This window comes from Daucus carota, chromosome 1 (genome assembly GCF_001625215.2).
Source record: "Daucus carota subsp. sativus chromosome 1, DH1 v3.0, whole genome shotgun sequence".
Taxonomy (NCBI): domain Eukaryota; kingdom Viridiplantae; phylum Streptophyta; class Magnoliopsida; order Apiales; family Apiaceae; genus Daucus; species Daucus carota.
The window spans coordinates 50,248,297-50,305,922 of NC_030381.2; the positions used below are offsets into that span (position 1 = coordinate 50,248,297).

The 57,626-nt window shown below is 32.4% G+C and overlaps 5 protein-coding genes across 38 annotated transcripts; 2 read left to right on the forward strand and 3 right to left on the reverse strand.

Annotated features, from left to right (window-relative positions):
* The first annotated feature begins 12,616 nt into the window (after positions 1–12,616).
* On the forward strand, positions 12,617–14,113 carry LOC108195651 (transcription factor MYB41). Its single transcript, XM_017362635.2, has 3 exons — positions 12,617–12,839; positions 13,086–13,215; positions 13,310–14,113. The coding sequence occupies exons 1-3, from the start codon at positions 12,707–12,709 to the stop codon at positions 14,064–14,066; spliced, it is 1,020 nt and encodes a 339-aa protein (XP_017218124.1). The 5' UTR covers positions 12,617–12,706; the 3' UTR covers positions 14,067–14,113.
* An 8,828-nt stretch (positions 14,114–22,941) lies between these two features.
* LOC108204525 (lysine-specific demethylase JMJ28) lies at positions 22,942–32,009 on the reverse strand. 10 transcript variants are annotated; one of them, XR_001803814.2, is made up of 15 exons: positions 31,265–32,009; positions 31,031–31,176; positions 29,998–30,100; positions 29,786–29,903; positions 29,169–29,232; positions 28,343–29,081; positions 27,766–28,095; positions 26,551–27,141; positions 26,390–26,462; positions 26,200–26,285; positions 25,374–25,493; positions 25,224–25,292; positions 23,817–23,874; positions 23,629–23,698; positions 22,942–23,393 (listed from the first exon to the last, which is right to left on the reverse strand). XR_001803814.2 is itself a non-coding variant. In XM_017374014.2 (14 exons), the coding sequence occupies exons 1-13, from the start codon at positions 31,826–31,828 to the stop codon at positions 23,860–23,862; spliced, it is 3,018 nt and encodes a 1,005-aa protein (XP_017229503.1). In that variant the 5' UTR covers positions 31,829–31,976; the 3' UTR covers positions 23,161–23,393; positions 23,817–23,859. The 10 variants fall into 10 exon arrangements, 4 of the variants coding, with proteins under 4 accessions (XP_017229502.1, XP_017229503.1, XP_063942001.1 ...); XR_001803815.2 differs by having other exon boundaries at positions 23,633–23,698; positions 31,265–32,005; XR_010288162.1 differs by having other exon boundaries at positions 23,161–23,393; positions 23,633–23,698; positions 25,197–25,292; positions 31,265–31,976.
* Positions 32,010–34,083: 2,074 nt separating this feature from the next.
* Positions 34,084–41,012, forward strand: LOC108209912 (uncharacterized). Of its 21 annotated transcripts, XM_064085941.1 has the most exons (15): positions 34,085–34,228; positions 34,559–34,603; positions 34,683–34,811; positions 35,776–35,850; positions 35,983–36,063; positions 36,197–36,271; positions 36,503–36,582; positions 36,665–36,711; positions 37,016–37,598; positions 37,697–37,770; positions 38,417–38,484; positions 38,568–38,708; positions 39,007–39,120; positions 39,225–39,537; positions 40,440–41,009. In XM_064085941.1, exons 9-12 carry the CDS (start codon positions 37,391–37,393, stop codon positions 38,632–38,634), a joined length of 417 nt encoding a protein of 138 aa, XP_063942011.1. In that variant the 5' UTR covers positions 34,085–34,228; positions 34,559–34,603; positions 34,683–34,811; positions 35,776–35,850; positions 35,983–36,063; positions 36,197–36,271; positions 36,503–36,582; positions 36,665–36,711; positions 37,016–37,390; the 3' UTR covers positions 38,635–38,708; positions 39,007–39,120; positions 39,225–39,537; positions 40,440–41,009. The 21 variants fall into 21 exon arrangements, 19 of the variants coding, with proteins under 19 accessions (XP_063942011.1, XP_063942013.1, XP_063942012.1 ...); XM_064085943.1 differs by lacking the exon at positions 39,007–39,120 and having other exon boundaries at positions 39,218–39,537; positions 40,440–41,007; XM_064085942.1 differs by lacking the exon at positions 39,007–39,120 and having other exon boundaries at positions 40,440–41,007.
* Positions 41,013–44,542: 3,530 nt separating this feature from the next.
* On the reverse strand, positions 44,543–48,350 carry LOC108204807 (equilibrative nucleotide transporter 3). The gene is made up of 9 exons (XM_017374428.2): positions 48,121–48,350; positions 47,941–48,045; positions 47,646–47,801; positions 47,397–47,540; positions 47,171–47,276; positions 46,674–46,849; positions 46,422–46,582; positions 45,010–45,268; positions 44,543–44,931 (listed from the first exon to the last, which is right to left on the reverse strand). The coding sequence occupies exons 1-9, from the start codon at positions 48,154–48,156 to the stop codon at positions 44,818–44,820; spliced, it is 1,257 nt and encodes a 418-aa protein (XP_017229917.1). The 5' UTR covers positions 48,157–48,350; the 3' UTR covers positions 44,543–44,817.
* Positions 48,351–51,241: 2,891 nt separating this feature from the next.
* On the reverse strand, positions 51,242–54,727 carry LOC108204805 (equilibrative nucleotide transporter 3). 5 transcript variants are annotated; one of them, XM_017374427.2, is made up of 10 exons: positions 54,531–54,727; positions 54,127–54,172; positions 53,910–54,014; positions 53,518–53,673; positions 53,266–53,409; positions 53,046–53,151; positions 52,641–52,816; positions 52,390–52,550; positions 51,718–51,976; positions 51,242–51,638 (listed from the first exon to the last, which is right to left on the reverse strand). In XM_017374427.2, the coding sequence occupies exons 2-10, from the start codon at positions 54,160–54,162 to the stop codon at positions 51,525–51,527; spliced, it is 1,257 nt and encodes a 418-aa protein (XP_017229916.1). In that variant the 5' UTR covers positions 54,163–54,172; positions 54,531–54,727; the 3' UTR covers positions 51,242–51,524. The 5 variants fall into 5 exon arrangements, with proteins under 5 accessions (XP_017229916.1, XP_017229915.1, XP_063942025.1 ...); XM_017374426.2 differs by having other exon boundaries at positions 52,390–52,568; positions 54,531–54,691; XM_064085955.1 differs by lacking the exon at positions 54,531–54,727 and adding an exon at positions 54,363–54,508.
* Between the last annotated feature and the right edge of the window lie 2,899 nt (positions 54,728–57,626).

A 57,626-nucleotide genomic window follows, 5' to 3' on the forward strand; every position in this document is an offset into this window, starting at 1 on the left:
AAAACATGAATAGAAAACAAGTATAAAGAAGAGTATTGGAGTTTACAATCTTTTTAATATTTTAATTGAATGGGAGTCAAATATTATATTATTATATTATATTTTAAAAAGTGGTACAGGACCTCTCTTTCTAAGATACAGTGGACCCAAATCACATTTGTTACTGACATCAAATTTGCCGTGGAACAGTGTTGGGCCTGACCAGACCAAGCCCGCCGAAGAAGTACAAGAAGCCCAAGACAAAAGGAGCAGCCCAGCTCAGAAGGAAGAAAGTGCTATAAATACAAGGAGAGAAACCAGAGTCAGGGACTCAGGGTTCCTTTCAAAAAAAAAAAAAAACAGAGTCAGGGGTTGAGGAAACTGAGAGGGAGAAGAGGCTCCCAACAAAGAGTTATTCGTTACATTCTCCGACTTGAACGATACGCATGCATAGTCCTCCCTTGATTGTTTATCTCGGTGTGTTTTAAAATTTTATAAAATATAATTTCATAAATTATTTAAAAAAATTATCTTAGATAATTTACAGTATGTGCCAAATAATGAAAATACGGTAAAGAAATTACATGAATGGAAGGAGTAATTCATAACACTAACAAATTTCATGACAAATATGTTGACGAGTACACATAAGAATATACAATACACAACAAGAGCTAGCACAGGAAGTATATATAGAGATGAGAGTACTTGCACCCACAAAATAGACTAGAACTTGAGAAGATTAACATTATTTCTACAGTTTACATTGATACAAACTCACGAACTCAAGAATACTAATTAAGACCCCAACAACTCAAGTACATAACAATCCTCAAAGACTCCTCAGCAGGAGGATTAGCTTTAGCATTAGTTCCCTTTACATAAGACTGCTTCACTTCCGCACTACCACCAAATGAACTCAATGACTGCTTTGACGATGCGAAACCGTTAGAACCAGTCCTAGATGACTTCGAGGACGCAGACTCACCATTTAATCCTCCTCTTGTTTTCATTTTCTATACGGATAAATTTAACACGATACAAGCATACACTCCTAGCTAGAGGTGATAGAAGATAAGGAGAGACTTGTGGGGAATTTATACTGTAGCTGACATTTCAAAACTGGTGACTGAAACAGCTGGCTACAAGGGGACTATAAAGAAAACCAGGGGCGTATTTTGCATAGCTAATTTTGAACCAATTTGTTTACTCAAGCTCATACAAGGACAAGAATACATGCACAACCGGCTTTTCTTTTTTGCTTCTTTAACGTAGTCACCCATCTTTTTGCGGACTATTGGCGTCGTTGATTACTCTCACGTGCGTCAGAGTTTTGGATAACTTAAAAAATTGCTTTCAAAATTTAAATACTTGTTACTTATTGATAAATAAAAGATTAATTAGAGAAGCTAGATAAAAATTCAAAAATGTGTGTTTTACAAAACTAAACGTAAGTAAATATCTAAATGGTTTAACATTTTTAACGATATTAGTTAAAGTTAATTAGTTAAATTACATAAAATACCAATTGTTTAAATTGGTTGAACATATAATACATTACAAATATTATACATTGATGGTACTGATTATATTGAGTCGTTATATTCTATAATGTTATGTTAATATTATTTCAAGTTATTATAAATAAAATATATTATTTTAATATGATAATCCATATTATCAACATTTTATTACGTATCTCTAGAAATTGATCAAATATAGTTAATATAAAATGATTAATTATTTATTTTGTTAAGGGGAATGACTCATCAAAATATTTATTTCTTTTCATTATTTACGTTTTCTATTCATTTTATGTTACCAAGATTTTTTATAAGGATTTTGATGCGTTCGGAAGAGGTATTTTTAAATATTATGTTCCAAAATTTTTTATTTTGTTTAAAACTATGAATCTTATATTTTTATAAAAAAATTGAAATATATTATTCATAAGTACCTCTGCTAAACACGTTAAAATAGGTGAAAAAAATAAATCAAATGATATTTTTTTGGACTATAGGACAGACAAAGCCTGTTTGGGTTGGGCCGTGCTTTAGAAAGGTCAAGTTTCTCCCTACACGAGCTAGGCTAGACTTGTTACAATTAAATTATCGGGCTTTCAATATTGTTTTGGGCTATTAATTTGGTTATGCTTTGCCAACCAGCTTGCACAATATAAAAACAATCAATCTTAGGCTTAGGCACCAAGGATTCAGTTTTATAATATTGGTTTTGTTATAAATAATATATTTATGTGGATGTCCTTTGGCTTTTCACTAGCCAAACCTTTAGCTTTTCACTAACTAGACCTTTGGTTTACTTATAACTGATTTTGTAATCTTATATAAAGGACATGTGTGTAACACATATGATATATACAATCACATCTTCTCCTTTCTCTCTTGTCTATCTCTCTCAACAATCTCTTTACATATATTATTACATAACACGTTATCAGCACGATTCGCTATTCTGTTTTGTTTCTATGTTGTAAGATTCGCTATTCGTGTACTCATATTCAAAAGGATCATGATTTGAAAATTTGAGATGGGATAATCGACGAGCACTTATTTTGGTGCAAAGAGCGAGTTATACTTTCGGATGGTAAAGGTTTTTATCATTGATTTGGGTAAAGAATTTTCTTGAAGCAAGGGATCTTGAACTTACAAGAATGTAAGATTTTAAGGTACGCCTCCTTTCACTATTCTTTACATTTTATGATATTATACTAAATAAACGTCTATGTTTGAGTTATATGTTAATCTTGCATTTCTCAAAAAAAAAAAAAATCACACTAAATTTGTTGTTTGTCAGAATTAATAGATTTAAGATATTTGTCCATCAATTTTCTACAACTTTAATTGGTTAAGATTTACGATATTATATATGTAAGTTTGTGAATTCATCTACATTTACATATGCATGGTATGACTTCGGTTGTAGGTATTGTAAATTGTTTTCTATCTAGTTTGAGTAACATATATTTGCTTAATCTTAATATGTTTGTGTCTCTCTCTGTATATTTGTTATTATTGATTGGTTTGATATTGGCATAGTAAATTGTTTACTTGGCTATGATTAATATCTTCCATGTTATATTATATTTTTAGTGATCATGCTTATGTTTACTTTTGTTTAACTTTTGTGGATGATATTGGTATATGTTTTAGTCCATCAGAATTTATTGAGCTTATACTCGTTGTAAAGGTCTTTTGATCATCTACAATTTTTCTTTTTCGCGTATTTCTAAAATCTGCCTATAAGTATGCCAAAATCTGCATTTTGTGTAATCTGATTATATGATGCAAGTTGATTTGCTGTCACTTCTAAAATTCATAGTAAATTGAATATTGATCCAAATATTATGAACGATACCATTCTGGAAATCTCTTTTCGATATCTACGTTTTGTCTTTACATTCCATTATCATATTATGTGATTTTGATGTCTTAAATATCAAAATACTATCATAATCAGGAGCTGATTCTGCATTTGCAGTCCACAAATATTTGTTTTCTGAATTCATTACTTGTTCGTTTTTAACGAGCCTTACCATTCTGGAAAGGTCTCAGAATATCCTACGTTTTTCGTGTTTTATACATTTCCAGATAAAATGATCTTCATAGAGTAAATTGGTATTCTTTGAAACTGGTCAGTTTTGACTTTATCATAATTCTATGACTTTATCATAGAGCAAATTGATACTCTTTGATTTCTGATATTGGATTAATATGTTTTGAGATTATTTTTGATAATGTATCAAGTATGATAGTAGGTTGTCCTAATTATTAAAAGTCATATATGCATCTCTCTAATCCAAAAGTTGATTTCCTTAAAGTCATTATCTACTTCAAATTGAGATTTGAATTGATACTAAGCTTAATTATCATAATAAGCAGATTGTGCATACTAATTAGTGGCATAGCTAATATCTTTATGAAGAATGCAAAAATTCTCTATCATTCTTATTTATGTGAATCATTTGTGACTTTATATCTAGTCGTTGTCTATATATCCTCGATTAATATATATTAAAAAGGTCCTTGCATGTCTCTATATTTAATCATTGAATTTATGTGATCACTTAAAGTTTTGAGAAAGTGAAAAACAACATGTTTTGTGATTTAGATGAGATGGTTTGGTGACCACACACACTACGTCACTTATATCAAGTTGTCCTCCTCACATATTAACATATATTACATATTCATGCTTCAAATACATGTTATTTCGAAATCTTTATATGATATCTTGGTAAATGATAAAATCATTATGTGCCTTTGTGATTTTTAAACTTGGGATTTTTAAAGGTGATTTTTATCCCACTTGAGCTAAATGATGTTGGTATTATCTACAACACCTATTTGACGTTGTTTTTAATAGATTGAGTATATGATTGCAAGCAGAAGTTGCACGAAATAACAACCATAAGTTGTCTCTATATAATAAAATTAGTTTATTTTTTATCACACATTTTTTATATGTTTAATTTCTGAAGATGAAAGATGTCAACATAGTATATATAATATGTTTAAACACTTGATTACATTCCATAAGAATGATATAGTGGTATAATATTCAATTTATGAGTTTATCTTAAATGATATAATACCCCTGAAGGATGGTTCTATATAAAGAATAGTATAATATTTGGATATAATAGAATAAATATTATATTGTATCCCGTAGATACAATATTATGAAATTGATGAAATATTTGGGTTGTTAAGTTCATGAGTTGATATCGTGACTAAATGTGGTTTACTAAATTTGAATTATTGATGAAAGGATTATGAATTGCAACAAATGATACCGTACCATAATGTGACAGTATTAGAAAATCAGAGGATATCAACCATGATGGTAGCAATGGTCATGACATTACAAATACTTTAAATCATATATTCTTATTATGTGTATAAGAAATATTTCTCTCGATTGATATAAAGATGACTAGTATCAATACTTCGTATCTAAAATGAGTCATCCAAAAGGGAGGATTATATAGGATGTCTCATTATAATTTTTCTAAATATAAGACTCGGGAAGAGAAAGTATAAAGCTCCGGAAGAGCATATATAAGGCTCCTGAAGAGCATGCACAAGGCTCTCGAAGGGCATATATATTTATCTACTCTCTGAAGTAAATTTTACCCCAGAAGAGCATGTATAGAATTGATGCAATTATACTCTCCCAAGAAAATTGAAGAATGAAATTTGATATGATTATCGCATTGAGATATCAAGTGCCTTTAAATATTGAGTCTAATTCATTGCACTAAAAGTAATTTGGAGAAAGATTCTCCACTAATTTATAATAAGCATAACTGAAATTGATTTTGAAGTAAACCAGAAGTTTACTTATAAGGTTATAGTTTGGCCTGACTAGCTAAGCCATCTTAATGATAAAGATGTGAATAGTAATTAATATTTTATATGGACTTTTGTTGAAGAGCCTGTAGATTTTGAAGTAAACCAGAAGTTTTTTCTTCTCAGTGATACATGTATTATTTAAGGCAAAATTGATCACCAGCAAAGATATAGTTGTGATTTTTCATCTTTGAGAATGAATAGATGAAAATATGACATGAGTTATAAATATCCCATTATTGAATAGTGAGACATGTGAAAAATATACGAAGTTATTATCAACTTGCATCCTGAAGTATGCAAGCTTTGTTATTTGGAATATATGCTTATAATGCTGGTGAATCTCATAACGAGTGTTATCTCGTCCATAATAATTGTTGAGTATTTTGTATCACATATTTATCGATTCGCATCATATAAACAATTGTTATTAATCTCCCCCCATCATACATAAATTATTTGATCATCATAGATTTTCCACCACGTTAGTAAGATCGATTCATATATTACATATGAGTGCATTTGGAATCATCAATATGTATTTGTTATGACTTGATGAGTTGTTTTCTCAAAATCAGGGGGAGAAAATAAATAGCCGGTGAAAATAGAAGTATAAGAATGAATTATCATTGCCTCATCTTGATCCTCAAAATAAAGAATATGAACCAGAAGTTCATAAGATAATTCATTTTGATGACCAAAAATAGTGACTATGACACAAACACCGGCTACATATGCTCCTATGATATTAATGTCGCAGAAGGACAACCTCAAGATATTGTTATGTCTAAAGAACGCCTGAAGCGTGATAGGCAAGTTGGTTCCATATATATATCTTATACCAAAAAAGGTGAAAAGGAGCAATAATTGATGATGGCTGGATTGAGAAATCAATAATTTTTGAAGGATCTCCGGAAGAGATTATAGATATGACATCGAAGGATCTCCGGAAGAGATTATGGACATGACAAATTAGAGAAAATAAAAGTAATGAAAATTATTGAGATCTCGATATACTATGTCTTGTCCAGAATATAGTGGAACCATAAATCGAATCGACGTCGATGATATTTATAGAACTTGAGGTTATTGATAACAATGAGGATCATGAAGCAAAATCTGTTAGAAAATATTGATATAATTGGCCAAAGAATAAAGGATATAACTGAGGCAATTATAAAGAAAAATTATTTGGACCAGTAGTCCTCTCACACCCGAAATTGTGAAAATAGTGCGCCGTATGAATCATTATCTCTTAATAGAGAAATATTTGAAACTGCAGTTAACACACCTAAAGGTGTCAAGTCAGTGGGATATGAAAGGTTTTTGTGAAAACAAAATGAAGTTTCAAAAAATAAATAAATTATTATGTGAAACTCAGATATTTGTATGATGACCTTGTATTGGTCATGAAGAGTAATAGTATTTGTGGTGGAAATGATTATTTGATTGCGAAATAGTCCCGCAATATGTGAAGGTTCGATTTAAGTTTTATACGACCCACTTGACAATAATCATCCTAGAAGGATCTTAACTGCCAGAAGCAGTATAACAAACTCTCGAGAACTACACCCTCTCAAATGGAAGAGGGATTCGGACCAGCAGTCCAACACAAAATTATTTTGACAAATACATGTTATCATTATATATCAAATTATAGGTGACAACTCATAAAGTCTCTGGCCAGAGCAGATGGAAACTAGAATGTGTTTCTAGTTAACATTGAATTGAGTTGCACCTGATTAAAATACTATATGTTATATTATGTGATAAAATGTTTCTTGGTGTATATATTGGAAGAAGAATTTCTCTTTGGATGAATGATATATTGTCATATGTGAATCCCACAAGGATTATAAATACACGATAGTACACTAACTTTTGTGAACACTTGAAAGAAATTCTCGGTAATGAAGTACCGTATCTAAGTAAACTACAACATGTTTTATCATACACGTTTTGACATAATTATAAATTTATTAAAAGTTGGTTTTCCGCTTTTGATTAGTATTCATTGCTAAGTAATTGCTCGCTCTAAAGGCGTGTGAATCTTGAGAGTTTATTCAATCTCCACTAATCAATCTCATAAGGTTTTTAAGTTAATTTTGCAGGAGCAAAGTCCTCATTTCAATTAATATTAACGGTGGATCAAAATTGATTAAATTATATTGGAGTTTTTCTTTTGGTATAAAATGAGTTTTTGCAGGAACTTCTTCCACAATATTTTGACTTCGGCAATCTAAGATGGCTAAAGCTGGAGAAACAGTGTAGCATGACAAGGATGAGAACTCCACCGACTATATATATATGAAAGCTCCACTGACTGCTTATGATAGCTACAACCCAATGAAGGCACTTTTAACATATATTTGAGAAGTTCTGGAACAGAGGAGCTCTTCAACTTAGAGATATTATTTAATATAATCATGAGGGGGAGCAAATGCACACTGCACTCTTTTTTCCTTATCCATGGTTTTTCCCACTGGGTTTTCCTGGAAAGGTTTTTAACGAGGCAGCATCACGTGCACATTATGAAATAGATATTTTTGTTCCTTCGCTTGGTTTTTATCCCACAGGGTTTTTCCAAGAAGGCTATAACGAGACATTATTTCGTTTGACGGACATCCAAGGGGGAGTGTTATAAATAATATATTTATGTGGATGTCCTTTGGCTTTTCACTAGCCAAACCTTTAGCTTTTCACTAACTAGACCTTTGGTTTACTTATAACTGATTTTGTAATCTTATATAAAGGACATGTGTGTAACACATATGATATATACAATCACATCTTCTCCTTTCTCTCTTGTCTATCTCTCTCAACAATCTCTTTACATATATTATTACATAACAGGTTTGATATTTAGATAATTTGTTGGTTTATTGGCGAAGAACGACGTCATATTCAACTTTAATAATAAAATATGAGTGGGAGGACTTAATTTATTAATCAAATTAGAATAGGAGGAATCGAATTCGGAACTACTTTTCAAATTTGACTGGGGCATACATCTAAAATAGACGTGACAATTTGATATACGACACAGATACGACACGAAAAGTTCAGGTTTGATTTTTAATATCCGATACACGAACACAAAATTATATAATACGAAAATAAACATTAAATTTAGAGCCAGGTTCGTGTTTTTTTATATACGCGAATATGCACGATATAAATATATTTTTAAAAGGTAGGTATATGTCAATGCAAAAATATATATATTTACATATGTAATATATATACATGTACAAACTTGACCACAATTGTATACATATATAAAGATTTAATACATATTTCATTATATAATACATAAAAAAATATGTATATATTTCATCATATAATATATAAAAAAATGTATGTTTTTAAATATTTTAATTAAATTAAATTATTATATTATATTAAATGTACAGGAAACTACAAGAAAAATACACAACAAGTTTTGAAACGAGTATGAGTTTGATATTCGATACACAAATCTGAAATTGATCGGATATAAGTTTCACTTTCAAATACACAAAGTATACGACACGACACGATTACAGGTCTAATCTAAAGTGGTAAGATCTCATGATTCTAAAATTGTTTAAGTGCATATGCTACATTGGACATAGACATTAGTGAGGAGAAACAGGGAGACGCAGATACAGTAAACAAATTTTATTAGTTGCTTAAATTGGTAGAACACTGTTATGGCTTAAATTATTTGCATGGCATGGCATAGCTCACAGACAGGATTCCATTACACGGCACACTATGGTGGTGTTTTATCTAATGTGCTATAGATCTCGTATCCAGAAAATATTGTAAAATAATTTGCGATTTCATAAACTAATCATATCTTGAAATAATAAACTCAACCTACTCATTGTTCAAACTTTTGTTGGACCAATCGAACCCCTTACAATAAAAATGCGCCATTATTTTACCTAAATGATCCCTTTATGATATAGATTTACGTCCACGTATGTTGGTCAACTCCGAACAGTGTATATCTTAGACGTTAAAAAATTGCTGGATTTCGGAGATGTATCGCCTAATAAAGTAAGAACATATAAGCATTTGTACACTTTCGTGCACAACGTGTACGTTTTGAGTAATTTCAGATCCTGAGTTTCTTTTATATAGGGGCCGTTTGACTGGGTTTAAAAGAAAAAATTTATTGCTTAAAATAAAAATATGAATTAGAAGTTATAAGTTGGTTTGAACTTATAAGCTACCGAAAGTGTTTGGATACCGTACGTGACTTATAAGCTACCATAAATTTTTAAAATGTTTGGATAACTTAACTTATAAGTTGGCATTAGTTTGGTAATTTTGTATATCCACGCCCATCTCTACTTCAATTCAGCTTGAAAAAACATCTGTAGACAAAAGACATGCTCTTGCCAGTAGTGAACTAATTCCATCAGTCCCAGATCCCCAAACTTTGAGTCGCCGCTCGAGGTCGTTTTCTGTTAGAACGAAAGAAGCAGAAGTCGGGTTTGAAAAATAAGCTAGGTTTCGAAGCTTTTTTTGCTGGCTTATTTCCGCTTAATCAAGCGCTTCTTTTGCTGGACTTATTCTTGCCAAACGGACAGTAAATAAGCTGATATGAGCTTCTCAGGCTTTTAAACCCAGAAGCCACCCAGCCAAACACCCACATAATACAGTAATACTAACTGATGCTTGATGATATGGGACATGGAAACATAATCAGAATACACGGACAATATTTTGAATCATTAGTGAGAACGAATAATATGAAATTTAAAGACTAAAAGATGATTTGTCTCCTTAAGTGAACATACGATTTTCATTTGAAGTAATTAAATTATTAATTCATATATTGTAGGATCAATAAATTTATGATTCTCATTAACAAATTTATTAACTATGGGCTAGATGTAATTTTAATTTCTTAAAATCTTAAATAAGTATATTTTTTCTTAAAATTTCAACTCATTTTAGGTGACTTCTATTTTAACTACCTTGTGGACAATCTTGCATGGATTAATAAAATAACGATTGACCAAGATTTTAGAAGAATGTCAAGACCGTTGAAAATGTAAATGCATGAACTTTCACATTGTCATACGAATTTGGTATAAATAAATAAAAATAGACGAAAGTGTTTAACGGATATACATCTGTATTTAATTATTTTATCATATTATTCATACCAAGTGGCGCACATACTTGTTTTACAGTTCCTATAAAATTTTCATTTCTATATTGTTTAAGATGGAAGAATATGTAGCCTCGGTCAACGTGATGTACGCAAATCACTCTGAACGAGCAGCCAAACAACAAACAAATCTTACCCAAGAGTCTCTATTGAGCCAAACTGATTGGATTGTCCTGGTTGTACGTAAACTTTGACGAGTTCGAATGATACAGAGGTGTTTGAATAATACCAGCTAACTAGGATCAAAATCTTAAACTCAGATGTTGGTGTTTCAATTAACAAATTTATTGTATAAAATGAAAATTTTATTATTATTTAATAAATAGATTATCTTCTTCCTAGCACATGAAATAATATTATCATATTTCTTATTTTTATTCTTAATTTTCATTCTTACCCACGATCTAAACCCGAAATCCGGCGTACAAGAGTAACTACTATACTGTATGCCATGATGTTGAGTCAGGTCGGCGAAGTATCAAGCAACACTAGTTCGGTCCGTTTCAAATCATTGATGAGCTACTGTCCGAAGTCAATATGTTTGAATTTGTTAACTTCGCTTCAGAACAAATCAGTGTTCAAATATATGTACGCCTACATGATTTGCATGTCGTACTTAGCAATTCATGTTCCGAGAATAGAACTTTTGTCTTAAGAAAATGAAACTCATGAATACGAACGAGATTATACACAAAGTCTGATAAGGACCCTTTTGCCGAATAACAGCAAAAGAACTGCGAGGAATCACGTTTTGAGATAAGAGTATGCATGAGATAAGGAAGAAGAGTGGAGACTTTGACAAGCCATAAATACAATAAATGCTCTTATATGTTACGGCAACACCCAACTCTATTATTGCTGCCCTTTGAATTAACTCCCCATCGCTCTTGATCGACCATGTAAATCATCGCATTTAGGTTCAACTTTACGAGAATAATTAAGGAACCACGTCAGCAACATTTCAATTTCTAAGCCAGCAAATTTAGATCATGACATTCCTACATCCTACTCATGCACAAATAGTAGTATTTGTGTTCTAAGCCAGCCAGATCGATAGAATGTCTCCAGTCGGCTTAAAACTTAGAAGTAGCAGTGCGTGATTAAGAGCCTGTTTGGCCTTTCGTGGAAGTTACCAGTTTATAACCGGTGTCCCGGACGGTTGGACAGTGACGCTTAAAACTTTCTCCCTTGAAGTCATGAGTTCTGGACTATCCGGAAGTAAGTGGGCTACCATGCTGGCCGCTGGGGTAAGAGTGTGCTAGTAGTCTAACGAATTAGTTTAGGCGTGCACAAGTGGCCCGACACTGGTTTAACAAAAGAAAATAAAATGCAGGTTTATAAGTTTATGAGTTTATATAAATCAAAAGTTGATTTACAGTTAAAAATAAATTAGAAATCGATTTTAGGTGTGAAAATATCATTTTGAATAATTTATTTAATATTTTGCATTTTCTTATAAAAATTAATTTCATTCGAATGAATAATCTGTGAACTTTTTTTCTATCATTGAATAATTTGTAAATTATGAGTCATATATAATAATTATTATATAAAAGACAATTTAAACTATACGATGATCATATTAATAATTATTATAAGTTATAAGTATTGATTTTAAATTATATTGCTATTCTGATTATAATAAACTAAACGAGGTAAATAGGTAATTATACGGAAGCATGAAGCATTGGGCAGAGGATACACGTGGCTCATATAAAATACTGACAGCTAATACATATCCAGGAAGCTTGGAGAAGACACGAAAAGCGAAACGCTATCCAAATTCACAGAAAATCTCGTTCACCCATCCCTCTTTCTCTGCTGCGTTCATATGCTCTTTATGCGGCTGACATTACGATTTACGAACTAAACCCATGTTACTATTCTACTTGTATTCTCAATAATCGTAAAAAAATAAATAAATCACGAATTACACTTTCGTCGCTATAATCATCTGTTTTCGAGATACGTAGATAAGGGACACGTAGCCACAGTGACACTGATTAAACAAAGGACGGTACCAAATCGGTTTGACTTTCTCTTTGTTTTCTCCTTGTCTCTTGCCATTAGGCCTCGGCCATCTCTATATATAAATGTACATTTACGAGATGCACAAAGTACTGGCTTTGTATACGGACCTACATCTTCTCAATCTCCTCTCTTGTCTCTCGTGAATATAACTTTGTAAGCCATGGGAAGATCACCTTGTTGTGATAAAAATGGACTGAAAAAAGGGCCGTGGACGACTGAAGAAGATCAGAAACTGGTTGATTACATTAACAAGAATGGCTATGGCAACTGGAGAACACTTCCAAAGAATGCTGGTACGTCCAATTTTTTTAACATTTTAATGATTATTGTTACATGCACTAGAAGGGACGGAGGTAGCATGAGACAGTCGGAGTACTTGTTCCACTGACCTTCATATATTATGCATATATCTCCAACTTACGACAATAAAATTGGTTGTCAATTTAATCATTTTTGGCCCGTTAGGCTAAATCCGTAACTCCGTCTCTGTGTACTTGTACAGAACAATTGTTAATTTTAAGATCATCGTATATGTGTAGGGCTCGAAAGGTGCGGCAAGAGCTGTCGGCTTCGTTGGACCAACTATCTGAGGCCTGATATTAAAAGGGGTCGTTTCTCGTTAGAAGAAGAAGAAGCCATAATTCAGCTACACAGTGTTCTGGGAAACAAGTAAACTCTTAAATCTTTTTTTTTTACTATCTCTAATTGTTTCAAAATGAATTAATAAAGTCGCGTTCTAACTGAGCCTTTTTTTGTTACCTAGGTGGTCAACTATTGCAGCTCGCTTGCCAGGAAGAACTGACAACGAAATCAAGAACTACTGGAACACACACATTCGAAAAAGGCTTCTACGAATGGGAATTGATCCGGTCACTCACAATCCTCGCCTCGATCTTCTTGATCTTTCCTCTATGTTAACCCCGTCTCTTTACAATTCACCTCAACTCAACATTTCAAGGTTGTTGGATGTCCAAAGCCTAGTGAACCCTGAGCTTCTAAGGCTAGCCACCTCTCTTTTCTCTTCGTCCCATCACCGCGAAAATCAAAACTTTCTTCTACAAAATCTTCTAGAAAGAAACCTTAATTCTACTCACAACCATGTCACGAATGATCAAATATTTATGCCACCATTGACGCAACCAGCCGAAGTCCAAAATTTTCAAAATTGTGTTCCGTTTTCTAATGATGCGCAACTTACGGATCCTCAGTTCAGTAGCCAACTACAAGATTGGCAATGCAATGAAACGGCCAACAACAACTATGTGGACTTGCAAAACTACGACTATTACGGGTCCGATCAATCGTTCAACGTCGATCATTTAAAATCAGAAAACTTGAATTTCCTGTCTAATAACAGCAACAACATGATCAGCCTGACGAATTTATCAACACCGGTCTCGAGTCCAAGAAATATTAACAGCACAAGTACAATAGGTGAAGATGAAAGGGAAGGTTATAGTATTAGCAGCATGATGAAGTTTCAATTCCCAGATAATTTGGACGTCACTTGTTTCATGTAATTGTGCCTCGTTAATTATCATCATAAATTTAAATTTAGAAGTTTTTTCATTGAGTGTTTTTTGTTAAGATTGTTTGTCTTATATCTTCACTACCATAAAGATCACGTGAGAGTAATATTAAATTAAGCACAAGCTCAGCATACGAATTATTTTTGCCACTAATAGTTTGTGGACCGCCCGCGACTCTTCGTCCAATAATTTATTCGACGTAAAGTTGAATTTTTTCCATAATTGTATAATACTCCGATCTCCATGCACATATATTTTAATATACACTTAATCTCATTATATTTTATTTAAAAAAATTGCAATCATTTAATTATATTTACAATGGAAGATGCTAGAAGAAGGTTATGACAGTCGTTGACCTATTTCTTTTTGTCTATTGAATTATTTCGAAAATTTAACAACTGAATGTGCCCGACGATTTAGCAAAAAAAAAAAAAAAATGTGCCCAACGCCGTGCTACATGACAAAAAAATTACTAGTGTGAATGATATTTTGAAGAATATCTCCGAGCAGGCGAGCAGCAACCTGCGCTGGATTATCAGTGTTCGATGTGATATATTTTATTTCAACATGACAGAATTGAAATATTATCTTAAATGTTAAACATATATACATATTTTTATTTTTAAATATAAATTAAAAATAAATATATTTCTTCAACTTCTGATTTTATTATTTGTTCCCTTTTAACTTTCAATCGAATTTAGACTTGTATTTGAAATCGAAAATTACTTTTAAGTCTATGCTTAAAATCCAGGTTACCATATACTACTAATCACCGACAACGGTGTCAAAAGTATTAGATCCCTGATTTGGTATCTCTCTTCGGTTTTTATTTTTAGTTTTTGAATTCGGACTTTTAAACTTTTTAGGGGTGATATGATTTCTTTGAGGTTTATGAGAATAGTATGTTTATGTTAGAGTATCTTCTCAACGATAGTATATAGAATCAAATTAATGAGTCATCAAATTGATCTCAAAATATTATCTTGGTCACTGAATTGACAAAAATCTCAAATCAGTCATTTAAATCTATAAATATCTCTAAATATAAGTTTAAGGAATAAAAATATTTTTTATGAAGATTTACACATTCTTCTACTTAAATGTTATAACAATTAAGTAAAAATTAGGTTATGACTTCTAATATTAATGATAATATATTTAGATTTTATCAAGTATGTAAATTTTTATAAATAATATGTTTACTCGTTGAACTCATATTTAGAGGTACTTGTAACCACTGACGTGACTGATTTAAGATCATTCTGAATTCGATGGTCAACTTGATATATTAAACCCACTTCGGTGATTCACATCTTCTCACTATCAAAATTTTAATATAGTGTAAATTTCACATAAATATAATTTCAACATAACTCTAAATTGATATAAAATTAATAATTTGATATCAAATTGGACGTCAAATGTTCATATTATTTTAGAATTGTTTAGGATATCAATGTATACCTTAGCTTGTTTATTTCATTTTTGTATTATTTATATTTTATTATATCATAGTATATATCTAATTATAAATAAACGATTCTTTACATATAATATTATACTTATATAGTATAATGAGTTTGAATAATTTTATAAGTGGTCTAATTTTTATGCAAGAATAGCAAAAAAAGTACATAAAATGTGCTATGGGTTTGGGACGGTGTTAGTATAGGTGTTTATTTTAACTATTTTAAATAGGTTTGATAATAAATATGTTATATATTTATATTAGATAAATGTATGTGTTATATTATTTCTTTGATGTCAGGCGTTCGTGTTAGTTAAAATAGCTTGATATTTATAAGTCGGATATATAGATTTTAATAATTAGACCATAAAGATTAAACTTTTAATATAAGCATATTCTTTAAGTTATATTAGAATAACTAAATAATTCTTATTATAATGAATAATGTAATTATATTATACTTAACTGCTTATGACAAATTAAGTCTTGACCATAATTATACAATTATATACTCCCTCCGTCCCAGCCAATTCTTTACGTTTGGTTTGGGCACGGAGGTTAAGAAATATGTATAAAGTAGTGGAAAAGAGAAAGAAAAGTGGGTGAAGTGGCGGGACCCATCAATTTTTAATGTATAAAAGAGAGATAGTGGAGTAAAAGTAGTGTGAAAAGGGAGTAAAAGTAGTGTGAAAAGGAAGGAAAAGTTGGAAAGTGGTGGGACCCATTTACTATTTTTGGTAAGTTTTGAAATGTAAAGAATTGGATGGGACATCCCAAAAAGGAAACTGTAAAGAATCTGGTGGGACGGAGGGAGTATATTATTGTATAATTTATATTGTGAGAAGATACTAGAAACGGTGTGACGCAAGTCGTTGACCTTCGTCTACAAGCAGCTTTCACTCCAAAAGGATAGGCTAAATATTAAACAACAATTGTATATGCATCAAACATAATGTGAAGTTTCCTTATAAACCTAATAACCATGCACGTAAGTTAATTTGGGCGAATCAAACTTTCTACTTTGATAAACAACCTTAAAAAAATATGAAGTTCCACACTTCTGCTTGTATATTTTGGCCACCTGTATAATTGGTCTGTCGTTTTCTTGTGATTAAGTACTACTCCTTGGTTTTAAGTTTTATAACCTTCAGAACGACCAAAGGCCAGCTTGCACGTATTATGTGGGGCCTCAAGTCGTACATACGTGTCGATATGTTAAGGGAATTTTCATAAAAAAAATAGATATTAACGCATTGGTTCATCTGAACGAAAGCGATAGTAATTCAAATGACTTCGTCGGGAGTGATTAGCGTAGAAAAATAAGAAAAATGGGTGAAATAATGAGATCCGATGATATGCTAACATATAAAGTGATGAAATATTAAATTTTATTTTATAAAATTTATTATTTTTGAAATTTTTACAATTGGCTTGGATGTATAAAAAGAAAATTGTATAAAAATTAAAGAAAAAGAATACTTATTTGCATAACATTTTTTTGCTAATCATCTGTAATTAGGATTATTACTTGTGTAATAAGAGCATCTTCAATAATTCTTTACTAAAAATCATTAATATGTATTATAAATAAAAAATATATACATCTCGTTGATAAATATAACAAGTCTATATTTGTTTAACATCTGGTCCGGTAAAAATATCTAAATTTTTTTATATCATTTATTATCATATTAAAATGGTATACTTGTTTATAACCTAAAATGTTAAGTACATATCTTTTTTAAAATATAACCAACTTATATAGTCGATGGAACTGTGTGAGTGAGTTTAAAATAGGTGCTTGTCGATTAAAGTAAAAAAAGTGAAGAAGAAGTAAGAAGCAAATTAAGACCGAGAAGCTAATCTTTGTAACTTCTAAAAAGTGCTTATGCTCTTTTATATAGACAGGTCAAGAAAAGCCGAAGACAATATTTTTAGAAAAGAAGCGCTTCTTTTTTGTCGCCAAACAGGCCCAATATCATCAAAAACACAATACCTTGTACACCCAACAAATTTGAAAAAATTGAGCTCATAAATACTCTGCCATGATTAGCTGTAATATTTACTCCACATACCGGAATATCCAGACCAAGTAAACGCAGAGCCACAAACTTCGGCTATGCTCGTTTTGCCAATTTTCTTACGAGCAATGCATTGTCCGCCTACTTGGCAAAAGAGGCAAAAAAACATTGCCTACCTCATAGGCACGTCACTCCAACATCAGCACGACTTTTGATTTCTTCACTTCTTTTTTGGTTATATCATTGGAAAATGTTATTTCTGCAGCAACAATTTTGTTTCCAGAGCAAATTCAATTGTCTTTCCACTTTTATCCATATAAATTATACAACTTAGTATAAATTTCTGCAAATTGCTCTGGAAATTAAAAAAAAAAAAAATGTTAGAACAAGTTTCTGTTATATGTTAAGTACCTATTTACCGTAAAGTAAATCAATAGCTATGAATGGATAATATGATTGATTAGATAAGTCAAAAGTGGAAAGACCTGGCGCTATTGAAGACTACGGCGAGTGTTATGACTAAAAGCCGGCCAACAAGTCAGAAATCATCTCTAATTTCTCTTGATTGTGTTTTCATCTTCAACCGTCCAAAGAAAAAGTGGACTTCAAAAGTTGATTTATGTCTATATTTTTTTCTTGGTATTTCTAATTATGTGAGCATCTTCAAGGGTAATCCCTATATTGATTCCCTAAAATATAATAAAATAATGGTTATCTAAAATATTGATAAGCAAAAAGTTGTTTTACCTTAATGGTATTACCTATACCTGTTACCAATAATTTAAACATTAGTATTTATTCAATATTTAAGCTAATATATGTGAGAAGAGGTAGAGTTGGAGTAAATATATGTTATATTATAGGTAATATTGATGATGTGGTATTATAGGGTTGCCTTTTTGCTCCCTCAAATTAGGAGATGAGTTTTCTCTCCCCTAAAATTATTTGGGATAAGAAGTTGCGTTGGAAGACTGATTTTTGATCCTAACCCCTAAACCTTGTCCATTTAAACCAAATATGAGTAAGAAGAGCTTGCATTGGATTGCTCTTATACACTATTTTAACATTTGTGCTAAAAAAATATGAGTGGGAGGAACAAACATATAAGAAGATAATTTTACTGACCACACGAAAATTACAAAAGATATTAGTACTTACATTCTCTTTTTGAATACATGACATGAAAATATTATATTGTGATTTAGTATCTTATTTGGGTTTAGATTTTTAAGACACAACAAAATACTTTTTTTTTTATCAGGGGTTCATGGAGACTTTGAGCTTAGGGATGGCAACAGGTTGGATCGGTTCGGATATTTGAGATATCCAAATCCAAATCCAAATCCAAATTATTTTTAAAATCCAAATCCAAATCTAAATCCAATCGGGTTTCACATATCAAATCCAAATCCAAATCCACGGGTTTCGGATCGGGTTTGGGTTTGTTCGGGTTTATCCAAAACATGAATCCCGAAATTTATATAGTATTGTAAAAATATTATTTTTGATTTTTTATCCCTTAAATTTCATTACATTTAAAACTAAACTACTTTAATAATAAAGTATTACCCATTAATAAAATCTTGAACCGTATTTAATAATTTCTAAACACAAATCTTTACTATATGGAGTATGAAATTTTAAAGTAACTCATTAGTTAAACAAAAAAAGTCACTATAACCCAAGAATATACACATTCACACTCTACCTATATATATATATAAACAAAATTTAGTAGATTTAAAGTTGAAAAAAGTATATTAGTATCCATATACATATACATATATACATATATATATATATATATATATATATATATATATATATATATATATATATATATATATAGAGAGAGAGAGTCACACTCTATGGAGAACCACCTTATATAGAGTCTAGTAGAGAACACCTCTATATATACACATAAAATTTTTGTATCAATCTCATTATTCGTAAAATATATAATTAGTGAATCAAAAAATAGAGTTTCATTATTTTTTCTTCAAAAAAACGTTGGAAATTAATCATAATATACAAACTGGTTCTACAGTAGAATCATATTCATCAAGAGTGATTCTACAGTAGAACCAAATTTAAAAATCAATTTTTTTTACTTAGATTGTATGTGTTAAATTGTTTATACATGTTATGTATGATTAGTATTCTACATTAGAATCAAAATTTATGCATAAGTATGTCTAATTTTAAAATTATTAATGAAATTTTAAAGTAGAATCAAATGGTTCTCCACGGGACTCCATATAAGATGGTTCTCCATGGAACAATAGCCTATATATATATATATATATATATATATATATATATATATATATATATATATATATATATATATATATATATATATATATATATATATATATATATATGAGTCCTGCTCCAATAGAATTCACTAAAAACCAGTTTCTTGACAGTTTTTTATCACTATTTTTAACTACAGAATTCACTAATTTGTACATAACATATCACTAATTTATATATAACATATCTCGCGGATATAAATATATATATATATACACATATATACAACGTATATGACCATCATCTTCACCCAAATCGTAATAATGACCTCTTACCACCATTACCAGACGTTTCCATGACTTGCCACTATTGTCTATCATCACCAATAGTCACATACACTTTCCATCATAACTTACAAAACTAACGACTACTTACCATCATCATACAACTTCTCTTGCGGCTTCCTACCGTCAAGAACCTTCCTACGGATGAAATTGATCATCTATAATCGATTATCAATAGTTTAAATAAGTAGATATTCTCAATTTTGATAATAAAAATCGTTGTTTACATACTGTATAAAAATAGTGATTAGTGCAGTATAAATTAGTGATAACCGTAGTTATAAATAGTGGTAGGGAAACTGGTTTCTAGTTTTTACTTTAAGATTGGTTTCTATTTGATCATGAGCCTATATATATATATATATACACACACATATCTATGGATTTTTTCGGGTTTCGGTTTTTGATCGGATTCAGATTTCGGGTCGGATTTCGATACGGAATACCTAGTATCTAAATCCAAATCCAAACTCATTCGGGTCTAAAAATCAAATCCAAATCCAAATCCAAATCCAAAAAATCGGGTTCGGTAAGATCCATTCGGGTCGAAACGGTCGGGTATCCATTCGGATCGGTTTTTTCTGCCATCCCTATTTGAGCTAAACAAAAAGTGACATCTGTAGTACTGTTGGTCTTGTATTCTTCATTTAATCTTCGCATTTGACAATTTACCACCAAATGCACTAGCTTCCAATGATTAATTATTACGGTGATAAGCAAGTGAAATCATAGTATTGTTCTTATAATACATGATTAGAAAGTTTTGCCAGGATTTGAGAAATGTAATAAGCAGACTGTACACGCCATTTTCGTTGTTGTCAATTCGGATATTTTTCAACGAGTCGAGCTGTCTTGGTTTCAATGTACAATGTCTAACATCATTATATAACAAACTGACTTTTTACTTACTAAAAAGTGACTTATTCTAGGAAAGCTCTCTTCGAACACAGATAGATTCACTGTATGTTTATGTCTTGTCGTGTAAGTCTTTCCTCACCTGCTGCCTCCTAAGTCCTATCGTCTGATGATAATTTAGAAAAAGACGGTTATTTCTGCGTGTGTCAAATTTTAATAGAAAAATTAACTAAACCGGTCAGTTTCTTGGATAACAACTCTATGAATTGACTTTTGCCCTAGAAGCCGAATCTTTCCTCATTTTTATTTAATCTCTTCTTTTGCTGAATATTTTTTATCTTTTTACGGCATTGCGACTTTAATAATATTGTTAGTTTAGGCTATAAGTTCTAGATGATTTAGACATCACATACATTGTTTGTAATGTTGTTTTTGGGGAGGACTTGAACCAACTACCTTAACATTTTTTTTGGAAATCTCTTGGGCAAAAAAATTTAGTTAACATTCAAACAATATCACGTCCACATATACCACATATCGTGTAAAATTTATATCACTCCACGAGCATAATTCCATTAATTCTTTTTCCAACCATTTGTTTACATTTTCTTTTTTCAAATGTCTTATGCAATTTTTTACGTTACAAAAAAAAATCTATAATATAAAAATCAATTATTCTCACTATTTTTCTACGGTATATTTATTTATAAATATCAACCAATCCGATCTATCCTCATTCGCTGCTTTTTCATTCTTATTTCACTAATTATCATAATTTCTGTGCCCAATCCAAATATAAATATTTGGATGGGATGAAAGGAGTATAATTTTAGCTATCAAAGTGTGGTCTGCTATATTTGTTAGATTGAAAATCTAAAATCTAAGTTCGTCCACATGATTTCATGCTCGAATTTTCATCTCTCTATAAATCTATTTTAGAATTTGAAAATAAAAATAAACTACTATTATTTATATAAAACTAATCACCATATCTAATTTTGTTAGAGTCCAAATTTCATTATCCGTTTCAGAAAATTTTGGATAAGCACTTATTTATATTGTTGAACTCTAACATTTTAACAAATATCTTTGTGAACGCTCTTGCAGAGCCCCGAGCCTGCTTGTCTAGGGATTTTTAATTTGGGCGAGGATGGAATAATGCGCAAAAGAAAAAATGAATAGGGGCGTGTTTGTCTTGATTTTTATGTCAGTTTTTTAAGTCATTTATGATTTTAAATTGAAAAATATTTTTAATATAATGATTTAGAGGTTGGTTTGAAATTAAAAAGCGTTTGTCTGGGCTTTTATGTTAGGATTTTAAGTTATTTATGATTATAAACTGAAAAATGTTTGTTTATTTAATAAGTTAGAAGTTGGTTTAAACTTAGAAATAAGCAGAAATTGATATAACGTACTTTTTTAATTAGCTTATTTATTTTTCTGATTTTCTTTAATAAAAATAACTTCAACACTAAAATAAATAAACTATCAAATTTATTTTTATTGTTATATTTAATAACTTAAAAATCATCTATTACAAAATTATTCAAACATATAATTTAAGATGAGCACTTATCACGACAAGTCTTATGAGTTATGAATCATAATTTTAAGCTTGTTTAGATAAACCCTCACTAACAGATTGTGATTAAATAAGAAAATAATGTATATTAGTTGACTATATGTAGTGTCAACTAGAATGTAGTTAACAAATTTGTATGAATGAAAGATACTCACAAGAATTTGTTTAAATGTTTGTATGAATCGGAGATGCTCACAAGAATTTAGTTAACATATTTGTATGTGTCGGAGATGCTCTTATGTGAGTGGTTAGTGGTTATGCTCTTCTAACTTAGAACGCACGTTGAGAACGTTTGCTAACAAAAGGTTTCTTGGCAAAAATAAGTCAAGATGGATCAGAGGCCATGAGAAGTTAAATGAACAATAGTGCAAATATACAATGATGGGTTTTGCTATAAAAAAAATTAGTAGAAAACGATGCATTCATCTCCAAGTTTAAGTGATTCAAACAATTAAAATTAGCACACCAAAATGCCGGAAGATCTTCACTTGCAGATTTGGGCACAGGTTAACCTTTTCCCCACATTCTTTACATTTTACCAAAAGGAGCACTATATTTCCAACTCCAGGGGCCTTTTTTACTTTGAAACTGACAAAGTAAACAAGTTTTACATGTATTTTATACAAATGTACATGGCAGATACCAACAGGATCAGTTCACTTCCTGTCATCTTGTAAAGCTCATATCTTTCACTTGGTTGGAGTAGATATTCTAGTGACTGAACTGTTTGATGTATGGAGACCGAGAATAATTTCCACAGGAAAAAGTTGCACCTTCACTGATGAGCTACACAAACATTCCAAATATCAGTATTATATTAAAGTCCCCCTGGAAGCATTGACCTTTCAATTGATTATTGCAGCATGCTGTGTGAAAAATGAAAGTTTATTGACAGCAATCAGATGGTATACATATTACATTTAAGTGCAGAATGGATTAAAGTTCAGTGTGGCAAAATTAACTATACATCTAAATATTTTTGTGTCATATTTATTAGTATTATATATAGGCATTAACTTACCTACCATACTTAAAAATGAACAAACACATGGGTTGCAACATTCTGAACTTCATCCATGCTTGATATTACTCTGATAAATGTTGGATACAAGATATCAATGACAGGAGTAAAATGGGTGGTAAGTCGATGGGGCCCAGACAGAACTTGTAAATGTAAAGCATAATGCAAATATCTATACAGAAACCAACCAGGTGAAGCATGAGCTTTTTGAATATTCGGTCACCTCTGGTCCTAGACTTTGCGAAACTGGTAAACAGAAAAAGACGTAATAAAAATTAGCTTTACTTTTGATTTTTGGCAAATTATAATCAGATAGTGTATCATAAGTTGCAAAAATGGAAGTTCAGGAGGAGCCGAACACACACAACCCTTTAGAACCTAAACCCCACCCCATGCATGATTGAGTGTTGAGAAAAAATAATTTCCAGTTGAACTCCACAAACATCAGAATCCACCTCTGAATCCGAGTACCTTCAGGTCGATTAGACGCCTTCGTGATAACCATGATACATATATAACTATATACACTTATATTCATAGACACATACTATAGTTGAAAATATCTTCAAATCTGATGCATATACATGGTTACATACAAGATGGAAAATATTATGTACAGTTGCATAGCACGGTATTCTGCAATATTTTGCATGTGCAAAACACTATATGATTTGCATGTGGCAAAAACTATGTTCCACTAAAGAACACATTATTTTGCATATCTAGTACATCCGATTGCATAGTTCTCATTAAGATTTTTAGACTGGCTCTTTAGATCCCATTGATTAAAATGTCTTCTGCATTTTAATTCAAAATATAGCTTTTTTGCCGTAGAAGTTAGAACATTGTTTTCTTATTTGTATTTCTACAATACTTTCATCTGTCCGGAAATTTACTTACGATGAATTTTAGGTTCCGTACTCTCTTATGAATGACACTAAATTCTGACATGATGGAAAGAATAGACGATTGAATCTAAGTATCTAACATGCAATGTCAATCATTTTCTCTCTCTTCTTTTCTTACTTAACAACTATGACCTCCTAAATATATGTATTTAAATTAAAGAGTAAATTATATATAAATAGAGATGATAACCAAGTTTTGGTACTACAGTGTTTCACTAATCACAAAACACAGGTTTCAACTTTTAATAAAGAGCATAGATCTATATGCCAAAGCATGATCGCTACACAATAATATAACTAGCTATACATGCAAAAAAAAAAATGAATATAAAGTAAATTAAGTAATTATGGCAGCCATAGCGCTTTGACAACACCTAGGCTCCGTGCACATTAATACTGGATAAGAGCACCGGTTGCTAAAGATCTAGTACTTGATCTCTCCTTTCCTGAATCTTAATTTATTAAACTATAAACATCTATGAATCGAACACTCAACAAAATGGAGCAACAAAAATATGAAAATGATGCTATTCAACCCTTCCTTTTGGTAATTAAGCAACTAGTTCTTCACATTATTTAATTAAAAAGGAGAATGGACAAAGACCATATAAGCCTACAATGCAAGCAGAAAAATGTAGACCATGTGAGTCAACTATTTACGCAGAAAACATGTTCAGAAATACTCACTCTAGATGTGTAAGATTGTTTAATTTCCTTAACTGCTGCCTTCATACCATATATGGTCATGTTTTCCACCTGTAAAAGGCAATAATTTTGAGGTAAGATGCTAAACTTGAGCACGACAGAGACAACTAGATCACAAACGATAAAATATACCTCTGGGATTTTGACCTTAGCTTTATGACCTTGGGGAAGTAGACGGAGTTCTTCGGCCAATCTGATACACTCGTGAGCATTTTCAGGTGAGATGAACTCCAGAGCAATATTAACACAGGACTGCACCAACAATAACGAAAAAACTATAACTACAATAAAAGTTAAATGGCACATAAAGATTGACTAAACATTTTTATGGCACAGGAGTTTGGACTAGTAAAAATCATGGCACAGCACTCCATTTCATAACTTCGACGGATGTACTTCAACTATCATTAGTTATTCAGCTGTCAAAATTTAACCTTACATGAACAAGTACCAGTCAGACAATAGACGACAACACTATATTGACAATTTCTGATATGTTAATATAAGGCTCAACCTGTTTGTGAAGAAAAAGTTGGACAGACAGCAATCAGAACAAACTAAATACGTATAGCAATAAAGTATTATACATCTGTTACTCGCATGTTAATTGTGAAAACATATGGCACATGTTAATTCATCACAAAATCTATTTAATGTTAATCTAAAAGAGCATACACTGAATTTACATATACATATGGGTTTTATTATATGTAATGTAGGACGGAGTTTTATATATGTTCTGCAGTGTTTGCCCATATGTATGTATATATGGATAATTAAAATTACTCCCACACCCACATTGTCTTTGACAAAGTTTGAACAGTCGAAATTTCAACCTCCGCTAAGGGGATGAAGTCGATATCATGAGGCTCAAAGCCCTTTAGTTAGTATCAGATTATTTAAGAAATATGAAGCATACACAAAGTTGGTAAGACTTATCTACATTTTAGTGCTCTACCTTGAGTTTTCTAACTTGATAGGGACATCCGGCTGGAATCATAACTGCTTCTCCAATGTTCTGCTTAAATGTCCATGGTTCGATATCTAAGGCAGTAAATATGAGCTGGATTTTAATAATTTTTAGATATGATTAAGCAAAGATGAAATGTTTTATTTAGCAAAGAAGAAAGATGAAATGTTCAACTTACGGAACTCTTCCTTTAGTCGCATTATATTAAATGCATCTAGGAACAAACTCTGATCAAGAATTGGATGAACGACCTGCCAAGAATAAAGAAATAATTATATATTAAATAGTCTGAAAGGATGACTATTTGGAAAAAATGAACTTTTACCCTTTTGGTCTTACCTCCTTTGGAGAACCATATGCCTGAGTCAACTCATTAGAGTACCGTGTGAGGTACTCTAGAAGCTTCTGTACATCCTCCCGGCGAAATATATCCCACACGGCACCGCAAGAACTTGCTGATTTGTTGTCATCATAACCTGAGTTTTCTATATTATCATGAAAGAAACTCTCATTTTCAGAGTCTTCTTCCCCTTGAATGGTTGCAGAGACTGTGGCCTCTGAATCATATTCAACATCTGGTTCACTTGCTACTGGTATATTTAGGTCTATTAGAGTTTGTGCACAACCTCTATCTAAATCAGTATAAGGCATGAGAACTTCATCCACTACTTTTAAATTTTCTGCAGTTACATCCTGCGACACAGATTCTTCAGTGTCTTCACTATATAGTGATATTTTTCTTGTCATCTCTTCCACATCCTCCCTATGTATCATCGATGTCACATCCAGTTGATTTTCCAAAGGTTGGCCAGTAGCATCTGCTTTAGACCTCCTATTATCTTGTTCCTTGCGCCTATTTAGCAATTCTCTCAGTCTATTAAGCTCTTCAACATTTATCGGAACATCTGTTGCATGTGCAAGAATATTAACCTGCAAGAAGATTATCAAAACATAATATATATATATTAAAAAATATCCACAACTAGCCAGGTAATGTCAAAAGTTAAATAGAAGGTTGGTAATGTTTCAAGTTTCATAATGCATGCATGTACAAATTTAATATACTGGAGTGATTATGAATCTATAAACTGCTCAAACAATATCTATGATTTACATATTGGAATAAAAATCTCGAATTATCATTGCTTTCATTCTGGGCAATACATTGTATAGTTGTCAAGTTCGAGGGCTGCATCAAAGAAAGCTGTACATCACAGACTGCAAACACATTAGACCAACAAAAATTACACTATTTATTAAAAATTACAAATATTTTAGAAAGGATTTTACTATGTATAACATAAAATTGGCATCGTTATTTTATAAAAGTTGATGTGTTTAGACACCATAAGATGTGAAGCTCTAAGTCTAAGCTAAAACTTGAACCTTGACTGCTATAATAGATCTAACATGTCTCATATCAAACCCCTTAGTAGTATCTTAGATGTACCAGGCCTGCTGGGTACAACACAACAGAATGCGAGACCTCAACAAACAAAAAAACTGCTCAAGAAGAACATAGTTTTGGAATGATTCTGAAAAGCAGAGACATACCACATCATAGGACTCATATGATAGCCTTGTCAGAAAATTAGCTTGGGCAAGTTCCTCCGGTGCACCATATGTTAGGTAGATACAAGGACCTAAGTTAGCCATTGGCATTTCATTAGGCAACTTTAGAGCTAGGTTTAAAATACCACACTCTGGATTTATGTACTCTTTGAGTGGTAAAGCATCCAATATCGCGGCATGATGGGCCGGAAAATGTTGTTGGAATAATTGAGGAGACAGCCAACCCCGAAATTTCACTGTGTCTCGACACACGTTTGCATTTGGATGTCCATCCAAAGACCCCATAAATGTCTTCTTATTACAAATTTCAACCTGAAAAAATCATTGGACAAAATGATAAGGAAACTCTTTAATTTTAAGACTAGAATATCATTAAAATTTGCTCCAAGAGTTTGAAGTTGTCCAGGATAGAGGCATAAATATAACTGTTATAATATGGAAAATTAAACTCTCAATCACCACAAAGTCATGGAAGATCTACTTGATTATATATAAAATTTAACAAAGCATATGTAAGCTTTCCACATACAGTTGAAAAAAAAATATATATAAGACTAACCTCACACCAATCCAAGCAATTATTTGATTTTATATTGTAATTTTGATGATTCGAATTCTCAAGTCCAAGAAAATTGTAGAACATGATAAATGGATCCCAGCTCAACTTTGAAGTGCTCTTGATTAAATTGCGAAGTATAACAGGATGACCTTTACCCCAATGCTTTTGGAAGTGTTCTAGATTTTCAATACGAAGATCCTGGACAGTGGGATAATATAGGAAGTTATCACTTGGATCAGTTCTCCTAGCTGTTTCTTGCAACAATCTGATTCTGTTCACTCTATGATCTGTCTTTCTACATATTGAGCACTGTGGTCCATAATCTGGAGTCTTCGGAAGAACATAGCTATCAACGATTTCTTCTACACTTGATTGCAGCTCATTTAACCAGCCGAACGGGAACACACTTCTTAACTCAAGGTTGTTTACAAAACCATCGAAACTATGGTCTGGGCAAGGAATATTTTTATCTGCACAGTCATTCAGCTTTTGCTGTATGGTTGGAGCAGCGGATGAATTTCTGCAAGAACCTTGCCTTGAAGTGTTATACCTCCTTTTTAATAGTAGTCCATCATCAGATGAATCATCATTCTTCCCATTTAAACAGGTCATTTTGTTTTCATTAATTTCTCCCCTGGATTGTCCTTGTCGAGACTCCCGGCAGCAACTTAGGCATATATTATATGAACATCTCGTACAGCTTCTATGAAAATCCACAACAGAAGCTTTGCAATTATTGCTGTTCCAAATGTAAAAACATCAAACCAATCATAAAAATTATGGCAGATATTCAATATCAAATGTACAGAACAACTAATAAACATACCAAGAGGGTAACTCCCTGTAGCCACATTTAATTTGTGGTATGTGCAATTCATAGAGCCTCTTTCCTGTCATGAGATACAGATTGGAAGAAATAACTTATCTACAGGTACAGGAAAAAGAGTAAACAATTTAACTCCCTTTTTTTGGCACTCTCTTTGACTGCTGATAATTAAATTATTCTGGAGGAATTTGGAATGGCCTTCTTACCATGCTCATGATGTTTATAGTACCTACTTTTGAAATTGCTAGACGGGCTGGGGCCTAGTGGGACCGTAGTGGGGCAAAAATTTGGCTCTCAGGGCTGTCTGGCCTGTTTTGAGTCTTGGCGAAGCTCTAGTAGGGGCGAGGGTGAGCCCTAGATGGGTGTTGACGTATAGGGGGTGGGCGATGACATATAGAGGGTGGGTGATGTCGTTTAAGGGTGGTTTCTCTTGGTTTGTATTTTAGTGGTTTTTATTTGAGCAAATGCCTACGCGCGCGCGCACACACACACACAAATACATACATACCTACAACCGAGTATTCTCTATTATTAAAAAGAGAGAGAGAGAAAAGAATGGATTCGATTCCGAAGTTAATGATCGATTGATCAATTAAAATATCAATAATTATCTGTACCTTTAATTATAGATTCAAATTCTAACTCAATGATCTGGTCATGGTTAACTTTTGCAATTACAGGAAGAAGCACATGGATGAGATAGTGGAGGAGCTTAGTATCATCATTATAGTAATCCTGAAAGATAGCATGTGGAAAATTAGATGGCATTAGATCAAAACTGAAATAAAGAAAAGTCATATACACAGGTCAGTCGACTCTGGAAAGATACCTTTTCTTCTCCATCATTAGATTGATTTGTTAAGCAAGCCCTGCAATTGCAAGTACCAATGCAAACTGGGCATGCCATCTTAAGTTCCTGCTTGTTTAAACACCTATAATAATGAAAAATGAAGTTAGTTACAGTTTGGATCAAATCAGATTACATACTGCTGAAACAACTATAATACATCACACACATGTGATAGTAAAGCTAACGTTCAAAAACAGGGACAGTTTCTTTACCCCTGGAGTAGAGGTAAGATGTGCATGCAACTTCCCTCCCATGAACAGGATACACAAAGAAGATATGGTTTGGTTTGTATCAGCAAAGCTTGCATTTTGTATTATTTCAAGTATATAAACTGGGAAATCAAGATGCAATAGATAGTAACATATGGTACTGATCAGAGCTAAAACAACACTGATAGAAACTCACGGCTAGCTTGCATTATAGTCCAAAGTTGATGTGGCGAAGTGTTGTGTGGAAGAAAAGTAGTTGATTAGGCGGGGAAAGCTGATAAGTGTTTTTGGTAAATTATAAAAGTATGAGTCAAAGAACTATCAAAATTACAGAATTATGAGTCGAGGAACTATCAAAATTTTAGCAGTCCATGACCAGCTATTGCATGTAACCTTCTTTTAAGAAGACAAACACCCAAGCATGGGTGATCAAAGCGCTGATAGGGTGACGTAGCCCCCTACTTGCATAAAAAAAAACCTTGGGTTAAAGCTTCTAACATGTTTAAAGATGGCTACATCAATCGCTTGTCAGGGTGGACCCTTTAGCTTTTCTTTGTAATTTATTAAATACTAATGTTATTCCCGGATTATACAGAAAGCAAAACTACCTTTTTCCAGCTTATTACTTGGGATCGCAGAGAGTAAATGTCAAGCAGAATCTAAGTAGCCATGTATAAATTATTTCGCCCACAATAACACTTGAATGATAATTCCTAGTAACAACTAACAAGTAACAACATTAACATTATACATAAGTTTGACACTCTTGCAAATCACTTGATTCAAACTAAAGCTACACATACCTTGCTTTAATACAATCTTCACAAAAGAATTGTTTGTGGCAACTTGTACACTTAACTAGCGTATGGTAGCTACTTCTATGACACCAATGACATTTCATTCTTTTCCCTCCCGTCGACAACTTTGCTTCTCGCAAACTATTCAAGGTCTAAAAAAACAAAACAACATTAAAATCAACACAAAACAAGCCTTATCAAACCACAAAAACCAAAACAAAGCATGTAAAAGAAAACAACCTCCACTACAGTACTAAGAATCGGCTCATCATTCTTAGAACCAAATCCGCTTTCGTCTAAAGAACAAGATATTAGCCCTCCTAGCCCTCCTTTACCACTATAACCACCTGCATTACGCAAATTCTCACCCGACTGAGACAGGGTTTTGGCTATCACCAAATCATCACTCTCCTCTTCACTTTCTTGAATCTTTCTCTCCTTCCTCTTGACAACTTCCCTTTTCAGAAACTCCCTAATCAAGTCCAACTTCAAATCACCTCTACTCATCTCAATCTCCCTCAAAGACCCATCAAAATTTTCATCAAACCCACTTAATATCTTCCTCTTTTTAGCCCTTTTCTCATCTTTTCTCCAAACCCCAAGTTCTTGACTTGAGGTCCTGTTTGGCTTTCTCTCAAGTTTCAAAAAGTCTGGGACTTTTTCTTTGTGTTGTCTATGGCGACCCTGGAGATGGTGAATCTCACACAGCTTCTTGTTCTCCATTACCGGACGATTGCAGCGCCATTTTCGGCCGTCGGTTCTGTTGCACCGGAGATCCTCCGGCAAGGGCTCTGTTTTAGCCATTTTGGGCGTTTTTTTAATCAAAAAGATTGGATTTTTTCTGGTGAATTTGATGAGAAATTGTGATTTAGAAGGTGGGTTTTGGTGTGTGTAATTTTTGTGCAGGGATTAGGCAAGAGAGTAAAGTATGCATAAAGAGAGCTGCTTTTAGTGTGTGTGTGACTGTGTGTTTTTGTTTGTAGAGAGTTCAACAGCTGCTGGACTTGAAATTAATACAGGAAACCAACATGATATTTGTGTTCTAATTTTTTGTTTAATGACAATTAATTTTATTTTAAATATATTATATTATATATATATATATATATATTGAAAATAAGTTATTATTAAGACAATAGTTTACCAAATATGTTTTCAGATCACAGCTTATAAATAAGATAATTAGAAAGAAATAGTTATACTCCTGGTTGGTATATTGGTTATCTATTTTTTATTAATATTAATAAGGTAATTAAAAAGAAAATGGTAAGACTCATGTGCTGTGTTCTAATTTATTTAGCAGATAATATCTATTTTATTCAATTATATTAGCATAACTGGTTAGGGATTTTTTTTTATAATCTGGTGTCCAGACCAGCTTTCACACATATAAACTAATTCGATAACGGCTAACACATTCGTACCAATGAAGCAACTTACTTCTGTGCTTTCTTCGAATGAAATTAAAATTATGATCTTGAGTGGTAAAAAATTCGTGTCCACGCTCTCGAATGAAATTAAAACTATGACCTTCGGTAATGAAAAAATCGGTCGTCACTATGACTTTTTTTTAATGGCAAAGGTAGCCATCACTTTTTATTAGCTCTATGTGAATAGAAGTGTCTAATTCTCCTGTATATAGTTGACAAAGATGTACTAGTTTTTAGGATTAAATATCAATCAGGTGACTCATTGCAGCACGATGATTCAAGTTGGTCACTGATTGAAAAAGTGACTCAAATGAGTTACTTATTTAAAAATTTTATCAAAAATATCACTCTATCGTTAGTCGAAATTCTGAAAATTTTATATATTGAGTTTCGCACATTTTTTTATGAATGGTATTGCATCCAAATGAAAAGTACCGAGTTCCACTATTTTAGCTAATATTATTAGATTTTAAAAATTTTATCAACTATTTATTTTTAATTTTTTGATTGTTTTATTTGATTTAAATAAAAATAAAAGTTGATCAAATTTTAAATATCTAAAAATATCTGCTAAAATAGTAGAACTCGGTACCTTTCATTTGGATGCAATACCATTCATAAAAAATGTACAGAATTCAATATATAATACTTTCTTCGACTAACGATAAAGTGATATTTTTGATACAAATTTTTAAATAAGTAACTCATTTGAGTCACTTTTTCAATCAGTGACCAACTTGAGTCATCGGGCTGGAATGAGTCAGCTGATTGATATTTAACCCCTAGTTTTTATCTTGTATATTGTATACCCTGTCCCTACTATACAATTACCATTTGGTGAGACGATTTTATTTGTGGGTTTTTGAGTAATGTAGCTTTTTGTGATATGTACTTCTAGTATAGCAGAACTTGACTAATATGGATATACCAAAACTGGAGCTTGTTGTATGACTTAATTAAACACTTGCACCGTCTAACATCAGTTACATTATGCCATTACTTCTGAGATGATAACAATTGCTGTTCAAAAATTCTATTAAACAACTTTGCACCTTGTGGAAATCTACATATACAGGACTATTTTACGTACGAATGAGAAGAAATTGTTGTTAAAAGAATACTACTGATATTTGGCTCTTGGTTCATCCATGTCCGTGTTTAGCAGCTTCGTCGGTTGCCCTTATCATTGCATTTCTCTCTTGAAAACCTCTGCACCAAAGTCCATCTGGATATGACACCTTACACACTTGTCCGGCCTAAATGAACAGAAAAAACACGCGTGTCAGGCACTTGCCCAGCTTGCATTTTGACCAACTAAATTTTGAGTGCATTTGAACCGTCTAAGCTTGGCTAATTCAAATATTACAGTGGAAATTTCTGAAAAAAATGCTTAGAGCATCTCCAATGTGAGGTGCCAACCAAAGTTGCTAAACATGTTTATTCATCAAAAATATCAATATTTTATTTTATTTTTCTTTTAAGTTACTTTTGGCACCCCTCTTATCAATATTTATATCTTCTTAACGTGTGCAATGCCCGTTTTGCCTTTATATCCACGGGTTAGGCTGTTTACCCGCATTTTACCCTTTAAACAACTTGAATTCATGACCCGTTTTCATTTTCGATAACCGGTATATACCCAGCTTTCCCAACTCTATCTTGAGGATTCCCTATTTCCCTTGCTCGAGGAATCCTTAATGGGCGTCAAACACGGACAATTACTGCGGCAGCAAATCAGGGATTCATATTTGGAATCATCCTGTCTGGAACTATGGTAAGTCAATAACTCAGACAATTGTCCCTGTGCATTGGATGTTTAACTTAAAAATTCATATTTCTTGCATAGTCATGATCTCATCGAATAGCTAGGCTTCTTTTCTCTTCCTAAAAATCTCGAGTAGAGTTTTATATGTGATAAAGAGATTAATGTACCATGGATTCAACTACTAATCTCGGTCAGCATAAATCTTATTTCAAAGCTTGATAAAAAAACTGAGATGTGAAGATGGTTTATTAGTTGATTCCTACCACATCACTGTTGTTTCATAGTAGTTATTTTGTGTCAAGGAGTTTTTGACGATGGCTGATGGATTTAATTTGCCAGGTCGTAAAAGAAACAAAGAGAACGCTGCGGATGGATCATTCTCCGGTGATTCTTCGTAGCAATCAACTGTTTGGGGGAACACCACGTGTTTGATCCATCAACTCACATTTTTTTTATGTTTCAGGCATCCGAGAATATGCAGGCGGAAGGGCGCTCGATTCATTTTTACAAAAACGTGCAGAAAACATCAAGAAATCTAGGACCAATCCTCCGGGTTTTGCCCCTGTCGAAGGGTCTCTTCAAAATAGCTCAGGTGACACCTCCTCATATACGCGAGTGTTGATGTTTTTCTTGATAGATAAAATATTTGTAACTGATAAGTGTGAGAAAAATTGTTTAAGAGCTAACGCGTTGTGGGTTGGGCCAGCATCACCACCACTCAATATTATTGGGGATTTGTTATTTTTAGACCGGTGTTTTTTGAAATGTATTCTTCATGTGTATGTAGGATGCCAGTTGATTGATTTGGGATATGTACTGCTTAAACATGTTTCAAGTTATGGCTGGCAGAGAAAAGCCGGGAATGATTACACCTTTAGCACCATGATCCCTTCTTTGTGCATAATGAATTTTCATTTTCATCTCTATAGAATGTGTATTAACATTGATATACATTTTGGCAACAGAAACAGAGACGTTCAATGGAATTGTTATGCCTGAATCTATCACCAGCGCTGCCACAAAACAAATTACTATCCTAGCCCAAAAATAAAAGAAAAATCAACCCGTGCAATTTTGCTACTGATCCTTTCAACATGTAGTTTATGTATATAATCCGGTTTGATAAAGTTGACTTGAGTGGTTATTAACACCTTATTTTAAAAGGTGAGCATGAGATCATTGGATGGAAAAACTTGGTGTGATACATAGCCGAACTAAGCCCCTATGGCCGAGCTTGATGTTACTTATAAAACATGTGATAAGTTAGGAGTCTGAAATATCTTCTTGAATAATTTTGATTTATTAATGACTTATAAGTTATTGATTTACTGAATATAGCTCAGACTAACTTTTGTTAAGTTTAGTGTGCACATTTAAATATCAGTAGGTACCTTTTTTACATACAATTTTTCTCATAAAAATCATCATATTTTAATTAAAATGCCTGCACTTTCATCACCAACTATGGGGTTTAATAACTTTGTATTCCCCACTCCTTTGAAATAACAGTATGGATTAAGTTTATAACCAGCTGCCGTTTGTTTCGTTCTTTGCAGGGTCCAATCGGTCTCCTTTGTCTACTGTTGATCATAATTCACCCCTTGGATTTGTTATGGGAACCACAACCAAAGGTGTCATTCTCTGCTCCGTTTTTTGTTTCGTCCAGGCAGTAATTTCAATATTGCTTCCACAAAGATATTTCTGGTGTTCTATGCTCCTGACTATTACATCTTATTTTTTTTGACAATCCAATTTTTACGTAGGTTGCAACGTAACTCCGATGTATACTTGGCACTCTAATGGGAATCATGGTCATGATATCAGCTCCCATATAACAAGCATAGGTAAAAATATATGATTGTCGGTAGTAGATATTTGAAGTTTTATGCAAACATATACGATGCTTTTTAAAATTGATATAATTTTTTGCTATGAAATGCGCATTTGTACGACCAACTGCACCATGATCCATACCAGGTTCTGAACGTACCCCTGTTGGAAGCACTGGTCCTAACAATGCTGCTGGCCATGTGAATGATACACAAGAAAGAGGTAACAAGAAAGCCTTTTGTTTTGCATCTTACGGCTGTCATTGTCCTGTGATGAATCAATATCAATATATTCTTAATGAGCGAATAACCCATTCAACCACTTTACTGCATTTTACCCATCTTTCACCCATTTTCAGTGTTAATCAGCTCACGGGCATGACCCGTTTAGATTAACATAACCAGGATATAACCGGATTTGACAGCTCATACGTGACCTTGGCATTTATGACAGATACTCCGTAGTTGCCTTCCTCGCGCGCAATTAGTGCAAAATCAGATCATATGATTATTCTCCTGCGGTGCTGTAAATTGGTTAGTCGCTATGTCTTTCGAATTTTGAAATCATAACATCTCAATGCTTTAATTTCTGGCCACTCTTCGTTGACTGATGTAGGATGGATTCATTCTCGCACTCTCCGCTGAAGAACTCGCAGAATAGAGGTTGAGTTTACATATCATATATAATATGCATCTTCTGGTGTTTAAATCATCTTTTCATTTAATCTCCATATCATGCATTTCAGTGCTCCATGATTCAAGTTAAATACATAGGATCATGCTGACAAACAGATTACGAACACCAGATGTTTGTCGTATGGTTCGTCGCCATATGTTTCTTACTGAGTTCTTTAGCTATACAATCATATAATGAATTTTAAAGATATCTTATTGCATCCCCTTTGCTTCTTTCTCAATATTGAAAATTTTGATTTATGTCATATTTGTATATTGTTTAACTTTGCAGGATATGTTGGGTTTTTCATTGAAGGATGCATCTGACTATGCACAATTGTATATATTTTACTGTTCCCGAATGTATGTTCCATGTGCTGATTAAATGGTTTGTGATTGATACTTTGTATGGTGTTGATGCTTTCAGATGGTGAGAATTCAGAGCATGTTGCTTTTGATCTATAGAATGGATATTTATCTTTGGGAACTCCTACTGTTATACCCGAATGTATGTTCCATGTGCTGATTAAATGGTTTGTGATTGATACTTTGTATGGTGTTGATGCTTTCAGATGGTGAGAATTCAGAGCATGTTGCTTCTGATCTATAGAATGGATATTTATCTTTGGGAACTCCTACTGTTATATGTGGCAAATGTGGTGCACTAATGTGGAACATGGAGAGAAACAACAAGTCAAATATGAATTCCACTCCGACCTTTTCAATCTGCTGCAAAGATGGAGCTGTTGTGCTACCTAGGGAGGAGAATGCACCAGAGCCTCTATCATCTCTCCTACACGGCAGTGAGCGTTCTGCAGGATTCAGGCGAAACATTCGAGTTTATAACAGTATGTTTGCAACGTGTTCTAGCGGTGGTAAGGTTGATCACAAGATCAGTTCCCATAACAAGTTTAAGCTATATTGTTATCTTTGTTTCTAAATTATGTTTCTCAGGTTTGATATTTTAATGCAGGATGGCTTCAGGCCCTCCAAACTTATTTATTCTCTACCATTGACAACTACACTATAAAGCAACTACTCATCCAGGTAGGTTCCCTACAGTTTTTTTATTTTTGCGAATAAAAACCTCTTTCATATGCTTTGCATTGTATGCCACCAAGAACTCCTCAGAGATATGTTATGCAAGTACGTCTGAATATCGAAGCTCAAGTTAAATTTCTTTTCCAACTTTAAGAAGTGTAAAACCACCAGTCAATTGGTATGCAATGATTTTGTTTACTTCAGATTGGTTTTAACATGATATATTACATTGTACCCTACAAACTTCCATATTAACATAGTTAATTCCACCAGTTTGGTGCATTAACAGCCTCTTATTGCAAACACAATAAGCTATGAACTTGACGAAACTACTTAAGTAGAAATATACCATTATGCCTTTTAATGCACGAAAAAGAGGCTGTTGATATCTTTTTCGTGGTTATCTCAAAAATCAATTCATATTTTTTAATTATAAGATATTGTATTTTCAAGTAGCAGTCATCCCATCTCAACATGTGATTTGCATAATTATAGATTATGAACTGTAAATCTCATATCATGGTTAAGTTGTCATTAGGATAGACTGGCAGTTGTTTACCGATACTCAAAGTACCCAACTGTCACTGCTGCCGAAGTTCTCAATCTCTCAAGAAAGAGTTGTCTGTTGTTTATAGATCGTGTTTATCTGCAGATGTTGTGTAAAACCATGTTGCTGTCGAGTCTTGCTTATGCATTTTCTTGCAGCATCGATTTGGCTTGGTAAATACTGAACTCTCCTTTATTCTTGAAGGCTGCTACAAATAAATTTTTTATGACTGGTATCTGCCCACTTGGCAATTTAGTAGAGCTCCTGCCACTGGTGCCTCTTCAAGGTCATCAATTTCAGGTGGATCATATGCCGCTTGCTGATTGACCGGGAATTCTGCTTCCTCGAGAATCCGAGCTGAGCTGGCACAACCAATCGTAATGGCTAGCAACAAAAGGTACATGTAGTTTTGAGTATATTTGAGCTGTGTAGCTGGACTTTGGCCATTTTTTTCGTTTTACTAGGAATTAAGATGCACATATGCAAGTGAGGTTTGAGGGTCAGGAGACATGAGTTTATGAATTTGAGGATCTTAGTCTCTAATATTTGTAATTTGTTGTGCAACACGAAAACAGAAAAGGACCTGATCTCATGGAGTTATTGCTGCATCATTCACCCAGTATTGCAATGTGTGATATTGGGAAAATACCAATTTGATAATAAAAAATTATTAGTTATGGAATTCATTCATGTAGGAATATTTAATCCGGGGAAACTATATGAGAAGATTGGTTTTGATAGAAAAATTATATCAAGAGGAAATTTGCAGAGCTTACACCTGATAAGCAACATTGATATACCAAGTTCAGGTTAGAAGTTAGCTCACCTATAAGGTTTTTAAGTTGCCCAAGTTGGTTCTTGAACTTCTCTTTCCACTTGATTAAATTACAATTGACAAATATTTAGCTTGCAGGACAGATGAAGTATAGTTGTTTGCTATGACTACTCAGAATGCATACAAGCAATTACATGACAACGAAGCTCATTCAAAACCGATAACAGTATGACAGTGAACTGCATATATATTATTTTTAATACTTCTGACTTGAGTTTCAGTTTCTTATTGTCCTTCGAGCATATGCATAAACTGAAGAAAGTTGCACAAGGCAGAGTTTGGACCGACAATGATGCTGCTTTGCGAGATTTAGTTGATGCTATTGGTGGTCTCTCCTCTCCTGTGTTGCTGCTATAGCAAAACAGAAGGTGAAGATACTCCTGGACAAAAAGTTTGGTTGGACTATAATTTAACTTTATATGAATGATGCATTCACATAGTGAAATGAAATTAAGTTTGTGTTCAGTTATTTTTGGGACGTATATTGACTTCTATTTGATTGTTAATCCTGTGTTAAATCATTTCTTGGACATATATTTCCTTATGTTTGATTGCAATATCATGCATTGATCTATGAAAATGACAGAATTTAATAATTACATTATGGCAGATCTCTTACCATTCGCATTAGGTATATAATATATTAATCATCATTATATTATGTAACTTTGTTATGTTTCATAACTTAAATAGCTTTATACAGTGGTAAAGAGATGGTAAAATAACTTTCACCATTATGAGATTCTTTTTGTATGTTAGACGGGAACTTTTCAGTAGGAGCGCTGAGAAAAATACACACAATTTTGATGGGCCTAAAGCTGGCTCAAGTTTGCATCATTGTGATAAAGTGTCATATTATGTGGTAAAAGCTAATAATATCGCTGGAAATCATCATGTGAATCATAAAGAGAGTGAGGATTTACTCTTAATATGCAAGCAGCTTCTTTATTGAAACTAGCAATCCCCTTTGTTTGATTTACTTTAGGTAAAATTCTCAACCTTGAAAATATGCCTTCTAATAGAAGTATCTCTTCCCATGTACATCATTGTAGCAACATGAAAGTCGAATTATTTAATTTGGATGATGCCTTTTGGGAATAATCTTTTAACCAGGTCACTAACTTTTCCTTTGGCCAATGAAGCAAACTATCCAACTTAAATTTTATTGGCCTTAATTTTATCTCTACATAGTTATGTTGGGAGCATCACACCACATGAATCCGGTCTTTTTAAGTTTCCGCAAATATTCTACTTCCTTGATTAGACTTCTTTCTCCTGTAAATGTTAATGTAGGATTTGATTGGGTCATCATAAAATAATGTGGTCTTGGAATTATGTGTTTATAGCCTAGAGCTGTCCTTAAAAGAGATCTCACTTGATAAGGATATCAGGTACTCGCTCTGCAGGGACCACATGTTGCAAGCTGCCTGTTGCAGTAGACATTTTATATTCAGAGTTTTGGAAGGGAACAGAAGATAACACAGGTTATAAGGCAGAAATGGCAATGAAAAATGGAACCAAACTGGAGAATAAAAGAGCAAGTCTTCAGAATAACAATGGCTTCATTGTGAATCCTTTGGCAGAAGTCCATAGCAATTGCCAGGGGATATCAAAGATTGTCTAACTATGAACTTATCGTAGTTGGTTTTGCTCTTAGATTCCATCCTAAAGCCTTAAGATCAACATTGTAGAATTTTGATATTTTAGCTTCAACTCCTTTTTGGACTTCATTTTGGCAATTACTTGCAGGCCATATTTTTTCGTGTTGGACTTAGTAGTGATTTCAAAAAGTAAAATCTTTGAATTTTATTTTAAGCTAGATGGAAGAATTCCTTTTTATGTTTTATATCCATTATGCGGAAAAAAATGAAACTGACAGAAACCAAGTCATTTGATATTATATGTTTTTGTATAATTTAGTCAGGGTGTGTGTGCTGCATATGAAGTAGAAAGTTTTAAAAGAATATCCAAAGATGAAGTTCCGCTGCAATTATATAACTGGAGCTGTCTTCACTCCGTATGACCAGTATCCGCATAAAATTGCTCAAAACTAATGTATGATGATGTTTACTATATAGAAGCAGTATTAGTGACCAGGGATGCAGGCAAGGATGCTTGCATGGAAATTTAGAAGAAAATAATCAGAAGGAACTGGATTTTGTTCCCTATTTTAGATATACTTTTGAATGGACTGTAATATAATTTATAGATAACTATATGTTTCTTCCACAAACAATTAGAGAGATAAAACTATTGATTCCTCGCATTTAAGCCACATATAATAATCAAAATGTATTTATATATTATTTATAATAGTTAAATATTGAATTACTTAAAAGATTACTTTTTCTTTGTTGTTTTGTACCATAAAAAAATTATTTTTTAAATATAAATTTAAGACAAAAAAATATATTAAACAATGATTAGTAGAAAGCTAAAATATATTAAACAATGATTAGTAGAAAGCTAAATTATTCTTCTGGATTGGTATATCATGTAAAGCAGCATTAATACTAGGACCATACGTCAAGTTTGGTAATTTTGCAGTTCTTCCAAGAACGATCTAAAGATATAATATACAAATTATTTCAAGTATTTCAACTCCATGTTTACATTAAGTAATAAGTCCACCAAATAAGTATGAAGTCCTAAATCCTAATTAGCACGATAAGATTTTATAATATTATAAAATTTTTGTGACAATCTAATATTGTACAAAACATTCTTAATAAAGGTTCTACAAAAAGAATCAATCAGAACAAGCCACATAAAAATGGTGTAAAGTCTATTTTTTTTTTTTACATATTTTAATGTATATTTTTTCAGAATTTCTAAAGATAGTCTTATTTAGCAGTAGTATACAAGGTCTTCGCACGCGTGGATAGGGCATAATTCCCTCAAAGAGAAGCGTTTATTACCAAATTATCGGTATCTTCGTCGGGTCCATGCGTTACCAAAATGATCTTCGGTATTATTTCGCCTCTTATGGGAACCATCTACAATATAAACACACATTAAATGAAGAACATCATCTAATATCTATTGTTAACCGCGAATTATGTAAAACCCCCATTCCAACATAAGACTGCAGTTTGAAATCAATTCACCAACAATCCAACGTATTTAGAGGATCGTTTTACAATGCTATATAACTGAATATAGTCACGTATTAACTACAAAAGACGGGGGAGGAAGCTAATTAAACCTCAACATTGTAAAACGAATCATATTAACGCACAAAAAAACATAGTAGGGAGAGACATGTTTACTTCGGTTCAATGGCATCGAGAGAGTATAAGAAGAGCATTATCTCCATCTTTTTATCTCCGGAAAAGAGTCTTGATCATGTCTTCGTTCTCCTTTCCCGCACAATGTCTTCGGGTTATGTCTTCGTCTAATATTACAAGAAGTAGTGTTATAGCGGGTTTTGGGGCTAAATAAGTCGTGTCTTATTTTTATATTTCTTTTTAAATTTATTTAGTTTTATATGATCTTTTATCTTTATCTTTATATGTCAAGAAAACAAGTTTAAGATCGTTACATGTTTTTTTAGTTGTTATCCAAATATAGGTTTAATGATTACTACTTTATATATCATTATTATTATTAAGTAGGACGGTAAATATATTAATCTTTATGAATATCTTCAGGATCGATGGTCTCAATTAAAATGTTTCTTCCTTTGTTTTTTAGATACTCCTTCCATCCCAAAATAATAGTCCTTTTATATTTTATCTACAGGATCGATTTTGTTAATTTTAAGATATTCAATCAGAATAGTTTTTATTCTTTGCACCTGATTTTAAGTTTACACCATAAAAAAATTAATCAGTTAATACTACTTTCAAACGAATATTTTGCTTACGTCGTCTTTATAAAGCTTAAGATCACTTTTTTTAACCTGTAAGGATGAATAACACTTTTTATTGCTCGATTTCACATTTTTCTCCAATAATTAACCATCTTACGAATTTAATCACGCTAATAAAGTTAATAAAGTTCTTCGAGGTTCCCGCACGCGAAGCGCGGGCATAATTCCCTAGTTCACTCCAATGGATGGCAACTAAAGTTGTCAAAAATACTATAATTTTGTTTATCTAAAACTAGATAGGATATTATAGGCTTTTATGACAATAAATGAATTTTTCCCATTTTGGGAGGGTGCCAAAACTTGGCAACTTTGCTTGGCACCCCTATCACTCCAATGGGTAGCCAAAAAGATTGTTATGCCATGTCATGCCACATGGCATTTTGGCACCGATGCTCTTAGTGGGGGATCAGAGGATCCATTAGGTATTATTGAATAGTTGAAAATGTTCTAATCTTAGCCGATATAGGCATTGTTGCTTGTGATTATCTAAATGGGGCGGAGCCAAGTGCAGGCCAGGACCTGCCTTGGCCCCCCTGAATTTTATACAAATCTTTGTTAATATTACATAACAACATGGGATAGATTATAGATAGATCAAGCTGTACATATTATAGTATAACTCCTCCGAGAGTCAGTTTCGAGTAGCCCCTTCTCTAATTTTTTTCAGCAATTATAAATATTTGCTCCAGTCTCAATTTATAATTTTGACATTTAATTTTTTTATCACATATTTTGGCCCTACCTGATTTTAAGTTCTGGCTCCACCACTCTAAATTACAACCGTTAAAATTGAACAAGAGTTGTTTCTGCTGGTATTGCTTCTTCTGAAATCATAAAAAGAATTTCTTCCAACATCAGCGTATTCTATTGCTGTACATTGAACTTGCATGAACAATTAATAAAGAATAAACCACCTATAAAAAGTTATTTATGTGTCGAATTAAGACGTCTTTAAGACAGATGCCGGAGGCGGGAGGCCCAGAACTTCCGGGATATACAGGTCTTATATTTATGAGCAGAGTTTATAAGAAAGGCCACAAGAAGCGCTCCACACAAACACCATCTAATTTGTGCATTCCCTTGTTCTATTCAACCCGTGATACCAAACCTCTAATGTTTAAACAGTATTCATCAAAGGTCTCAGTTATGCAGTATATGTTGGTTTTTGTGTCAAGAAAATCTAGTCAGTCAGCAAAGAACTGACAAGTACTGGTAAACAAACATTTTCTTTTTCGTCCAATTGATGCTAATTGAAAAATATTTGCAAGTATTGAGTGCAAAACCTCCAATGACTTGTTTGCCGCACAACACCATTAACACCATAGTAGTACTCCCTCCATCTCATATTATGTGTCTTTTTTTAACTATTGAAGAGTCAAATCCTCAGGTATTGTTAGTAATATAAATGTACATGAGTGTAATATATAATGATCAGGAGAAGAAAGATGGAGGAGATGGTAGGAACGGGTAGGTGGGAAATCTGTTTTCTCGTGAGATGCAGCAAAACTGGAGCTTGTTGTACAACTAAGATAAACACTTCCATTGTATAATTTCACTTGAAATATGCCATTACTCTTGAATAGTAATGAGGTAACGAGTATTTTTTTTGGAGCTTCTATTTAATATGATACACGCCTTGTGAAAATTAACAAACTATTAATTTACAAAGAAATGAGAACAAACTGTTGCAGCAAGCAATTGAGTGCTGATATGTAATAGCTGATAACAGCGTTTTGGTTCTTGTTTTGTCCATGTCCGTGTTTAGCAACCTCGTCGCTAAGGCTTATTTGTGTTCTTTCTTCAAAACTCCTTGCCACTATTAATTAGCCACAACCAGTCCAGAGAAACTCCTGCAAATAAACCACCTAAAAGGAATAATACCAGCAGATTCCCCAGTGCATTTTGCTCCGGACCCTGAAATTGTACACACTGCTAAGTTAACCAAAAATATTCAAGTTCATCAAATTTCCAAATATTGTCCAGTTAACACACCTTGTAACCTTTAGGAGCTACTGTCATGACACATACAGTTAGGTAACCATTACTTAATCCAAGGAATGATACAAGAAAGATCATCCACCCTTGATCGCCGTACTTTGCAGTGAAATAAAATGCAGGGATGAGCAAGAAACGGGATAATGTTGCTATCGTTAGGCCTTTCCGAGATTCCAACTTGATAAACTCTAATAATGGAACGTATCTACCAATCAAATCAAACACATTGTACATTGCCATTAGAACAAGTACATACCTGAAAATCAGTATTGGGAGGTTAGTATGTTATAACAAAATTTTCAAGATGTTGATTGTGTAAACAGTATATTATGTGGCCTGCTGGTTTTTGGATTGCTGGTAAGAGATTGGTTAGGTATATATATCAACGGGTTGTCTATTCTGTGCCCTCAGGGCACATGTTAAGCGATAATAAATGTTCTCTTTTTCTGCAACTACTCTCCCTCTCTCCTGCTTTTCCAATAATTCAATTAATGTTTTCTTGATTATTGTGTTTTCTTCTTTAACCACACACTTTACTATTTTTACATATTATATTTAAAAAAATATTATTTATAAATTATATACAAGTTAAAATTTTATTAAATACTAAACAATTTTTAATTAATTTCGTCCCATAAATAATAACAAGCCCCCTGCATACACACTAATTTTTTGATTAAAATCATCCAATTTGATATTTAATAAAAAAAATTAGTTAATAACGAGGCCCCATGCATATACACTAATTTTCTAATTAAAATCACCTTCTAACTAATTTTTTTATTAAATATCAAATTGGATGATTTTAATTAAAAAATTAGTATATATGCAGGGGGGCTTGTTATTATTTGTGGGAAGAAATTAATTAAAAGTTGTTTTGTATTTAATAAATTTTAACTTGTATATAATTTATAAATAATATTTTTTTTAAATATAATATGTAAAAATAGTAAAGTGTGTGGTTAAAGAAAAAAACACAATAATCAAGAAAACATTAATTAATGAATTATTGGAAAAGCGGGAGAGAGGGAGATTAGTTGCAGAAAAAGAGGACATTTATTACAAGTTAACCTGTGCACTGAGGGCACAGGATAGACAACCCGATATATCAAATAAGTACCAAAAGATACATGGTCATATCTTATATTTCCTTTTGGTCCCCAGGAGCATTTATTAATTGGTTGTGCTCGTCTTCATTAAACAGTGTGCCAATTACTTCTCTCTCTCTTTTTTTTTTTTCCTTCCAAATCACAGGTTCTAAATTAGAATGCAGAATTTCCTGAAGTCTCATAGATGCTGATAGGAGATATGGAAGACTTCCCTTAAAATGGGACTGATAAGTTGAACCATATTAAGTTCTAACCTTTAAGCAGTTCAAGCTAAAAGATCATTCAAGTTTGTGTACTTACCATGATCCCAACCGGTGTTCACCGGTGTTTTCATATAAGAACCCTGGGAAAATCGACAATGTGAGGACATATATTAGAAACATGTCCAATAAATAATCAATGTTCTGATAGCACAATTCTTTGATGGTCAGCCTCTTTTTAGAATCAGCATCGTCCTCAGCCTGCAAGACCAAAAGCCCCTGTAAATTATGTGGACTACTATTACCTTATTAAAAAATATATAAAATGATACTGATTGGAATCATTACATACTTGTTGAATTTCTTGTTTTTGTATGCCAGCAGCTGCAAGATCGGATGAAACAGTTGTTGATCCTTCAGACGCTGCTTTTGACCGATAGTATTTGACAACTGGTAGTTTAGGGAATACTAGAGCATACAAAAATATACAGAGGAACTCTAAGAACGTGGCTATAGCAAGAAACAACACTGCCAAGACAAAAATGAAGATATCATCAGCGAAGACTACATACTGAAATTTTCAATTCAGTTCTTATGTGAATCTCACGTACAGAAGCAAAAATATAGTGATCTCCGCAAATTTTGTGGAATAACATTTGAAGTAAATCATATCAATAGCCAGCTTATTTCAAGTGCTCAAATCAACATTTAATGGCAAATTCACTTCTTATCGATTTCTTTGGATCAGATAGTAAAATCATATTATAATTATGAAACCATCTTTAGGAACAGACCAAGACAATCAAAAATTGAGCAATCAAAATCTTCAACAATAACATTCAGACATACTAGTTCCCTTTCGAAGACCGTCTCCTGAATTTTCAAAAGCTGCTTTTGTCATAAGTCTTAAACCCGAGGTTAAAGCTCCGGATGCAGCCAAACCACCAAAGAATGACTGCAAGATTTATGAGTTTTAAGAACAATATTTAAGAAATTAAACTTTGATTTATATATTGCGATAAAAGAAAATCTATCCAATAAATTTTAAAAACAAGTTATTAACCAGGTGATTTACCTGCATAAACTCTGGACGCATGAAAGACAGGTCCCCAGCCATTCCGCCTTGGACATGAGCATCTGCTACTCCAAAAGCACCAACAAATGCACATATACCAATATAATTTCCGATACCCCCTTTTCCTGACGTAGCTAAATCCAACTACAACATCAATATGTAAATTTCTGAGATCAGTAGGCCTCAAAGAAAGTTTTAACTTCAATTTATAATTTGAGGTCATCCACATTTCAGGAGAGAAATTCTCACCACTAAAAGTGCCAAAGTGCTCAAAAAGAAGAGGATGTATCCAGCAATATTACGTTTTCTAGTATCGATCTTTGACTCGTTATAAGCAAGTATTGCCATTGTTCCTAGTGCAAATGGTTGATAGACCAGTGTAAGTACCCTTGATGGATGGTAATCCTTCAAAATCAAATTCAAAGTCCGTCAAACATAACAATTTTGCAGACCCTATTTACAACAGAATTCTATAGCCGAATGCATATACCATCACATTAGTAGTAGTCTGTCAAATTTTGTCTGTCAAGCAAGAATTACTTACAGGAAACAACGCATAGTAGTAGTCTCCTATCATCAACATACTATTCCATGCAACTAGTGAGCCAAGTCCAAGGAACCAACACACAAGAATTGCAAGAGGCGTCCCCTGAAATTCGCATTTCAATACACAAAGCAATCAGACCAACAATATTTCGAATATATAAAACAAAGTTACACATACCTCAAGCTTAACCGGAGTTTCACTTGAAGCTGGCATGGCTGATCCTCTGGAACAATAAAAAATCCAAGTTAAATAAATTTATGTTACATTAACAATGTCTACAGTCTTAGAAACTCTAACAGACTGTGCAGTGGTAGTAGACTAGTAGTAGCAAGTGGAAACATGGATCAAACTTGACTTTTTTAGAACTAGTGAATAAAATCATTAGCTGCGCTAGATATAATATACTTGGTCACTATTAGACAGAATCAAATATAGATAAAGGGGACAAAAAAAAGAACAAGAAGAAGAGAATGATCTCATCTTATGTGAGCATTATTCAATCATAAAAGACTCATAAAAGACTACTTTCCTGATTAAATATCAGGTTGTTTATACTATATTTTGGTGATAATTTATTGTACTAACTTTAAATGATAAACAATTGTTAGATAAAATAAACAAAGATATTTATATTTAGAATATTATTAAAAAGTTAAAGTTTAATTTCTTTTATTAGTAGTATATTAAAATTGTTCTAATCATTAGTTTTGAATGTGCAAATCAAGCAAATCATTATATTATATTTCATATAGTTAAATTTTAATTTATTATTTATGATAAATTTACCAAAAATATATAGTTTATAGAATATTAAACAATTCTTGTATATCGCGTACATATTATGAATTTGATTAAATCGAGGATATAAATGATTGAAATTTTATAACTAAATAAATTATATAATTACGTTATGTGAAATATTAAATACAATAAAATGACATATAATCAATTTATTTATGAAATTTAATTATTTAACTAAATATTATCACGCATGTCATTATTATTATTATTATAACATAATTTTTATTCACAACCAACTTTGTCCCATAAGATTCTTTTTATGATTGATAGTGGGCGATAACGAGCAGTTTCCATCAGCTCATGCATTTGATAATTCAAAGATGTTGACTCCTTGATAAAGTGATTTGAGATAGAAGAGCCATTCAACTTCAAGATATCTCTCCCGGCTTAATCATTGGAATCGCATCAACTTGTGTGGGGCAAATCTTGATTTTCTGGGCAAATATTGCAAAATAAAGATTATAAGGATATCACTTAATCATGTGATTTCTAACTATAATCTATAATACTTTTTTATTTTTATAAATTCATTAGCTTTTTCACACATATCTCTAACTTTTTTGATTATTTTTCAAAATTATTATTTTTAAACTTTTTATAAATAAAAATAACAATAATTGTTATAATTTTAAAAAAAATAATTTTCACCATGTAACAAAATCATATAGAAATGTGTGTCAAAAATCAAACTGCCATCTACAAAGTGGAAAAAATGATATTATATTTGAACTGAGAAATAATGGGGAAGAAATATAAAATAATGTAAAGACAAATAATATTATTTTATTCAAAGATTGAAACACGTGGGTGCCGAATCAGTAATCAAGGGATAGGCTTGTGAAGATGCGAATCATCAGAAGAAAAGTAATACTCCGTCTCTCTCCCAAATTCTTTAACATTTTTGTTTTTGGGATTGCTATCCAATTCTTTATATTTGAAAATTTACTAAAAATAGTTAATGGTTCCATCACTTCTCAATTTTGATCTCTTTTTCACCCTATTTTTACTTCCTTTTCACATTACTTTTACTTCACTGTCTCACTTTTATACATTAAAAATTATTGGATCCGACTACTTCACCTACTTTTCTTTCTCTTAGTTTATACTCCTCTGTTTTGTTTTATAAGTCATTTAAGGTATTTTCATTACATTAAAAAAAACATTTATTACCCTTTGTTTTTCATTTCTACCCTTATTTAATATCTCTCCTCTCTTTTTTTCCCTCTTGACTCATAATATTAAATAAGAGTAATAAATGTCATTAGACAAACCCAACTATTCTTGAAAAGAGAGAACGATGAACAAATGATATTTTCTAAAACGACCTATAAAAGATAACATAGTACATATTTCTACACCTCCGTACCAAAACCAAACGTAAAGAATTGGTCGGAACAGAGGGAGTATTTAATAGAGTTACCCGTAAACACCCGTGCTTCGGACCAAATTCACTGTAATATATAGTAATTTTTAATGTCATATTCAAAAGTATGTATAATAAAATAAGTTTTATTCAAATATAAGATTGCAATTTATAACACTTTGGGGAATCTGGTTTGCTCGCAACATGAAGGTTTGGGAGGAAAAACAAATGCCTCCAAATGTGGCGATGGAAGTAGCAGCAAGAATGGTCGAGGAATGGCAGAAGGCTCAAAAAAGAAACCAGACTTCATTAAACGAACCCAGTAAGGTTAAACAAGGAGCTCGAGTTAAATGGGTACGTCCACAAGCTGGTTGGCAGAAAGTAAATGTAGATGCTTCGGTTTATGAAGGCAGCTCCTCGTTTAAAATTGGTATGGTCCTTAGAGATGACAGAGGAAATTTTAATGCTGGAATACAGAGTTGTATGGCAGGGGTGGTAACTAGTATGGAGGCTGAAGCAATAGCAGTTCACGAAGCTCTCTGTTGGATTGTAAGTATGGGTCTGAGAAGTGTGGTGATCGAATGTGATGCTCTAGCGGTGGTCAATGCTCTGCAAAAGGGTACTGTTTTTTTCTCTGAGGTGGGTAGCATTCTGGATAGTTGTAGACACATTCTACGACAAAGATAGGATGTAAAAGTTCAGCATGTTCGGAGGCAAGCAAATTGTGTAGCTCATAATATAGCTAAACTCCCTTGTTTGTTAGGAACTGTGAACTCTTTCATTGCTCCTCCTGCTTGTGTGGTGGAGTATGTTCTGAATGATTCTTCTCATGATTAATGAAATTCATTTTCTCAAAAAAAAAAAAACTTTACTTTATATCACATTGCTGAGAGAGTTGTAACATCTCAATCCCACCTGAAGGAGCGTGGCAGCTTATAAGCATAAATGTTTGGCTAATATTTTCTGGAGTCGGGACTCTGACCCATTTTAGCCGGTATTATCATGACAAGAGCCGGTATTATCATGACAAGAACGTGGTCTCAGAAATTCAGAAATTCGGGGGGGGGGGGGGGGTGTTTATTCTTACTTTTATGTATTGAATTTCTTCATGAAATCTTTTTTCTGGCTAGATGCGTATAACTAAGATAAACACTTCCATTGTATAATTTCACTTGCGATATGCCATTACTCTTGAATAATAATGAGGGAATAAATATTTTTCAGAGCTTCTATCTAAAATGATACACACTTTGTAGAAATCTACAAGCTACTAATTTACAAAGAAATATGAACAAACAGTTGCAGTAAACAATTGAGTGCTGATATGTAATACTAGCTGATAACAGCTTTTTGGTTCTTGTTTTGTCCGTGTGGGTGTTTAGCAACTTCGTCGCTTAGGCTTAATTGTGTTCTTTCTTCAAAACTCTGTGCTACTATTAATTAGCCACAACCAATCCAGAGAAACTCCTGCAAATATACCGCCTAACAGGAATAATACCAGCAGATTCCCTAGTGCATTTTGCTCCGGACCCTGGAATTTGAACACATTGCTAAATCAACAAAAAAGATTTAAGTTCATTAAACTTCCAAAAATTGTCCAGTTAACGCACCTTGTAACCTTTAGGAGCTACTGTCATGACACACACAGTTAGGTAACCATTACTTAATCCAAGGAATGATACAAGAAAGATCATCCACCCTTGATCACCGTATTTTGCAGTGAAATAAAATGCTGGGATGAGCAAGAAACGGGATAATATTGCTATCATTAGGCCTTTCCGAGATTCCAACTTGATAAATTCTATCAATGGAACGTATCTACCAATCAAATCCAACACATTGTACATTGCTATTAGAACAAGTGGATACCTGAAAACAGTATTAGGAGGTTAGTATGTTCTAACAAATTTTCAAGATTGTAATTGTGTAAACAATGTGGCCTGTCAGTTTTATGAGATGTATATGTATCTTCGGTTGCTAGTAAGGGATTGCTTAGGTATATAAAATAGGTACCCAAAGCTACATGGTCATATCTTATATTTCATTTTGGTCCCCAGGAGCATTTATTAATGGGTTGTGCTCATCTTCATTAAACAGTGTGCCAATTACTTTTTTTTTTAATCACAAGTTCTATATTAAAATGCAGAATTCCCTGAAGTCTAATAGATGCTGAAAGGAGTTATGGAAAAATTACCTAATTATGGGACTGATAAATTAAAGCATATTAAGTTCTAACCTTTAAGCAGTTCAAGCTAAAAGATCATTAAAGTTCGTGGACTTACCATGATCCCAACTGGTGTTCACCAGTGTTTTCATATAAGAACCCAGGGAAAATCGACAATGTCAGGACATAGATTAGAAACAAGTCCAACAAATAATCAATGTTCTGATAGAACAATTCTTTGTTGGTCAGCCTCTTTTTAGAGTCAGCATCGTCCTCAGCCTGCAAGAATAGAAGCCCCTGTAAATTATGTGGGCTCTTAATACCTTATTAAAAATATAAGCAATGGTACAAATTGGAAACATTATGTACTTGTTGAATTTCTTCTTTTTGTATGCCAGCAGCTGCAAGATCGGATGAAACAGTTGTTGATCCTTCAGATGCTGCTTTTGAGCGATAGTATTTGACAACTGGTAGTTTAGGGAATACTAGAGCATACAAAAATATGCAGAGGAACTCTAGGAATGTGGCTATAGCAAGAAACAACACTGCAAAAACAAAAATGAAGACATCATCAGCGAAGACCACAGAATAACTATTCAATTCAATTCAACATCTAATGTGCTCGATGAACATATGATGGCTAAGCCACTTCTTATAGCATTTTTGTAGATCAGATAGTAAAGTGAAATTTCAATTATATAAACATCACTCGTAACAGAGTAAGACAGTCAAGAATCGGGCAATCAAAATCTTCAACATAATATTCAGACATACTAGTTCCTTTTCGAAGACCGTCTCCTGAATTTTCAAAAGCTGCTTTTGTCATTAGCCTCAAACCTGAGGTTAGAGCTCCTGATGCAGCCAAACCAGCGAAGAAAGACTGCAAGATTTAAAAGAATGATATTTAAGAAAATAGAACTTTGATTCAAATATACTGCGATAAAAGAAAATTTATCCGTAGATTCTAAAAAACGTTATTAACCAAGTGATTTACCTGCATAAATTCTGGACGCATGAAAGACAGGTCGCCAACCATTCCGCCTTGGACATGAGCATCTGCTACTCCAAAAGCACCAACAAATGCACATATACCAATATAATTTCCGATACCCCCTTTCCCTGACGTAGCTAAATCCAACTACAATATCAATATGCAAATTTCTGAGATCAGTAGGCCTCAAAGAAAGTTTTAACTTCTTCAATTTATAATTTGAGGTCATCCACTTTTGAGGAGAGAAATACTCACCACTATAAGTGCGAAAGTGCTCAAACAGAAGAGGATGTATCCAGCGATATTACGTTTTCTAGTATCGATCTTTGACTCGTTATAAGCAAGTATTGCCATTGTTCCTAGTGCAAATGGTTGATAGACGAGTGTAAGTACCCTTGATGGATGGTAGTCCTTCAAAATTAAATTCAAAATCCGTCAAACATAACATTTTGCCGAACCTATTCACAACAGAATTCTATAGTAAAATGCATATACCATTGAATTTTTACTGAAAAGGAAAATAACAAACAAATGTTCCTAATGTTCTTCTTAGCAATCGAAAGATGCTTAAACCAGATTCAGTTAGTAAAAGAAATTACAAATTAACAAGTAAGCGTTTTGTCTATAATCAAGCAAGAGTTACTTACAGGAAACAACGCATAGTAGTAGTCTCCTATCGTCAACATACTATTCCATGAAACTAGTGAGCCAAGTCCAAGGAACCAACACACAAGAATTGCAAGAAGTGTCCCCTGAAATTTAAATTTCAATACACAATTTAATTTTCCTGTTGAACAAATGCCTTAAATGAAAAAACACTTACAAGATTTCGAATACATAAAACAAAGTAAAGAATCCACAAACCTCAAGCCTAACTGGAGTTTCACTTGAAGCTGGCATGGCTCCTCCTCTAAAACATTAAAAAAAAACACAATTCCAATAAATTTATATTACCTTGACAATAACCACAATCTCAAAACTGAAAATTCTACAACAGAATACCACAGAGCTCTATATAGTCTACAAAATTATGCACATTAAGCTACAAGTCCACACACACAGTTGTGATGAATATTCAAAGTTAGAAAGTGGACAGTTACCTAAGCAAAATATGAATCAAACTTGACTTGTTTACAACTAGTGACCAAAATCATTAGCCTCACTACATATTATATACTGAGTCTCTACATGTGTACAGACACAAGTTGTAAGAAATTTAAAATGAAACAACAGAAACCTTATCAAGAGTGTGAAAGAGATGAGCTTACTTTGTGTTTGGTTGGATTGACCAACAGGGTTGGTGTGAAGTTTGAGGCAATTGTTAGAGTGTCAACGTCTGATCTTTCAAAATTAGTATGGGCTTTTGTAAGAGAAAAAAGAAAGAGAGACGGAAGATTCACAGCCTTATTTAAGCAATATGAACGCGTTTAAGTGGATCCTCGAGGAATCTCTTGGATGGTTAATTGACAGCTAGAAATTATTACACATGCTACCTTAAACCTTACTCATCATTAATAGTTTAATATATAAAAGATTGCCATTGATATCTATAATAAAAATAGTAATTGTTTATTATGGAATAAGTAGGCTCCAATCATTTCTAAAATTTCGATTGATTGTAAAAATCCTATCTTAGGAATATTTAATGAAAGTATACAAACTATTTTAATTGTAGAAAGAGAAATTAAAATGGAATTCTTATATTTATAATTAAAACTCTCAAATCATGAGTTTTTGAAATTCAAGGAAAAACATGGATATCAGATGATAGTATAAGTATCATTTTAAATTTTACTTTTTTATTCTTTCAAAAAAAAATTATAAGTGCAAATAAATATTATTAAAAATAATATTTATAGTTTTTTATCTGATAAAATAATTTAATTAATAATATAATAATATTTAAAATAGATAAATTTGTTCCGACACTAAACTAAATATTAAAAACTATATCTCAATCTATATTATTAGACCTGTTATGTGTACTTATGTGTCGTGTACTCTTCTGTATTTCATGTATTTAGAAGTGAAACTTCTATCCGACTCATTTAAGATTTGTGTATTTAATCTTAAACTCATATTTTTTTGGAAACATATCGTGCATCTTTTGTGTAGTTTTCGTGCAGTTTTTGTGTAATTTTTGTGTACATTTGCTATAAATATGATAATAAAATTAATTAAAATATATTTGAAGAATACATTTTTATGTATTCTTTTTATATTTATATATAATTGTATATAAATTGTACATGTATATATATTATTTTTTACATTATTAATATACTTATTTACTTAAAAATATATTATATCGTGTATATTTGTGTACCTTCATGTATATAAAATGAAAATTCATATTCAACATTAAATTATACGATATTTGTGTGTTCGTATATTTTTATATTCATGTATTAAAAATTAAAATTCTAACTACTAATTTTCATGCCATATTTTCATATCACATATCAAATTACGAGATCTGCGTCCTGTCATAAACGGACTCATAATTCCAACCCCTCGCAAGTCGCACGGATCAAACAAGCCGTTAAACTAATTGAGATTTGTGTGACGCAGCTAAAAATGGCCTTATCTTGTGCTACTTACTACTTGCATTGACCTTCTCCTTTTTCATGTTAGCATTATATAATCATGAAACACTACGTTTCGTTTTTGGAAAATATCATGTTTGTCCAAGTTTGTATTATCATTTCTGATCGCGTGTTTACTTGAGTGTTGGTATAAATATATTCAATTTCAAAAAATTAAATTAGTTAAATTAAAATATTAATTAATTATTATAATAATATATCTTATATTATTGATTTAATTTTATATTAAAATATTTATATTTAACCGCTTAAGTCGTGATAAAAAGAGGAGAAACAAGTTAATTTTCATATCCTCCCTCAAACTTACTATCTCTTTTAATATCAAGAACCAATATTCTAAAATTTTTTATATTAATTTTGAATTTATATTTTCTAACTAGACACCGTAATATTGAATGAATAAAAATGGGGACACTCCAACCAAAACGAGCGCTAAAAAATCCGGGGGTAAACCAACTTGCCTCGTGAATTTTTTCACGAGGCAATAGTGGGTAGAAGCGGTTTTCACTTTTCACCATGTCATACGCTTAATAATTCAAAGATGGTGACTCTTTGATAAAGTGATTCAAAAGAGAAGAGCTCAAAAGTTGAAAAAAAGCTGCAAACTATTGGCCGTCTCCAACTCTCCAGGCTTAAACCCTTGGAATCATATCAAGTTGCATTAAGCTCTCCATACATTCATTTTTTAGACGCATTTTGAGATTTTTATTAAATATAGTTTTATAACGTTTTTTTTTTAAATTTTAATTTTGAATAAAAATTTTAAAAATCAAACTTTTGTTTTGAAAAAAAATATTAAAAAATATTATGGAGCATTACTTTAAAGGAGTCTAAAATAGCAATTGAATAATATAAAGGGAGTACATCTTATTATCAAGTTCTAATTGAATATTGATATATTTTAATAAATTGTTGTAAAATATTAACAAATGAAAATCACTAATTTTTTGATTTTCGTATATTTACGATTACTTATATGTCAAATTTGACTATTTGATTTGGCACCTAAATAATTTGGAATGGAAGGCAAATTATCCACAAACTTACCTATATTATTTTATCTTTTCAAATTTTCTTAAAAATAATCGATCGTTTAAATGTTCATAAGAGTAAAGATACCATTCGGAGTTTATTTGAATCCGAACTCGCACGACCTTCACTCGATAATGACATAAAACAGAATCATGCCCCATTGAGGTATGTACATTTATAAGTTGAGGAAACCTATGCTAGTAATTTGATTTTTTTACAAGCATCTGTAATTTTTTGGCCGTAAAGTGTTCAAAATTAATATTTTAAAAAATTAATAAATATATAATTCGTATTATAATTCAATTTTTTAAATAATAATTTTAATTATATAATTAAAATTTTTAAAAATATGTGTCAAAACAAGTCAAACGATCTTTATTTCAAAACGGACAAATTACTTAATCAATTATGTATTGTTTTGGTAGAATGTTATTTATTGTTTTGGTAGAATGTAAACAAATGAGCTAAAACACTGGCGCACATACATTGACATGCTAAAATGGTACTCCAAAGATAAAGTTTTGTTTTGTTCGATTGCTCCAGGCAGATGCTTGCAAGTTTGAACACATGCGTCTAAGCAGATGGTGCTCAGCTTTCATTTTCTTAATTTCACTTATTATATTGTCGTATACATCAGAAGAACATTATAATATTGACTGGTGGATGATTGGCACGGTGTTGCTTAGATAGTTGTGGCGTTTGTTTGGAAGAATCAAACGCTGATTA

Coding starts and splice junctions, on each gene's coding strand:
- LOC108195651 (XM_017362635.2), top strand. CDS start 12,707: ATGGGAAGATCACCTTGTTGTGATAAAAATGGACTGAAAAAAGGGCCG. Junction 12,840..13,085: donor AACACTTCCAAAGAATGCTG/GTACGTCCAATT, acceptor GTATATGTGTAG/GGCTCGAAAGGTGCGGCAAG. Junction 13,216..13,309: donor CACAGTGTTCTGGGAAACAA/GTAAACTCTTAA, acceptor TTTGTTACCTAG/GTGGTCAACTATTGCAGCTC.
- LOC108209912 (XM_064085941.1), top strand. CDS start 37,391: ATGTGGAACATGGAGAGAAACAACAAGTCAAATATGAATTCCACTCCG. Junction 37,599..37,696: donor TGCAACGTGTTCTAGCGGTG/GTAAGGTTGATC, acceptor ATTTTAATGCAG/GATGGCTTCAGGCCCTCCAA. Junction 37,771..38,416: donor TAAAGCAACTACTCATCCAG/GTAGGTTCCCTA, acceptor GTTTATCTGCAG/ATGTTGTGTAAAACCATGTT.
- LOC108204525 (XM_017374013.2), bottom strand. CDS start 31,828: ATGGCTAAAACAGAGCCCTTGCCGGAGGATCTCCGGTGCAACAGAACC. Junction 26,463..26,550: donor CATATGGTTCTCCAAAGGAG/GTAAGACCAAAA, acceptor TATTCTTGGCAG/GTCGTTCATCCAATTCTTGA. Junction 25,293..25,373: donor CTAAGGTCAAAATCCCAGAG/GTATATTTTATC, acceptor TGCCTTTTACAG/GTGGAAAACATGACCATATA.
- LOC108204805 (XM_017374426.2), bottom strand. CDS start 54,162: ATGCCAGCTTCAAGTGAAACTCCAGTTAGGCTTGAG. Junction 53,674..53,909: donor ACTACTATGCGTTGTTTCCT/GTAAGTAACTCT, acceptor TTAATTTTGAAG/GACTACCATCCATCAAGGGT. Junction 53,152..53,265: donor TGCGTCCAGAATTTATGCAG/GTAAATCACTTG, acceptor TAAATCTTGCAG/TCTTTCTTCGCTGGTTTGGC.
- LOC108204807 (XM_017374428.2), bottom strand. CDS start 48,156: ATGCCAGCTTCAAGTGAAACTCCGGTTAAGCTTGAG. Junction 45,269..46,421: donor GAACACCGGTTGGGATCATG/GTAAGTACACAA, acceptor ACTGATTTTCAG/GTATGTACTTGTTCTAATGG. Junction 44,932..45,009: donor TAGCTCCTAAAGGTTACAAG/GTGTGTTAACTG, acceptor GTACAATTTCAG/GGTCCGGAGCAAAATGCACT.